This window comes from Xenopus laevis, chromosome 1S (genome assembly GCF_017654675.1).
Source record: "Xenopus laevis strain J_2021 chromosome 1S, Xenopus_laevis_v10.1, whole genome shotgun sequence".
Classification (NCBI taxonomy): domain Eukaryota; kingdom Metazoa; phylum Chordata; class Amphibia; order Anura; family Pipidae; genus Xenopus; species Xenopus laevis.
In genome coordinates, this window is record NC_054372.1 from 178016934 (window position 1) to 178089022 (window position 72089).

At 40.0% G+C, this 72089-nt stretch overlaps 1 protein-coding gene across 1 annotated transcript; it reads left to right on the plus strand.

The window, feature by feature from the left end:
* The first annotated feature begins 22669 nt into the window (after positions 1-22669).
* smim15.S (small integral membrane protein 15 S homeolog) lies at positions 22670-43215 on the plus strand. The gene is given in 2 exon segments (NM_001171793.1): positions 22670-22748; positions 42913-43215. A coding segment is annotated over 1 exon segment (228 nt). The 5' UTR covers positions 22670-22748; positions 42913-42930; the 3' UTR covers positions 43159-43215.
* Positions 43216-72089: the final 28874 nt, after the last annotated feature.

Here is a 72089-nt window from a genome sequence, read left to right on the forward strand (position 1 = left end):
GAGTGTAACTGTAGGATAGCAGGTATAGTAGGGAGAGATGGTGCCTATAGTAACAGTGGGATAATAGTCTCTGGGAAGGGAGTGTGACTGTGGGATAGCAGGTATAGTAGGGAGAGATGGTGCCTATAGTAACAGTGGGATAATAGTTTCTGGGAAGGGAGTGTGACTGTGGGATAGCAGGTATAGTAGGGAGAGATGGAGCCTATAGTAACAGTGGATAATAGTCTCTGGGAAGGGAGTGTGACTGTGGGATGGCAGGTATAGTATGGAGAGATGGTGTCTATAGTAACAGTGGATAATAGTCTCTGGGAAGGGCGTGTGACTGAGATAGCAGGTATAGTAGGGAGAGATGGTGCCTATAGTAACAGTGGGATAATAGTCTCTGGGAAGGGAGTGTGACTGTGGGATAGCAGGTATAGTAGGGAGAGATGGTGCCTATAGTAACAGTGGGATAATAGTCTCTGGGAAGGGATTGTGACTGTGGGATAGCAGGTATAGTAGGGAGAGATGGTGCCTATAGTAACAGTGGGATAATAGTCTCTGGGAAGGGAGTGTGACTGTGGGATAGCAGGTATAGTAGGGAGAGATGGAGCCTATAGTAACAGTGGATAATAGTCTCTGGGAAGGGAGTGTGACTGTGGGATGGCAGGTATAGTATGGAGAGATGGTGCCTATAGTAACAGTGGGATAATAGTCTCTGGGAAGGGAGTGTGACTGTAGGATAGCAGGTATAGTAGGGAGAGATGGTGCCTATAGTAACAGTGGGATAATAGTCTCTGGGAAGGGAGTGTGACTGTGGGATAGCAGGTATAGTAGGGAGAGATGGTGCCTATAGTAACAGTGGGATAATAGTGTCTGGGAAGGGAGTGTGACTGTGGGATAGCAGGTATAGTAGGGAGAGATGGTGTCTATAGTAACAGTGGGATAATAGTCTAACTTGCGGATTTTACGGAACGTTACCTCTTGCGCCAGACTTGACTTTGCCACCTCAGACCAGACGAAGTGCAATAGAGTAGATAGGGATTGCTTCAAAAAAGTTTACATTTTTTCTAAGTCCCAAAAAACGCTGGCGTCTTTTACTTTTTTCAGGGTGATAGGCTGAAAAAGATCATAAAGTTTTTTGGGGGTACCCTACTTCCTCCCTACATTTCCTAACATATGGCACCTAAACTATACAGTGGGCTCATGTATAGGGCAAAATAACAACTCTATTTTATTTTATGAAGCTTTCCCAGGCTTGTGTAGTGTAATGTATTTGCTGCTACATATTGGTCCATTGTACTTTAACTTGGCACTGTTTGCATATTAGGCGTAACTTTGTTTTGCTTGATGAATTAACTCTAGTGCAACTTCGCTACCTTTCGCCTCCCTGATCTTAGTGAATTAGCGGCGCCCTGGCCGAAACTTTGCCTGCCGAAGTGCGGCGAAGGCTGCGCTAGCGCAACTCCGCAGGTTAGTGAATTTGCACCATAGTCACAGTCGGTTGTCACTGGCCAGTATGGAAGGAACACGTGATTAGTAGAGATGAGTTTCATCTTCCCCTGACCAACGAAAAATTTTCATCAGGTCCAATAATCTTGAATAATGATGAACGACTTTATTTGGCAAATTCGAATTCGCAATAAATTTCCACATTTTGCCGTCACGGAATAAATTTGCGAAATTTGCAGCGAAAATTTGCAGCTGAAAATGAAACGCATGACCATTGACTTTTATGTGTGTCAAATTGTCATTGCATCAATTTTGACACCTGTGAATTGATGCCAGCGTCAAAATTCGCCGTTTAGTGAATTTCACAGGAAATTCACAAATTTTTCAGCAAAGAGAAACAGAACAAATTCACCCATTACTAATCTTGAATCAATCAGGAACACAGGATTTAATCTGAGCACGCATGGCTACCGTAAGTGATGTTGACCTATTGGCTGCAATTGTAGATTGAATAATAATAATTTCAATTCATTTCTTCTTTGCCTGTTTGGAGCAATTCCAACCTTGTGATACCCAGCCATCAGCTGCTTCAATTCAGATTTCTGACTGCTCTTGCCATTGGCTCCTTCAGGTCAGATTCAGGCTGTGAGAATTCTATGCAGGCAGTCTGCTACTGGGTTTTGCAGTTCTCCATAAGGAAGCCATAAGGAAGCTATGAGGATGCTTTTCAATTAAGTCTGAGCCTTTACAGCAATGTCATTATCCAAGGATTTTCCTGTTCTCTGCTGATAAATCACACTGAATGCTCCATCTACAGGAAAACCATATTCTATACAGTCCAAGTTATAAAAATTACATATTTAAATGACATCCTTTTTCTCTGTTCTTAAATCTATATTGGTGGCAAAAAATTCTTTTGAGTTTACTTACTGTTTTAGTAGATATAAGGTATGGTGAGAAAAATACCTTATCTAGTAAACCCCCACAGTTCCCATGCATTCCGGATAATGGATCCTATAACGGTACTGAAATAAATCTTAGTGCATCTATTAAAGCCCTCTATATAGACTCACGTTGGCTGGCTTATAAGCATTGTCAGACTGTTGCAGAGACAAGGCTATATTTGGTTTAGGGACCATTCGTGTTTATGCAATATCTTGAGGGCGATTCATGGCATGAAAAGATCTGGAGCTGAAGGTTGCAATTACATGCATCAGGCACGTGGTACATTCTACAAAACACGGATTCAGCTGCTCTGCATGGAACAAGTCCCTTACAAATGGATGTAGAGGCAGCAGATGGTTCATTTTAGATACAGTACATTTAGGGTCAAAGCTATGAGACAACAGTGGATAGAGCCACCCTGAGAAGCATCTACTCCCAAAGGCGAGACTTACATTTATACATGTCCACTATAATTAAATGTGCTTGGCCTCTCTCCAAAACATGTATCCGAAACATGGATCCATCTGTCCTGGCAAATAATCAAGTGCATCTTAATTTGCAGATAGAGATATTTCTTTAAAATATGTCTGGCAGCTTTCCACTATACTAAGCACAATTAAAGGGATACTGTCATGGGAAAATTTTTTTTTTTCTAAATGAGTCAGTTAAAAGTGCTACTCCAGCAGAATTCTGCACTGCAATCCATTTCTCAAAAGAGCAAACAGATTTTTTTATATTCAATTTTGAAATCTGGCATGGGGCTAGACATATTGTCAATTTCCCAGCTGCCCCGAGTCATGTGAATCAGGAATCTGGGCCAATTGGAGCTGCCATATCAGGGTCCCTGCCACCCCTAGGGGACCTCTACCTCAGCTGCAAATCCTCATGGGCCCCCCACCCAATCAGAAAACCCTCTCTGTCCAACTTCACCCCCCCCCCCCACACAGTGTGTAACTTTTTTTTGCCCATCCCCCGGGTTTTTTCCCACTGTCCCTCTGTCCCAGTCTCACCCTGATGGTATCAAATTGGTATTAATATCCACTACCACTCAAGAGACTACATCAGTGGCCAAAAATCTGAAACAGCAATGTTTCCCAACATGTTTAACTACTCTGAGGTTAAGGAACCTTGACCAACTGGGGACTTGGACCAGAAACTGCTGAGTGGTTATCAATTGTGGATGCAGGCTACAAACTTTTCTGGTTCATTTTGGATATGTTTCACAGGTGCATTAATCGAGCATTTTTTTTTAAGTCAGTCTGAAATAAAAAGCTAATTTTCCCTTTTCTTCAAAGTCTTCTCTTCTTCCCCAGATGCCCAAGAGATCAGAAAGTTTTCCCTTAATCTTTTCAGAGAAAGTCCTCTTAGTCTACACTTATAATACAGCAATTTGCTGCATCAGTTCTTTTCCTAAATGATTAGATTTTATCTTTTGCCGTGGAGATAAGCAAGCCCCTAATGGCTACCTCTGAGGCTTCTGACAGAGTATTTAATGAGACCACTGCATTATCATTTTTGTCACAAATTCTTCCAAAAGCATCAGTAAGTTAGCCGTAATTGTATTTTTAATGAGTGCGCGAGAGACAATCTAACAAACCCGGTGTGTGTGTGTGTCAACGACCAATTCAACAAAAAGTGCTGCAAATGAAAAGCTAAGCAATATGTTTATTGGGCCAAACAACTTGAATAACTATCAGTTCCATAATAATCACTGCACCACCTCCTTATACAAAGCCTTCATTTTGCTGAAAGTTCCCTTTTTTCAGCAGGCTGTTAATAAGTGTGTCTTGCCGGCTGCTGAGCAGCATTCTCACGGGACTTGCCCATATAATAAGGTATGTGCAGGTAGCTCGTAGCAGCACTGAGGGGTTTGGAAGGGGCGGCCTGAGGAGTGGAATTAGACTGCCAGTAAAGGGGCCACAGGTTAGTGAGGCAGAAAGGAGAACACTCTATTTATACTCACAGTGATTTTGTTTTGTTGGACAAAATCCAACAAATGATTTCTTTTTTCTCTTTAGTAGTAAAACAATACCTGGTATTTAATCCCAGCTAAGATATAATAAATCCATAGTGGAGGCAAAACAGACAGTTAGCTCTAATACAGTGATCCCCAACCAGTGACTCATGAGCAACATGTTGCTCTCCAACCCCTTTGGATGTTGCATTCAGGGTCCTCAAAGCAGGTGCTTATTTTTGAATTCCAACCTTGAAAGCAAGTTTTAATTGCATAAAAACTAAGTATAGTGCCAAGTAGAGCCTCCTGTAGGCTGCCAGTCCATATAGGTGCAACCAAATAGCCAATCGCAGCCCTTATTTGGCACCCCAAGGGACTTGTGTTGCTCCCCAACTCTTTTTACATTTGAATGTGAAATTGGGCAGCCCTGCTCTAATACATCAGATTCTAAACAAAGGGAGCAGAGACCAACAATGCATTAGAGTTAAATTCCTATCCATAAAAATGACTCTCACACACGGGGGGTTATTTATCAAAATCTGAATGCTTCTGATTTTTTAAAATAAAAAAGTCCAACCAAACTTGAATCTATGATTTGACCTTATTTATTATAAAAAAAACACAATTTAATCAGATTAGGGGAAAACTTGATAAAATTGAGCGAAACCCCTAATTGAATGATTTTTTTCAGAGGTTTTTCCCGAATCGCTCGATTTTTTCTGGCTTATTCCCAAAAAGCCATATTTTTGCCCAAAAAGCCCAAAATAGTTGGATTTTCAGGCTAATTCCAGCACATATGGGACCTCTCCCATTGATTTATATAAAACCTCGGCAGGTCTGAGATGTGGATTTAATCGGATCAGGGGAAGCGAAAACTCTAATCAAATGATTTTTTCAGAGGTTTTTCCCTAATCGCTCAATTTTTTCTGGCTTACTCCCAAACAGCCAAATTTTTGCTCAAAAAACCCAAAACAGTCAGATTTTCAGGATAATTTAATCAGATCAGGGGAAACTCGATAAAATCCAGCGAAAACCCAAGTAGATTGATTTTTTTTCAGAGGTTTTTCCCGAATCGCTCGATTTTTTCTGACTTATTCCCAAACAGCCAAATTTTTGCCCAAAAACGCAAAATAGTCGGATTTCCAGGCTAATTCCAGCGCAGACCACAGAAACTTCCAAATAGAATAGGGACCTCTCCCATTGACATATAAAACCTCGGCAGGTCTGAGATGGTGGATTCTCAGATTCAGACTTTTTGCAGCATCGGACTTTAATAAATACCGAAAAATTTGAGTAAAAAAAAAAAACCTTAAAAAATTTTTTGCACCAAAATGCCTGACCGGAGTAAATAACCCCCAAAGTCTGCGTGTAGATAGACAGATTGTTAAGAATGTTCTTATTTTATGAGATGAAGTTTTTATATTTTGTTTAATTAGATATTACCACCATGAGATTCTATGCTAAATTCCACATTCAAAATTGAGCCCTTTCCTGCTTTTATGGGGATTATGGGATTAGACATTAGAATTTGGGGCTAGGCACTTCAGTGAGCTTTGTATGTAGCCGTTGAGCTTTATTTGTCTGGGTAAATGGTAAAGCCAGGACTGTAACCGTAAAGATGAAAATGCGCAGTTCCTTACAGGTCATATTCTGCCTCTGAGGATTGGCACTAGCTTTCTCTATATTTGGCTATTTCTAAGCCATTCGAGAGCTCAACGTGTCCAGTTCTATAATGATGATCACACAGTATATGTATGTGCTTTATAGACTGCTTGAGGCACAGCATTTCTGTTTCATTCTGTCAGAGGACTTGGACTGAACCCGCTGACCTCCCTGTGCTTGTGCAAAGCATTATTTCAGCTTCCCCTGTTTATGTCTCCTGAAAAGATAATTATGTTTGTAAAATCTATAGCAGCAGAAAAGTATTTGAGCTCACTCGTTTTCAGGAAAGAGGAAAAACAAAGACTTATTGCACTTTCTTTTCATTTTGTGAAATGAACCAGACTCACCCTAAAGCACCACGTGCAACACATTTATAGGTTTTTCCATCAAAAGACAAAGAAGAGTCGCCTTGAAGTGTAATTGTTATATGCAGTACGACACGGCTTAGTTCATTTAAAGCATTTTAAGGGGTTGTATTCTGGATTATAGTTTTGTTTATATGTCAGATTAAAAAAAAGGAAGATTCAGCTCTTTTGAGGTCCAGCTGTGATCAGTGTTGGAGATGGGCAGAACAGCTGGCTGCTAGAAGAGTAAAGATATAGTAGCTATTGAATATACCATTCGTGTACAGGGGTTATTATTATTACTATGCAATGCTAGGTTCTTTTGTATGATTCACACTAGGGCACCATCGGAGTGGAATCTCTATGTTCTCCCCTTGTCCAAAAACAACAGACATATTCATTGGCTCCGGATGGAATTGGCATTAGTGCATAGAGGTTCATGTAATATGCTATCACTTTACAAAGGAGTAGGATAATAACTATAATTCTGTCTAACGTTTCCCTGTATTGCATAATTGGCCAATAAGAGGAGCTGCCCTAGTGTCTAGTTGCATTGCATTCCAGAAAGTATTAGATGGCTGGTCATTATCACATGAAAATTCCAGGGCCACAGGAAGCAGGGATCAGCCGGCAGTCAGGTCTGGCAGTTACAGGGCATAAACAAAGGATAGTCAAGCAGACAAGGAAGCCACAAATAATCAGCATGGTAGGGTGCTCTGACAGCATGAATTAGAAAACAGACGCAGAAGTAAATATAAATGCTGATGCCAGCAGCTGATGCAAGTAGAGGAACTTGTGATAACCTATCTACATCCTGTGCCTGAGGGGGGACAGATAGGGCATGCCCACCACTCATTTGTAACATGGAGAAAGACAAGAGAGGATCTATGGCAGTGGTTGTCGGATGTTTTCATTTCATGCTGCCCTTGGAGGTCCAATGCTTCAGCACTTGTGATGCATAGATTCAACCAAGACCCATGGATTTGGTTCACTAAAAAGATCTACTTGCCAAGGTTAGGGCAGACGGAAGGCCAATAGCTGTACTCAGTGGTGTAATTAGATGTTACTGGGCCCCACAGGAAATTCCCCAACATATCCAGAGGTTGTCCTGTTTTACCAATATATTTTGAAATTGCTCATTAATTAGGGCCTTGTGGGGGGACTGCTGTAGTTACACCCCTGTCTGTACTTGTACTTACATGTCTTCACCTTAGCCCCTTCATCTGTCATTCAGTTATTCTCTCCTATGACCACCGCCCCCTTGGCAACATCAGTGCTGTGGCCTCTCCATGTTGTGATATCACAGGCGAGATGGGTTATATCATTTAGACGGAGTGGGCAGGTTTTTGTTACCCACAGATCAGTACTCGGCACATGCTTACAGATAGAGGAAAATATTGTATTGGTTATCAGTTACAGTTTCAAGATTATCTGGGCATATCTACCCCAAATCCCACCCTAACTGACCCTCAAGTGGGACTTCGGGTGTATCTAGGAGAGCAACAAGGCATTCTTTACATATCTCACCCTAAATTGCATTTAAACTGAACAGCTTTCCACTACTCCAAGCCTCCAAATTTGTCCCAAAGTTAAAGTAGCCTATCCCAATGAGAGTGGCAGCTTTCTAGGAATGCCACACAAGGCGCTCACTTGACCTCATGAATGAAATGTTCCAGGCAACAGGAGTGGCCCATTTAGTCTGTGGTGTCTGCTGCCAACTTTGCACTTACAGAATCTCATCACCATGATGATCATAGTTGCCAAAACACCCACAGTCAGGCACTTCTTATCAATCTGAACAGTAAATGCCTTGAGTATGGAGCACACTTATGCTGGCAGATTGGCTTAAACTGGGGCTGTTGGAAAGCAAAGTCATAGCCAACGCTTGCAATTCAAGTTTTTGTTGGGAAGATTGTTCACCCTGTAAGAGTCTAGGCTCAAGGCTTTTTCTAAGCTCACAAAGATGTAAAATAAATGGGTTCATTTATCAAAGCACTCGGTTGCCAATGCCACAATCCTGCCTCTTTTGATGATTGGTGTGCAACTATTTCTTGATGCTGGGAAGCTCTGGAGCTACCACAACCCTGGACCTGCTGTATCAATAGGATCCCCACAGCATGTTGTGTTCATAGGCCCATCCAGTCAACTGATTGCAAATGCCATCATGGAACTGTGCTCTGGAAACCGGAAATAATCCAAAAACCATCTTCCTTCTTCTCAGATTTAGCTATGGCTTTTACATAAAGAAAAATGAGGCTGTGACCAAAAAATAGTTTATACAGGAGCCGTGGTCAGCTCCATGTTGTAGCTCCCACCCTACCCAGCTATAGTCAGGTGTTCCCATTGGTGGCCAATAAAAGGGCAGCCAAGTTTGGGAGGTTTACTTTGAAAGCAGCAAGTAAGTTGCAGGTAAAACTTATTCCCTTTGTAAAATGTATAATAAAGTGATAGAATTCTTAATGAATCAGATGCAATTTGATATATATATATATATATATATATATATATATATCCTTCAAACAGCACCCACAGAGAAAAGCAAAGGAAATAGTGCAGGTACTATCTGGACATTTTTATATATATATATATATATATATATATATATATATATATATATATATATATATATATACACTCACAGTCCAAAAGGTGCACACCATTTACAGGATATAGTACCTGGGTGCCCAAGCCAACAGGATCAATGTGTACGTGAAGAATGCCAGCACTCAGCACTCATTTTCATAAAACGTTTTCTTTATTCTGCTTGAAAGTCCTGTGAGTGCTGCCATTCTTCACATATATACTGTATATATATATATATATATATATATATATATATATATATATATATATATATATATATATATATATGCCCAATATGAAAGCACTCACAGCAAATTTCATCAGTGTATATAAAGATTTATTCACCGCTCACATCTACGCGTTTCAACCCTTAATGGGTCGTCATCAGGATCCTGATGACGACCCATTAAGGGTTGAAACGCGTAGATGTGAGCGGTGAATAAATCTTTATATACACTGATGAAATTTGCTGTGAGTGCTTTCATATTGGGCATATGTGATATACGGTTAGCACCCAGCTGTGAGACTTTATATGGTGAGTGCCGTTACATGTGGAATTATATATATATATATATATATATATATATATCTCAAATACACAGATGTAAGCAGCGCACACTGGAATTTTAAAAAATATTTGTTTCTTTATTTATCAAAAGATTAAAAACCTAGTCGCGAGGATCAACGTTTCGGTCTGGATCTAAGATCTTGATAACAGTCTTAAATCCAGACCGAAACGTTGATCCTTGCGACTATGTTTTTAATCTTTTGATAAATAAAGAAACAAATATTTTTTTAAATTCCGGTGTGCGCTGCTTACAACTGTGGATTTGATGTGAAGCTCTGCTGCAGCACCCGGTTCTGATTGCCTGGAAGGGAGTGCAGAGACCTGCCTGGGTTTCTATACATTTCAAATCTTCCTAAAGCACATTTGAATGCCCGTTCTTTCAACCTTAGATTAGATTTTAGAAACAGACATTTCAGGATCCCAATTGCACAATTGTAACAGAACAGTAAAATAATTTCATTATCTTACTTTACCAGGCTCCTTCCTTTTAACAGGCAGATTCCGGTTTTTGCACCAGTAAAATTCCATGCGCAATTAAGGTGTGAATGGCTCCGAGTAAATGTTATTACTTTCGAAAACATTTCACAGCAAGAATAGAGAATTAGCCATTCCGAGAGGCAGGGAACTATTTATAGCGGAATGGTTGGAAATTCAGTTGTGTGCTTTCTTGCAGTTGTCCTGCTGTTTCGTGGAATAAACATTTGCTGGGATTAGCTACTTGAATAACAGAAACACTAGCTCTAATGTTCACAGATATACTACAGAAAAAGCAGCCACATACATTAAACTCACATTATGCATAACATGGCTTGCACCTGTCTTCTAGCAATTGTATGTGGGCATTGCAAAGGGAAGGGTAAAGAAAATACAGTCATTTATATTCTCACTCCACATACTGCAGGCAACTAAGGCTTAAAAAAAGATAATATCTAGAAATGTTAAATTGTATATACTAAATTTACTTCACCAACCCAGGGATTCAACTGCCCTTTAAAGGAGAACTAAACCCTAAAAATTAATATGGCTAAAAATGCCATATTTTATATACTGAACCTGTTGTACTAGCCTTAACTTTCAGCTTGTCAATAGCAGCAATGATCCAGGACTTCAAACTTGTCACAGGGGGTCACCATCTTGGAAAGTGTCTGTGACACTCACATGCTCAGTGGGCTCTGAGCAGCTGTTGAGAAGCTAAGCTTAGGGGTCGTCACTAATTATCCAGCAGAAAATGAGGTTGGTCTGTAATATAAGCTGATGCTACAGGGCTCATTATTAAATTCTGATGCTAATTGCACTGGTTGCTGTGCTTCCATGTAGTAATTATCTGTATTAATTACTAATCAGCCATATATTGTGACATTTCTATTCTATGTGTACTGTATATTGTGAGTGGGTCCCTAAGCTCAGTAAGTGACAGCACATAGCATGTGCAGTGAATCAGCAGAAAAGAACATGGGGAGCTACTGGGGCATCTTTGGAGATATTTACTGCTAAAGGGCTGTGGTTGCCTTGGGCTGGAACAGAAGCCTAAAACATAATGTACAACATTTCTACTATACTTCTTTACTTCTCCTTTAACAGTAAGAATCCAGGATTTCCATTTTGTCAGCAGCAGATCGTCATAGTCTTGTGTCCATAGCAAAAGCACGTTTTTACATTACTTGAACGCAATTGCACTGAAAACCGTCTATGTTGGGATGGTGTCAATTCTAGTACTCAAAATAAAGCCTGTGCCTGATTCTTTAGGTGCAAGTCTTTGACATGTTTTAAAGCAGCCCACAGTGCTGACAATGGAATCACCAGCAACATGAAAGTGGCAGTAGCTCCAGGGTTCCTCTGTGTCAATAGGTGCGTATGATTCAAAACAGGAGGTGGGATGGATGCCCTGGTAACAAGCGCAGCTATAGGGAAGATGCATGCTTGTTGTTAATGACTGTGTCCAGATGGAGTTGTAAATGAGCCCTAATGTCTGTCATGTTAGTTGATGTTAAAGGGTTGATTTTGTATTAACAGAATACACTGCAGAAAATGAATGACAGGCAAGTTAGGGGACAGGTGGAGGATGCCTATATGCCACCACCTTCTTCAACTGAGCCTTGAACCAAAAGAGTCAGACAACCCCTGATCTAGACCCATTCCTCATCAAACTGAATTTGCCCCAATGCTAATTCAAATTTTATTCCTATTCCTGTATGAGACTGTTGTTACCCAAAAGCTCTACCATACAGCCCAGTTTCACATTGATGGGTATCACTTGCATACATAAGACACAGCCCTAATTATTTTGTGGCAACAAGCCCTCAAACTAGCATAGGTCAACCTAAGCTCAATAAATCCAAACATATGAGGGGGGGGGGCAAAGAGTCTGATACTAATACCTGTACAGCATTGACACAACCAGTACAGCTACTAGATATCAATCTCAATGACAATACCCTAGAAAAAAACCCTTCCTGCAAGTAAGTGCTTTCTCCCCTTATTCATAAGAGGGAACGTTAACCACTAAGGTATGTACAGAGTATATATATATTCTGGTCCCTTTCATACTCTGGAATTAAAAGCTAGCACTTTGATGCCTCCTATGTATTTGTGTTGGTGGTTGTAGTCTGCTGCAGAAAAGGGTAAGAAGCAGCCCTCCTCCACGGCCCATCTAAAATTTGGGAATTCATGTATGTAACTAAACTGCACTCAATCGTTTTATCTTGAGTCACAAGGGACGAAAGGGTAAAGCTTTATTCTTGCCCATGGTTCTATATTAAAAAGTACAAAATGTAAGCGCTTTATAGCTGATAAAGAACATTAGTGTCTGTAATTTGGTACAGTGATTCTCAATGGTTATGGATAAGGCGTATCCTGTGATGCTGCTTCAACAATTATGCAGAGAAAATTCAGATAGGAATGAGCCGGCTATAATTGGCTCTTCTGGCTTTGTTGATTCTAGATTCTGCATTATCTCCTGGAATGTGTTTCTAAATAGTTCTGTTTTCTTTTAAATCCAAACACAGAGAGAAAGATTTGCATTTGGGGGATCCATTCCGGATTGGAACACAAAATATATGGGCTCTCTCGCTTGAGTCTGAATGTGTCTTGAAAGAGTGCGAAGCAAATTCAACTACGTCTGTACAACTGGTGGAGAGGCATTAATACTCATACATATTTGTTTGGATTGAAAACAGGCATTAGTCCATTTCAGCCTTTTACACAGACTTTCTCATCTAGGAGGAGACAGAAATAAAATAAAAAATTAAACTGTTGCCAATTTTAGCCCAAGAATAATAAAAAATCAAAAGGGAACACTAATAACTTGGTATATAAAAGGAATAGATGCAAGTTTATTATATTTTATATTTAAGGGCAATTAAGAAAAAAATCAATTAAACGACTGTTACCCCCAACAGGGGTGTGGGCTCTATTAGCCCCCACCTTTGGTTGGGGATAATATATTTTATAACAGGTGCCCATTAATGTGTCTTTTTTGGTCCTCTTGAATAACAAATTCTAGCACACAAGACCTTTGCCTTCAGTAGATGCTGCTTCATTTTTCGTTATTTGTGGGTTTTGAGTTATTTAGCTTTATACTCAGCAGCTCTCCAGTTTGCAATTTCATCTGGTTGCTAGGGTCCTTACTACTATAGTAACCATGCATTGATTTGAATAAGAGACTGGAATGTAAATAGGAGAGGCCTGAATAAAAATAAACAATAAATGTGTAGACTTACAGAGCATTTGATTTTGGAAGGGCACCCCCCCATCTGAAAGTCAGACTAAGAAGTCATATAATTCAAAAACTATGAAAAAAAGGAAAGACAGAAGGCCAAATGAAAAGTTGCTTAGAATTGCTTGTTGTATAACATATTAAAAAAATGTAACTTCAAGGAGAACCACCCCTTTAAACCTCATCAAGATGTAAAGGGCTGTAGGTTGTACATCACTGACATAAGGCTTTACTGATGTCTCTATGACCTTTTGTGATTTTCTTCCTGTGCCCAACGTGCTGTAGTATCCTACCTTAAACTGTTACTCTGTGGGGCCCGGTTTTCATTCTGGGGTTAACAATTAGCTCCAAGGGTTTATCACTTAAAGGAGAAGAAAAGGATTTCTGCACTTGGGGGCGACAAATGTTAGGCACCCTCAAGTGATTGTATTGACTTACCTGAAACCCCAGGTCGGTGCTCCTATCAGCAGAAAACTGTACTGGCCCAGAGTTATTCCAGCGAGCACCACGGAGCGATTCTTTTCTGTCTTCCTCTTTCTTCGCGCGGTTGCACATGTACAGTAGAACGAAAACCCGAACTTGAACTAAAAAGTCGACTATTTCGTTAAACTGCGCATGCGTTTACCCTGGGAAATTTGAAGAAAGAAGAAGCCGTAAGAGGATCGCTCTGTGGTGCTCACTGGTATAACCCCGGGCCGGTGCAGTTTTCTGCTGATAGGAGCACTGGCCTGGGGTTTCAGGTAAGTCAATACAATCAGTGGGGAGTGCCTAACATTTGGCACCCCTAAGTGCAAGATGACTTTCTTTCTCCTTTAAGTCCCTGCAGTGGTGGAACATACTATAGGTACCTTGATTTCCCTATTGCTATTGGCAACCTCCCCAACACCAAAATGTCATGCCTGCACCTGTATGAAGGCCCACCTCATCCCACCCATGCTCACACATACCAGCCCTTTTAGCCAAAACTGATATGGGCTACACATCTGCTTCTATGATACGACGCTGTGTGAGGAAACTAGTTGTGGAAAATGTCATTTAACAATAACAGCTTTGGCCAAGGAGGTCCCAGAAGTCCAACCAAATGCCTAAACACTAAAACCAGCCACTCACCACCCTCTAGCCAATTTAATTATAGTCTAACAAATAGTAATCTAGAACAGGTTTTTTTGTCGGCTTTTTGGATTCCAGCGGCATTGGGTGTAGAAAAATTGACCAGGGACCATTTTAGCATAAAATACAGATCTTTCAGCCCTGTTCCAAAGATCTGTGTAGGACTAGCTAGAAGAGCAAATAGGCTACAATTATGTCACCCTAACTGGTCCTCATCCATCGCTCCCGATAAGGCTCCAGCCCCTCAGTCAACCCCCCCAGTGAATAGTTCACTGATCCATATAATACATACAGTGATTGCCTATTGACATTCATTTTGTGTTTCTCTAGCAATGAAAACACTCGCAGGTTAAATGTAACGTTTTTACAAGCAAACCCTGCTGTCAATATCAATTAGCTTTAAATACAATGCATTTATGCTTGGAACCCAGCAGGTAAGCAAAGTCTCTGTGTTTGATATAAACAGAGGAAAGGCCTCACTGTCTCGTGCTTTGATTTTCTGGTCTAATAAACAAACAGCTTGAAAATAGCATGAAATCCGAAAAGAAGATGAGGAGCATACAGGACGGGATTTCCTCGGAGGATGTCCTAAAATGCCTTCTGTATGCATTGTGGGTTATGTAGTTCCTGCATGCTGTCTGTAAGCTGTGGAGAAGTTGTTACAATATGTAACATCAGTGTTTAGTCCCTCCTTCCCTGCCAGGATTTCAAATGATGCAGAAAGAGAAGAACTGTTAAACAGTTGGATTTCAGCACAGAAAATGGCATTTATTCAAACTTTTTAAAGAAACAGGTAACTGTGATGGATATATTAGGGGTTTCTGTGTTATGTGGGCCTCTTTATCAAATTTTGTTTTGGAAGCTGAAGTTCCCCTTTAACTTTGAAAGTATAAAGCACTTTTCCAACCCTTTATAGGCCCTTTCAGATAGAGGATGTGAACTGTGCCTCTTGTGTTAGAAAAAAAAAGAGACATCTGTTAAAGCAGCACAAGCAACATCAGTAATAGCGTCTGCCCTTTATCTCATGTGTTCCGACTACCCAAACAAATGGCAAGCTCAGCGGGAGTTAGAGCCGTCTCCTGCCCAGTTTGTCACCAGTTAATTATTCCTCCCAGAACACCTCTGGTTGGTCCTGTCATTTAGGCTGGCTGGGTAATTATCCCATATCTTCAGCATATATGGAACAGCAAGGAAGATGTATAAGTATAATTAAGGATGCCAGGAGGTGTGGTGCATAATAAGTGAAAGCATAATGGGAAATGGGCTGAAGGCCAAGTCTATTTTGTAAATTAGCAGGAAGAGTTACCTGGAAACATGAATGATCTGAAATATATTTTATTCATTTTTCTATTTTTCTTTTCTATATTTAAATACTAATACAAGTTACGTCAGGGACCTATGGCAGATCTGCTTTTTTCCTATGTAGATCAGAGAAATGAAGGCTCATAAAGATCACCCTTGTATAAGGCGACAATACTTCATTACAGTTATATACAAGCAATTTCAAATGGAGATGATCCAATCCTTGAACCCCAGGCCCATGATCATATGATTGGTAGACCATGCAGATCTGTTAGGAGAGGAATACATAAACACACCTACCTCGGTTTCTCTGATGAAGGCTTTACAACTGCCAATTTCCCCCAAGCCAAAAGGGCCCGTTGCAAGAGCATAATACACAGGGTAATAAGATGCTTATTTGGTCTGAATGGACCGAGGCCCTAGTTGGAAGCTTTCATTAGTCCATGGTCATAATATGTTACAGAGTGGGGAACTTGAAACAGTGGAGAGGGTGGGGGCTAAAGACATATTTGGGGATCATTTGAGGGGCTTAAAGGAAACTATGCCCCCAGAATGAATATTTAACCAACAGATAGTATATATCATATTAAGTGGCAAATTAAAGAATCTACGGAACTGGAATGTAGATATGTAAATATTGCCCTTTTACATCTCTTGACTTGAGCCACCATTTTGTGATGGTCTGTGTGCTGCCTCAGAGATCAGCTGACCAGAAATACTGCAGCTCTAACTGTAACAAAAAGACGGGTGGAAGCAAAAGACAGAACTCTGCCTGTTAATTGGCTCATGTGACCTAACATGTCTGGTTTGTTTGTGTGCACTGTCAATCATAGGATCCCAGGGGGCGGCCATTAGTACTTAAAATGGCTTTTTTTTTTAGGATTACTCAGTGGCACATACTACTAGAAAAGTATATTATTATATATAATAAAAGTATAATATTATGCAAATGGTTTATTTAGATGAAGCAGGGTTTTATGCCCTATATTTTTTTATAGAGACCTACAAAGTTCAGGGGGGTATAGTTTTCCATTAACGGCTGTTATAGATATTCCTGCATACCTTAAAAGGGTGGCTCAACTTTAAATTAACTTTTAGAATATTTATAGAATGGCCCATTCAAATCAACTTTTCAGTTGGTCTTAATTCTTTATTTATTTATAGTTTATTAATTATTTGCTTTCGTCTTCTAACTCTTTCCAGTTAGAAGAAGAGCTTGGCTCACTAACTCTCTGAATCCTGATCCTCGCCCATACCAAAATGGTAAGTGGCCCATATTTATTCAATTAAAGTAATTACTGATTGGCATCTGCATGCATCTTAGGGCTCTTACTCACTGGCGTTCTGACCTGCGCTCCCCTGCGTTCCGTTTTTTGGCGTTCAGCCGCAGGGGAGCACAGGAATAGACGCATGTCATTATTTCAAACGGGGCTGTACTCACTCAGGCGCGTGTAGGTGCTGAATGCAGGTTGAGACGCAACATGCTGCATTTTTCCTGCGTTCGGCGCCTACACGCGCCTGAGTGAGTACAGCCCCATTTGAAATAATGACATGCGTCTATTCCTGCGCTCCCCTGCGGCTGATGCCGAAAAACGGAACTCAGGGGAGCGCAGGTCAGAACGCCAGTGAGTAAGAGCCCTAATACACACATCAGTATACACATTAGTTAGTGACTATTGGAAGCCTTTTGAAATTCTCATATGCTGAAAATGTGTGTTTTTAGATGTTCCTTACTGGACAGCAATAACAAGTACAGTATGCAAAATGCATATTCTGTGTTTCTTCCAAAATCAATAAAGTATGAAGGTGACTCAAGATCATTGCACTTGATTTTTTTTTAAAAATTGTATCTGTTTATTCTCTTTGTCTGCATCTGGTTGGACTCAAGGTCACTTAAATTAATTTATATTGGTTGACTGCCAAGATGAAGGGCTACAAAGTAGTGTTTTATGGCACTTTGCCGGCTGTTTGCTTCTTTTACCCTTAGCGTGAACAATATTAGATGTAATTCAAGGCTGGCATCCCTTCCACAAGGTCTGGGAGAGGATTTGTAAAGCATTAAACCCACTGAAGTGAAAGAAAATAAAAAGTGGTAAGGTGGCTTGCTTATAAATGTCTCTTATAATTGAACAACCTCCGTGTCAATAAGCCTTGCTCCTCTAGGTACTCTTGGAATACTCTACAAGAGCAGTTTAAAAACTAAAAGATGGATTTTATCATGTTAGAAAATAGTTTAAATTTGCACTCAGGTTGAAAAGTAAAACAAGAGTGGTACAAGAGTGGCTATATAGCAATATTCAGGGCCGGATTTCTTTTAGCACCCCTAGGCCACCTGGGTCCTTGTGCCAGGTCCCAGCATCCCCCGCGAACGTGTGCATATCCCCACCCCCTGCGGCTCCCCAATGCTCCTCTACATGTGGCTGGGTGCCCCTCAAATTTTGTGGCCTCGCAAATCCGGGCCTGGCAATATTACAAAAGGAAGATTTCAGTCCCTGTCTGTCCTTCCTCTGTAAGTGTGAGAGTCTTAGTTCCAGACCTAGGATATAAAAACCAAGTACGTATAGAGAGAGAGAGAGAGAGGCATATATTCCATGTGTGGATGTAATCCCAGTTACTGAGTATCATTTTCCTTTTGATTTGGCCTTTAAAGGGTCTATTTTAAAGGGCACCTGTTGCCAAAATATATAATCCCCAACCAAAGGTGCAAGCTAATAGAGTCCACACTCTGGTTGGGGGAAACAGTAGTTTCTTTTTTAAAAATGCCCTGCACCAGTGCTAGGACACAGGAGGGAGTTCTCGGCGCTAACGTCCATGTTGGTCAGAGCATATGCGCATAAATCACTTCTGATGTCACACACATGCATATAATGAGCATTTTGCATCATTCGTCATTATGCGCATGTGTGTGCTCCAACACTGGGAGCTCTCTCCGGGTGCTAGTCTCCTAGAGCTTGTAGGGGGCATTTAAGTGTGGGTTCTGATGACCAGAACCTTTGGTTGGGGATCATATATGTTCGCAACAGGTGCCCTTTAAATGGTATCAGTAGTATGAGCATGGACTAGCTAAGGACTATACAGTCAGACTGTAGAGTTGTTTCATAATGTGTGAGGTATTAGAGGCATTGTGTTTTAATTACAAAGAGCATAGTTCAAACTATCTACCATGGAAGACACATTTTAAAAATATTTACTATCCATAGCACTTGGCATCAATACTCGTGTATGGTCTCATAGCTAGTGAACAGACAACATGAAAAAGGTTCATTTTCCCAAATGACTCCTAAGTCTTGGCATATCTGCTGTTTAAAAAAACCCACATTACTAGAGACCCATGGCTTTATGTTTTTTAGAGTGTGGCAGAAAAATCAGAGACACACAGAGAACATACATACATTTGCTGCTGTTTGACTCATTCACCTATCTCACCGCTCAACATCAGCTGCTCCCATATCCATGTCTATTCACTGGCTCCCAATCTCCTCTAGAATCAAATTCAATTACTAACTAATACTAAAGGCCCTTAATAATGAAGCCCCTCCCTATATTTCATCTCTGATCTCCAAATACATTCCTTCACGCAACCTTCGCTCTGCTTCTGACCTTCACCTCACTTCTCCTCTCATCACTTCTGCCCATTCTCATCTACAAGACTTCTCTCGGGCTTCTGCTTCTCTCTGGAACTCTCTGCCTCGAGCTGTCAGACTTTCTCCTTCTTTCCAAACGCTCCTTAAAGACCCACCTGTTTAAAGAAGCTTATTCAATGTACCTCAATCAATCAATAATTTCTGTATCATAAATCACAAAATTGTTTCTAAAATCCTAATGTCTTAATTGTACCCTAACCTTTAGTTTGTAGACTCTAATATGTAGGGCCCTGTAATCCTGTTGTACTCTGTAATCCTTAATTGTTATCCACCATTTATTCCCTGTTTGTTATAACCAAGGTAAAGCACTGCATATCTTGTAAATAAATAATGATGATGATTTGCAGGATGGAATGAAACTCAGAGCTGAATGGCAAAAGTACTAACCACTGAGCCAGTGCACCACCCTTATTGCTGCACCTTTCTGCCCTCGCTTCAATAGTGGGACTAAGCAAGTGAGTAGTACAGACACATTAGCAGCTGCACATACCAAGGGCTGACAGGGACATTACCCAAAATACAGCAGCACTACATTACATTAACACTAGAAGGTCAGCCAGAAAATCTAAAATTCAAACCTGAGTTGATTCCATAAAAAAGAATCAACCTGCACCCAATAGCCATGAATTAGTCATTCCGTCTCTACTTGTAATAGCTATTATTTTTATTCCACAATTTTTTATTCCACAAGTCTCCCCACTTGCAATGTGCTTCCTCCTCCTCTAACCTTTCCTTATTCACTTCTTCTGGAGTCTCCCAGTGGAAGTGAGCTGATTTCAAACTTTAAAAAGTGTCACAGAGAAGTCATTCTTTTCCCAGGAGGACATATAAACCCCCCAGATGTGCCAGAGCCCTTACTGGAGCATAGCTATAGAATAGTTATATAGCGACTGTATTTGGCCAGCCTGTGATCCAGTCTAGACTTCAGGATGATATTACATAAGAACAAGCAATGACTTGCTCTGCATATTCCACCCAGGTCCAGATTTACATAGCGGGCGCCCCTAGGCCCACTGCCGTTCGTCACCTGTGCCCCCCCTTTATTCATGCAAATTTTCATAATCGGGACCTAAGCAATGTGGATTGGGCACGGGAAATTTATAAAATGATTGTATCTTCTGCGCATCCCCAGTGTTTTTGAACCAATGTGGGTGTGGTTGGACAGCATGCCGCCCCCCTAAAATCCTGCCACCCTAGGCCCGGGCCTAGGTGGCCTTTCCACAAATCCGGGCCTGATTCCACCCACCCCTGCCTATTATACTCTATCCATTTCCTTCCACAGAATTATCAGTCTCATTGTATTCTCATTTGGTGTTGATGATGTTCTAGCCAAATCATACCTAGATAATGGGAAGTGTTTTCTAGTTTAGAATATTGGGTCTGCACACTCAAAAGGAATTTTCGACTCAGGTGGTGAGATTTAAGATATGCTTTACTTAATAAAAACAGACAATGACATCATCATCACAGCGAACAAAAAAAACATTTCACATTGTCATAATATACATACCACCCTTAAGTACAGAAAAGGCAGACAAGGGAATACAAGTAGCGGATACACCTGCCTAAATGAGAATGACCCCAACGTTTCGGCAAAATAGCAAGAATCCCCTTGACAAAGGCTATTTTGCCGAAACGTTGGGGTCATTCTCATTTAGGCAGGTGTATCCGCTACTTGTATTCCCTTGTCTGCCTTTTCTGTACTTAAGGGTGGTATGTATATTATGACAATGTGAAATGTTTTTTTTGTTCGCTGTGATGATGATGTCATTGTCTGTTTTTATTAAGTAAAGCACATCTTAAATCTCACCACCTGAGTCGAAAATTCCTTTTGAGTGTGCAGACCCAATTTTCTGTACTTGTTATATTTGGTCGCTCGGTAGGGGCGACTCATGGTTTGTTGTGCACCTCATATTTAATATTTGCCTATGTTTATTGGAATTTGGTGTGCCCTCCGTTTACTTATATTGTTCTAGTTTAGAATATTCTCAGGTATCCATTGTAGCCAAAAGGAAAACTTTACATTGTATTACAGCAGAATTATTACTCCATGCTCCCCCTTTGAGATTGGCTTGGGAGGAAGAGCAGATTTCATCTCTCTATGTTTTTCAAATTGACAGATGGTTATGTGCAATAGTAAATGCCAGGCTAAATCTGGACTGATATCTTCATATCCTCTTGAATCAGAAAATAGAAATACTAAGCTGACTTCTTTCCTCACTAGGAGATGGAATGGTACCAGAGCCCTATTGTGCTGATGAATACATGCATGAACAAAAGGGTAGGCCGTGATGACAAAAGGGGTGGGATGTGATGTAAAAGGAGGCGGAGCCATGGTGTGTGATTGGATGGGGCAGGTTGTGACATCAAAGGGGCGGAGCTATGGCACACGATTGGCAAGAAGCCGGCAAAAAGGTGAGTTTTGACCAGACTGGGGGCAGGCCACGGGCTTTTGTTAGGTGTATTACAAATTTACCGGCAGCTACATTGCCGGTAAATTTGTAATTACGGTTCAGAACTTGGCAGGTGTTTTACCGGCTAGGCCGGTAACATACCGGCCGGGTGGCAACCCTATCTAGAAAGAGCAGGGGACACAAATCCTGAAAACCAGTGCTTAAAGGGGTTATTTAAATTTTAGCTAGATTTTAGTATGATGTAGAGAGAGATATCCTGAGACAATTTGTAATTGGTTTTCATTTTTTCTTATTTGTGGTTTTTGAGTTATTTAGCTTGTTATTCAACAGCTCTCCAGTTTGCAGTTATCTGGTTGCTAGGGTCCTAATTCCCCTAGCAACCATGCATTGATTTGAATAAGAGACTGGAATATCAATAGGGGAGGGACTGAATAGAAAGAGGAGTAATAAAAAGTGGCAATAACGATTAATATGTAGCCTTACAGAGCACTTGGTTTCAGATAAGGCCAGTGACCCCCATTTGAAAGCAGGAAAGAGTCAGAAGAAGAAAAAAAAAATTCTAAAAAATAAATAATGAAGACCATTTGAAAAGTTGCTTAGAATTATCCATTCTATAACATAATAAAAATCAACTTAAATGTGAACCTCCCCTTTAACCTAAAGCTGACGTGTCTGAGTTTTCTCAGTTAACTTAAATGGGGGCGAGTGGTTTTCCGCTGACTCACTGGCACTAAAAGGGAATCCTGTCCGGCCACCAGCAGGGAGAATCCCCTATGAATAAAACATGAATGGAACATCCGAGCACAGCAACGAAAGGGTCAGTAAGGGGGCAAGAAAAACCACGTGACTAAGATTCAAGCCCTGCCTACAGCATAACCAACCTAAGCGTGCCTCTCATTTCCTCCAATTAGGAGCTGCGGATTGTGGCCAATCAGAAAGCCGCTTTCATGTTGACACCAGGAAGTGCTTTCCCTTGTGTTTGCTTGTCAGGAAATGAGTTGAGCTTCTAGGTTCTGTTTGCTAAGGTGGAGCAGTTTCGTGTCTCACTGGGAAGTGCAACATTCATGTTCCTGGAGGTGAGTGCAGGACGGTGTGGGGCGGGCTAACTTATCTTTCAGGGGTTACCGGCAGTGTTGCAGCCATCCCTCCCTGTGCTGCGAGCGTGTGTCAATGCTCCAGTGGTAAAGTCATAATCCACTTATTGGCACGAAAATGTCATTTTGAACAAGATCCGATACACATTCATTACATATTCCCATAGGCTTTGTATATGTGTCTGATTATCGTCTGTGCACTGCTGGTTCTGACTCCTGAAGTGCCAATCAAGACTGAGAAGCAAAGAACAGAAAGAAATAAAGTAGAGTGGAGAGTTAACTCCCTGTGACATTTTCTTTTATGGATATTTTTATTTGAACAGAGACACAAGGGGAAAGTTCAGGGAGATTTAGTCACCCGGCGACTAATCGCCTCTTCTTCGGCGACTAATTTCCCTGAACTGATTTTCCCCTGACTAGAATCTAAATACAGGTGGGATGGCATTCAGGTGCTTCGTTTTCCAAAGTTACCTCACGAGGAAACTTTGGGCAACTTTGGAAAGCGAAGCCGGCGGGGTGGCAGTTGGATCGCTTTGTTTTCCGAAGTCATCTCACGAGGAAACTTCAAGCGATCGAAGTGCCATCCCGCCAGCGATTTACATTCTAGCTGGCGGGAAGGCATTTTGGGGAGATTTTTCACCCTAAGGCTAAGGGCACACTAGGCGATAGCGCCGCGATTTGACTCGCGGCGACTTTTCGCCGCGACTTTTAATCCGCAATCGCTGGGGAAACTTTGGCGCTGGCGTCTATGGGGAATCGCGACAAATCGCCAGCGTAAAAACACACGCGGTGATCTTTTTTATATTGTCGCTCGAAATCGCGCCGCGAGTCAAATCGCGGCGCTATCGCCTAGTGTGGCCTTAGCCTAAGAAGAAGTGATTTGTCTCTGGCCGACTAATCTCCTCAAATAGCAGTGTGTCTCTGCCCTTAAAGGGGAAGGAAACCTAGTCGGCGCAAACCCCCCACCCTCCCTCCCGTTTGTTGCCCACCCTCCCTCCTCCCCCCTGGACTACCCATCCCGCTGGGCAAATGCCCCTAACTTGTTACTTACCCTTCTGCGCAGGTCCAGTCCAGGGAGTTCACAGACGACATCTTCTTCCACGCGATCTTCTTCCTGCTTTGAACGGCGCATGCGCAGTAGGATCATTTCGCTGGTACAATCTACTGTGCATGCGCGTGACTTTTGGCGCATGCGCAGTAGATCCGTACCGGCGAAATGATCCTACTGCGCATGCGCCAAAACGCCGTTCACAGCAGGAAGAAGATCGCGCGGAAGAAGATGTCGTCTGTGAACTCCCTGGACTGGACCTGCGCAGAAGGGTAAGTAACAAATTAGGGGCATTTGCTCAGCGGGACGGGTAGGCCAGGGGGGAGGAGGGAGGGCAACAAACAAAAGGGGGGGTGGGGGGTTTGCGTCGACTAGGTTTCCTTCCCCTTTAAAGAGCAGACACCAGGGAACATGTAAATCAAGCCACTTTCCATGCAGTAGGTACATAGAAGGTTATACCTGCAGGCATGCTGGGTGAAGATCAATAAAAGAAAAGGAATATGCAGGAAATGTAATCTGATTTCCTTAGGAATAGAGGATTTTATTTTATGTTGAGGTTGAGGAGTGCATGTAGTATAATGTGAAAATAAATCTGTCTTTAGGGGCAACTACTAATATCTATCTATCGATCTATCTATCTATCTCTCTCTCTATCTCTCTCTCTATCTCTCTATCTCTCTCTCTATCTCTCTCTATCTCTCTCTATCTCTCTCTATCTCTCTATCTCTCTCTCTCTCTCTCTCACACACTCTCTCTCATTGGGTTTAAATTACAATTATAGAGTAAAGGGACACTGACATATTCTTTAGCATATGCTAGGGGCACAGCGGCTGATATGGTGCCACTCACTGCATTAATATATAAATAGGTGGCAGTATGTGGTCCCATTCTGCAAACGGGTGCTACTTGTAGATGACATCCAGCACTCTAGCCTAATACTCGGGAGAGATTTCAAATCCAAATCCGTATAGGGAGAGAAAGAAATGACCAAGTCAGAGACGCAAATGCTGGATCTGCTGATGTCTGCACACTAGGCTGGGGCCAGTGCAAGGCTCCAGTAGTCCCAAGTATCAATGTAAACAATACCTTGAATACTGTATCCAGGGACTTGTGCACTCCACCCGGCCACAAATGAAACGTACGTGGCATGTATGCTGCTGGGTCTGTGTCTGCAAGTGTAAGAAACACAACTTTGTCTGTGCCGCAAGTCAAGTGTAAGGAAGTGGGTGGAAATAGGTTGGCTGCAGAAGGGGAAATTGATGACCGGGTTGGGATGGCAGCTCCAGGGGGTCCCGGACACCCCAGTCTGACACTGGCTGTATTCAGCACAAAATGCATCCTTGGGACCACCAAATTAGAAGTTTAATGGGTGGGAGAGATAAAGATCAAAGACCCAAACTTTAGGGAAGGCCAGGAAGGGTGAAACTGACAGAACCATCAACACATCCTTGAGTCAAAAAAAAAAAAAAAATCCATATATAGTTATGGGACCTGTTATCCAGAATGCTCGGGACCTGGGGTTTTCTGTATAAGGAAACCAAAAACCTGCTTCCAAATGCCTCTTGTAATATTAACCTTTCTTCCTAATTTCCATAAACAGGTATGGGACCTGTGGTATTCTGGAGATACCCTTACATCTTTCTGTAATGTGGATCTCCATGCCTGAAGCCCACTAGAAAATCATGTAAACATTAAATAAACCCAATGGTTGTGCTTCCAATAAGGATTAATTATATCTTAATTTAATTCAGAACTTTCTGGATAGGGTTTGTACACCTTTGCGGTAACTTTTTAGTATGGTGTAGAGAGGGATATTCTGAGAAGATTTGTAATTGGTTTTCATTTTGTATTACATGTGATTTTTCAGCAGCTCTCCAGTCTATTTCAGAAATCTGGTTGCTAGGATCAAAGTTACCCTAGTACCCATGCATTGATTCGACTAAGAGACTGGAATATAATAGGAGAGGAACTAAATAGAAAGATGATTAAAAAAGTAGCAATTATAATAAATGTGTAGCCTTCCAGAGAATTTGAATGCTGGAAGGAGTCAGAAGAAAAAGGAAAATAATTCAAAAACTATACAAAATAAAAAATGAATACCAATTGAAAAGCTGCTTAGAATTAGCCATTCTAGAACTAAATGTACTAAATATACAAAAAATTTGAAGGTGAACCACCCCTTTAAGGATTGCCTGCTATGTGCTTCCCTTAGGTGCCTTATAAACAGAGATCTGGAGATGTACTCACTGAGCCACCTTGGGCTGGTACAGGTATAGGATCTGTTATCCGTAAAACCCCAGGTCCTGAGCATTCTGCATAACCGGTCCTATACCTGTATATGAACAGCTCTGCAGCAGGTAGGATTATGCATGTAAGCTTGACATTACTTGCTTAAAGGAACAGGAATATCAACAATGAAAATGTTTTAAAGTACACATATGAGACCTGTTATCCAAAATACTCGGGATCTGAGGTTTTCTGGATAACGGATTTTTCAATAATTTGGATCTTTATGCCCTAAGTCTATTAGCAAATCATGTAAACATAACATTAACCCAAATAGGCTGGTTTTGCCTCCAATAAGGATTTATGATATCTTAGTTTAGATCAAGTACAAGGTACTGTTTATTAATGCAGAGAAAAAGAAAATCATTTTTAAAAATTTGTGGAGTCTAATGAAGATGGCCTTTGGGTAATTCGTAAGTATCTGGATAACTGGTTTCCAGATAACGGATCCCATACCTGTAATGCAAATATAATGCAGTATTGCAGCTATTTAAAGGAGAAAAGGCTCAAATTACATAGGAGATAACAGATAATCTCTGTAGAACACAATGGTGTTATCTGTTATTCACTATTTAAACGTGTGCCATATAGTCTTCTTTCAATTTCCGCCATTGCTACACAGCAGCTTGTTTATATGAACTACAGTAGTGTTTGTGAAACAAACAGATCAGTTTTACCAGTGCAGGGCAACAATACATGATATTTTCATTACTCATTTTTTTGGTGTTATTGTTCCTTTAAGGTCCCATGTGCAGACTGGTAAATTCTGGGGTGGGGTTTTATTCCAAATGGATTCATTCCCGGTTTGCCCACCCTGCTGATGTCACACACACAACTATTTTGGCAGCTTTAAAATTTGCACATGGGGGGGGGGGGGATAATTAAAGTAGACAGCACTGTGCTGGTTACCATTATACAGGAACTCTTATATACTGTTATCCAGAATACTCAGAACCTGGAATTTTCTGTATAAGGTAGGGATGCACTGAATCCACTATTTTGAATTCGGCCAAACCCCCAAATCCTTTGCGAAAGATTCGGCCGAATACCGAAATTAGGTATGCATATGCAAATTAGGATTCGGATTCGTTCGGCCTGGCAGAAGGATTTGGCCGAATCCGAATCCTGCTGAAAAAGGCCCAATCCCGAACCGAATCCTGGATCTGGTGCATCCCTAGTATAAGGGGTCTTTCTATAATTTGAATCACCATAGGTTGTCTTCTGATAAATAATTTAAATATTAAATAAACCCAATAGATTTATTTTACCACAAATATGGATTGATGCAACTTAGTAAGGATAAAGTGCAAGGTACAGTTTTATCATCACAGCAGAAGAGGCAATAGTTTTTGAAAATGTGAATTATTTGAATTAACTGGAGTCTGCCTTCCCATCTTTTGTAGCTTTCTGGATAACTGCTTCCAGATAACAGATACTATACCTGTACCGCAATTTTCGTCGCTACTGTAGGCTTCCTTTATAGGCTAATATGTCCAAAGGAAAAAAAATCACTGGCACAGGCCACTGACCTGGCTCCTCCTTCATTGCACCTGACACAGATAATAACATACTGCAATGGACATCCAGATTTTGTTTACCATATACTGATGTAGGGATTGTGAGAATTTCTAATATTCAGCTGCTGGCTTGAGGAACCGTAACATCAGAAAATTAAGGTGTTTTAAAGTAATAAAAATATAATGCAGTATTGTGCTGCACTGGTAAAACTGCTGTTTTGTTCAGAAACTCTACTATTGTTTATATAAATAAGCTGATGTGTAGCAATAGGGGCAGCCATTTTAAATTTAAAAAGGGGAACTATTGCGAAAATGAAAATTTCATATAAGCTTCAGCATACTGAAATAAGAAACTTTCTAAATACAATCAATTAAAAATTCTGTACTGTTTCTGAAATAATCAAGTTTATCTTCACACTCCGCATCTGTTTCTCTTCATTCTGTCTTCATGCAGCAGTTGGGTGTCAGATATTCATTGACAGTTAGATCCAATATATCTTATAGGGGGGCTCCTTGTGCCTAAAAGATGTATTAGAGATCACTCTATTAAAATCACCAGGCATCATGTCTCTCTACATGCAGGATTTCTGCAAAAGGCAAAAGTTATTTTGTTTGTACTGAAATTAGTTATTTGAGTGAACTCTAATACATCATCATTTATCTGACACCCAACTGCTGCATGAAGACAGAATGAGGAGAAACAGATGCTGAGTGAGGAATAGTGACGATAAACTTGATTTTTTCAGAAACTGTACAGAATTTTTAATTGATTATATTTAGAAAACTTTTAATTTCAGTATGCTAAAGCTTATATTCAATTTTCATTTTCACTACAGTTCCCCTTTAACCTGTGCCACATAGCCTTTTTCAGTTTACGCCATTGCTACACAGCAGCATATTTATATAATCTATAGTAGTGTTTCTGAAGCAAACAGATCAGTTTTACCAGTGCAGGGCAACACATATTCTATTGCCATTACTTTAAAACACTTTAATTTTTTGGTGTTACTGGTCCTTTAATTAAACTCCCATGGTAAATCCTCCCTGCTTAGCTTGGCCATCAATGTGCATAGTTGTCTTTGTAACTACTAAGATATAGACAGAGTGTGCCAAGCATTTCTTTACTGCAGTGGTGCCCAAACATTGGCTCATGGGCAACATGTTACTCACCAACCCCTTGGATGTTGCTTCCAGTGGCCTCAAAGCAGAGGCTTATTTTTGAATTCCTGGCAAGTTTTGGTTGCATAAAAACCAGTTCTACTGCCAAACAGAGTCTCCTGAAGGCTCACAGTCCATGTAGGAGCTACCAATAGCCAATCACAACCCATATTTGGCACCCTCGTGCTTGTGTTGCTGCACAACTCTTTTTTTTTTTTTACATTTGAATGTGGTTCATACATAAAAAAAAAAAAGATTGGGGACCCCTGCTTTGATGTGTAGAATCTTTCGCGGCTCAAATGATGCTAAAAAAACATGATAAATGCAGCGGGATGGGCACCCGCAGAGGAGGGACAAAGCTAACTATACTAAATAACACATGCACCTGCGCTGCAGTTTATGGAGCTTCGAAGCAGCAGGGGGTAGGGCAGTGCAATAAAAAGAAAAATTGAATTGGAAAACAACATTTCTGTTTAGCAAGAAGAGAACATTGAGTCCCTGGAAGAGTTTATGACCCCTAGAGGTCTAGAGAGATCAGCAGCTCAGCAAAAAAGTGCCACAAACTCAATGCAAATCTAACAGTCATTGACCAGCACTTTGACCCAAAAGTTATCCACTTAGCCCTTCCTAATTTGATCTGAACCCACAATTTCATTACCACTGCCCTGTGTCACCTCAATATTTGTAAATATAGAGAATATGTAGAGAGAAGAGAGTTCGCTCTAATATAAACATGCTGCATTCCAGCCAAAGTCATTACTTTCTATAAATGATTGCTTGCTTGTTGGATAAACTGGAAAGAGTTTACTGTTGGAGTCGGCTTTTGGGATTGTAATGATTCATATCTGATAATCCCACATGCCTCTGCCCAGAGCACTTAAAGGGGACCCGTCACCCAAAAAAATAATTCCAAATCCTATTTTATCACATTAGTCAAACAAAATGAACTTTAATTACCCTATATAACGTATTTGAATCTTGTTTTTCTTCAGTCTGGGAACCCCTAATTATAGCAAGCAGGCAGGAGCCATTTTGTGGACACTGTTATTAAGGCAAGTCTTGCATCATCTCAGAATCTTGTTTGTCCATCCCCATGCCCTGGCTACACAATTAAATGGTGAAGAGAACGGGGAATGTGGGGAGAGCAGTGACATGTAGGAAGTGCTGAATGGAAAGTGAAAGTAATTGTCTGCCCTGCCTCTATGCCTAGGCATAGAGGCGGGGCATACAATATTTGATTGACAGCTGAGATTTTTAAATGAGTTTACAGCAGCTATGAATGCTTTAAGAAAAAATAGAAATTGAGTTTCATGTTTAATTTGAGAAGGACTTTTATTATACAGATTTTTGTGTCTGGGTGACGGGTCCACTTTAAAATTTAACATTACTGTTCGAGGCACATTTATTAAGGGAGAAGGAAAGCTACCGAAGCAGTTTATTGCCAATAGGTTAGCCACAATAGTGCAAGCTATAACACTTTATTTATTCGGCAGAATGCTTTAACATAGCTGAGTAAAGATCTCTACACACTGTCTCTGTTTGTTTAGGATAGCAGCTGCCATATTGGCTTGGTGTGACATCACTTCCTGCCTGAGTCTCTTCCCTGCTCACACATAGCTCTGAGCTCAGACTATAGCATGGAGGGGAGGAGGGAGGGATAGAGGAGCAAACTGAGCATGCTCAAGCCCTAGCCCTTGAGGTTTATGCTAAAAGAAGGAAGTCTGATACAGAAGCCCATGTGTACACAATAGAAGGAAAAAAAATGCTGTGTTTCTTTTGACAAAGTACTCAGAACAGCATTACTTTGAGGGTTTTCTGGTGTATTCATATAGACCTTTCTGATAAAGCTTACTTACTTTTAACCTTTCCTTCTCCTTTAAGGGTCGAATTTCGAATTCATGTGTTTTTTTTTTTTTTTTTTAAACTCGCATGGATTTGATTTTACTCCAAATTCGAACATTCGATTATTTATTGAAAAAGTATTGAATATGTAAAACTCTTGACTAATTTTACAGACTCAAAAACAAGATCAAATTCGGCCAAACGAGATTTGAGTTTTTTCTCTGAAAAAAACTCGAACGTCAGGCTACAAACAACTCCAAATCGGTCACTGCACCTCTCCCATTGACTTATACAGTAATTCGGCAGGTTTTAGGTGGCGAATAGTCAAATTCAAATTCTTAAAGGGCCAGAATATAGTAAATCTCAAAAATTGAATTAGAATTCCCTGGTTGAATTTGACAGTTTTGACCATAGAAAAAATTCGTAAATTCACATTTTAAATTCGACCCATAACAAATCTGCCCCTTTATGTTAATAATCTGACAGCCTCCGAAACTTTTATAAAATTGGATATTAAGCTCCAGGAGGGGGTAAAGGATTCTGTATTGATGGTGAAACAATTTTTCCAGCATGGGTCCAGTTCTCCATAGTAACAAGTCTGGTTTGAATGAGTAACTACTAGAAGATGAGTGAGCCTGAATAGATACTATAAGTTTACATAACCCTGGCAGAATTTGTACAATGTATTTAAGAAAATGTGACTGATCAGACAAAACACAATTCTTTTATATTTTATGTGATTCAAATGAAACTTTAGGCATGGGACAATAGCACAGTCATTAAACAAAGCAGAGTAATAAAGGAACTAATAAAATGATCCTGTTGAAAAGTTTTCATACCCGTAGTTCTTAATATCTTATTGTCCCTCTGTCATTAATGATGGCTTGCAGTCTTTTGTGATCGATGTGAATGAGGCTCTTTCATTCTTATGCAGTAGATGCTCTCTGGCTCCTGTAATTCTTTGTCTGGAATAAAATGGGTGCTTAAAGGAGAAGGAAAGGCCTATTTACTTGAAGAAGGAAGCCTTGTGGTGCTCACTGGAAGAACCCCTGGAGTGGTGCAGTTTTCTCCTGATAGGAGCACCACCCGGGTGTGAGGTAAGTACATACAATCACTTGGGGTACGTAACTTTTGGCACCCCCCAAGTAAATAGGCCTTTCCTTCTCCTTTATTTCCCCACTCCAGAACCTTTTTATGTATTTATTTTTTTTGCTGCAACCACTGTTTGGTCAACTGTGCCTTATGTTTTGGATCACTGTCATGTTTAGAAGTCCAAGTGCCACCCCACTTGCAACTGCCAGACTGATGAATGCCAATTTTCTTCCAATATTTTCTAATCTGCTGCCTTACCATCCATTTTGACTAAATTTCTGGTGACACCTTTTACCCCCCCCCCCCCCCCCCAAAACATCAGAGATCCACCTCCATGATAAAGCATGTATATAGTGCTATTCTTCCATGGCTACCTTGATTTTGCAGCCATCAATGTAGCCATTATAGGGCACAAAGTAAACTGGGACACAGGGAGATTAAAGGGGAACCTTTATGGAAATGTAATATAAGCTTCAACATACTCAAATAAGAAACTTTCTAAATACAATAAATTAAAAATTCTGTTCTGTTTCTGAAATAATCAAGTTGATCTTCACTATTCCTTTCTTATCATCTGTTTCTCTTCATTCTGTCTTCATGCAGCAGTTTGTTGTCAGATATTCAATGACAGATCCAATATATCTTATAGGGGGGATTCCTTTCCAAACAGATGTATTAGAGCTCACTCAAATAACGGATTCTCATACAAAAAAATATAACAAATTAACTGCCTTTTGCACAAATTCTGCATGTAGAGAGACATGATGTCTGGTGATTTTAATAGAGTGAGTTCTAATACATCTTCTAGGCAAATATATAAGATATATTGGGGCAAATTCACTAAGCCGCGAAGTGCCGAACGCTAGCGTTAATTCGCTAGCGTTTGGCATTTTCGCTACTGTGCAAATTTTCTAACGAACGCTGGCGTAGTTTCGCTAGTGTTACTTCGCAACCTTACGCCAGGCGAAGTTTCGCTAGCGACGAAACTACCCAAATTCACTAACTTGCGCAGTGTACTGAACGCTACCTTTTACGCTAGACTTCCTTCGCCACCTCAGACCTGGCGAAGCGCAATAGAGTAGATGGGGATTGTTTAAAAAAAAAAGTCAATTTTTTTTCTAAGTCCCAAAAAAACGCTGGTGTGTTTTCTACATGATGGCTGATAGGCTGAAAAAGATTGAAACTTTTTTGGGGCTCCCCTTCCTCCCCCCTACATTTCCTGACTCATGGCAACTTACCTAGACAGTGGGCACATGTGTATTGCAAAATAAAAATTTTATTTGCTGATTTGAAGGTTTTCTAGGCATTTGTAGTGCAGATACGTGTTCCTCCATTGAAATTTGAATTTCGCGCCGTATGCAAATTAGCCTTCGCTAGCGTAACTTCGCTTTATATAGCGAATCAACGCTAGCGCAACTTCGCAACCTTACGCTACCCCTGTGCGCAACTTCGGATTTTAATGAATTTGCGGAGCCCTGGCGAAACTACGCCTGGCGAAGTGCGGCGAAGTTGCGCCTGGCGCAACTTTGCATCTTAGTGAATTTGCCCCATTGGATCTAACTGTCAATGAATATCTGACACCTAACTGCTGCATGAAAAGGGAATGAAGAGAAACTGATGCTGAGAGAAGAATAGTGAAGATTAGTTCAGAAACGTTAGATTTTTTAATTGCTTGTATTTAGAAAGTTTCTTATTTCAGTATGAGGAAGCTTATATTACATTTTCATTTTTGCTATAGTTCCCCTTTAAGTGACTTGACAAAGAGCTGGCACAAGGTATTTAACATGTGACAAACATTTTAACATTTCCAAATTCTGATCTATATTATTACGGGATTGGACTCACCAATATGTACAAGGGGTTCAGGTGCACATGCCCTAGCAGGTTAAAGTGATCTAGTCGGGATAGGACTAGAACATACACGCGCGTCTTGGCCATAGCGAGTGAAAAAAAGGAATGGATTTCGGCAATATTGCGTAAGAAATCGTGACAGTTGACAGTGGTGTTTAATATGATCAGAGAAGGAGAGAGAGGAGTCTGTGAAGTATATGTTTATTTAAACGACCAAATTACCGCTGGCAGCGCTGGAAAATGTATCCACGGGAGACGGTAGGAATAATATCAATATCTGGCTTTATTTAAACATACATTGTGGTATAATAGAGAACATATAATGTAAAGAACATATAATGTTTCATAATAACATCAAAAGATATTATCGTTATATTGACGATCTCATATTGATATGGGAAGGTACAGAAATACGTTTACAACAGTTTGTTGATTACTGTAATGATAATGGGAAGAATATCTTTTTTACATACAAATTTAACCCTTCCACGATTGATTTTCTAGATATCCAATTTTCCTCCCAAGAAGGTGTGATACACACTGATATATACAGGAAAAATAGTAGTAGAAATGCCCTCTTACAGCGACAGAGTTGTCATCCTCAACCTCTGCTGGAGAGCATACCAGTCGGACAGTTCATCAGGTTACGGAGGAGCTGCTCGACTTGGGATGCTTTCCAGCAGAGGGCTATGGAGTTGTGGGATAGACTGCTGGATAGAGGGTATGATACTAAATCTATAAAAAAAGCCTATGACAAGGCAGTATTAAGAGATAGGAGAGACTTACAAAAAACAAATAAAGATAGTAATACACCAAATGAAGCATGAGGGACACAAAAAATGAATAGAATGAGGTTTATTACAACTTATAACCTAGAGGCAAAGAAAATACAACATATAATAAATAGACATTGGCATGTATTAAAGTCGGATCCATTACTCTCACAATTAGGTTTGGCGAAACCACAATTCACGTATAGACGGGGTTACAATCTGAGAGATAAGTTATCCCCTAGTATGTTACCTGATAGGATAAATGAGAATAGAAACTGGTTACATATGGTAGGAACATATATGTGTGGCGCTAACATTTGTAAATGCTGCAAATTTATAAAAGTATCTAAGGAGATATGCAGTACGAGTAATGGCAGGATATATAAGAATAGAACATATGCCAATTGTAGAACTACAAATCTTATATATCTTGCCACGTGTCGATGTGGTAAACAGTATGTGGGCAAGACTAAGAGGAGACTGAAGGATAGGGTACTGGAACACCTAGCATGTGTGAATAGGAAGGATGTATCATCAGCTATCGCAGCACATATAATGGATGAACATGAAGATAATGTAAATTTTGTCTCTTTCCAGGTTATAGAGAATGTGAGAATGGGGAAGAGAAAAGGAGATTATGATAAAGTACTGTCAAAAAGAGAAATCAAATGGATGTTCACACTGGAGACAGTTACACCACAAGGTTTAAATAAAGAGTGTGACGTCAAGTATTATATAGATTAAGGCAAATCATTAATAATGAAACAAATAATATTAGGAATGAATATATAATCTGGGGAGAGACAAACATAAGCACCTGTGAATAAATTTATAACAAATGTAAGTGACTTTATATATATATATATATAAAAAATCAAATAATAATACGCTTACTGATTGTATTATCTAAGCTAAGTTACATTTTTTATAGAAGTATTTAACTTACGTGTTGAGAAAAGAAAAAGTACATATTTTTGAATTATTGTGACAATATATACCTAATGCAGAGTAATAATACATAGTTCTTTTAGCAATATTATGATGTTGATAATCTTATGAATTATATAATCACTTTTATAGGTAACTTAAGTCTTTTTAAAAAAATTGATTGGCACTATCAAATGATATATATATTTTTTACACTAATGGTATGAACTATGACTTTCCACATTTTTTCCTTAAATATTTATGAAGTACATATATGGTGTGATTTTACAACATATGAAACTTCCATGTTATATAAATTAAAGGTGAAACAATATGTACAAGCACTATGTATACTAACTAATTGATTAATATGTAACACGTGTGAACACAGCTATTTATTTGAACGTTTACGTCACTTCTATTGAACTCTGAAGAAGTGCCCAGTGTGGGGCACGAAACGCGTTAGTTTTTGGCACTCCCACTACTATTATACCACAATGTATGTTTAAATAAAGCCAGATATTGATATTATTCCTACCGTCTCCCGTGGATACGTTTTCCAGCGCTGCCAGCGGTAATTTGGTCGTTTGTATGTGAATGCTCGGCTGAGTGTTGCCGGGATTCCGCGATAGCCGCGGAGGACGTGGGAGAGAGGAAGGAGTGGGGAGAGCTCCGCCATCGACTTCTCTTTTTGCTAATAGTATATGTTTATTTAACATGAGATCCCACTTAAAGGGATACTTTCATGGGATTTTTTTTTTCTTTTCAGAATTCTGCACTGAAATCCATTACTCAAAAGAGCAAACTGATGTTTTCTTTGTTTTTTTTTAAATCTGACATGGGACTAGACATATTGTTAGTTTCCCAGCTGCCCCAGTCATGTGACTTGTGCTCTGATAAACTTCAGTAACTCTTTACTGCTGTACTGCAAGTTAGAGTGATGATCACCCCCCCTTTACCCCCCAGCAGCCTAACAAAAGAACAATGGGAAGGTAACCAGATAGCAGCTCCCTAACACAAGATAACAGCTGCCTGGTAGATCTAAGAACAACACTCAATAGTAAAATCCAGGTCCCACTGCGACACATTCAGTTACATTCAGTAGGAGAAACAACAGCCTGCCAGAAAGCAGTTCCATCCTGAAGTTCTGGCTCTTTCTGAAAGCACATGGCCAGGCAAAATGACCTGAGATGGCGCCTACACACACATGTTAAAACTAAAAAAAATACACTTGCTGGTTCAGGAATGACATTTTACATGGTACAGTGAATTATTTGCAGTGTAAACAGTGTAACAGAAATAAAAACTACTCCATAAAAATCAGGGCAGAATTCCTTTAAATTCTAGGTCACGGTGCCCAAAAGGTAGCTCAGGATCTACCAGTAGACCTTTAGTTGGTGATCAGTAGATCTCAAAATATGGTCAAAAAACAACTTGTCTAAATCATGCGTTTCATGCTTTTCATTTGGATATTTATTGGGTTATAGTCGCATAAGAAATAATTGTTTGTTAAATATAGCAATATTCATTTTCCCATAAATCAGTATTTAAGTAATATTTTCCATGGAACAGAATGCTTTTATGGATGTAGATCATAATGGGACAATGTCACTAAAGTAGACCCTGCATTAGTAAAGTATGGGCACTCCTGTTCTAGGTCAATTCCTCATCATTAGTTCAAATGATTTTGAGGCCCAATTTTTGTTCAATTATCTCCTTATTGTTCATTTCAACACCACTAGCCCAGAGAATCCTGTATTTCAGTAGACTTTGCTTGTGGGTTTTTCTTTGCATCCTGACAATTTTCCTGGCAGTTGTGTCTGAAATCTGTCTTGTTCTGCCTGACAGAACCTCTAATTTTCCTCTTCTTAATCAGAGTTTGAACAGTACTGATTGGCATTTTGAAATCTTTTTGTATCCTTTTCCTGATTTATTAAGTTGAACTACTTATGCTCACAGATCCTTTGACAGTTTTTTTGCTTTCTCCATGCTTCAGTAATCAGCAAAGTCAGTGCCATCCTGGATAAAATGCACAAGGGTTTCTCAAGAGAAGAAACTCGTTGACTGTTTATACACAGACGCTAATTACAATCAAACAAGACGTAGGTGTAGATAATTTCCCTTCTGCCAACTCATATTATCAGTCTAAGCAAGGGAACGTCAACTTTTGATCAGGGCAATCTCTGCAGTGTTTTCCGTTACCATTATGATTACAAAGGACACGCACAATTCTGTGATGAAAAATCTAATAATAATAATAATCCAAAACAAATAAAAGACCTTGTTCACCTTTAAATTAACTTTTCATATGATGTAGAGAGTAGTGATAGTCTTAGATAATTTGTTTTCATTTTTTATTATTTGTGGTTTGTGAATTATTTAGCTTTTTATTCAGCAACTCTCAAGTTTCTAATTTCAGCAATCTGGTTGCTAGGGTCCAGCATACCCTAGCAACCATGCACTGATCTGAATAGGAGACTGGAATATGAATAGGAGAGGCCTGAATAGAAAGATAAGTAATAAAAAGTAGCAATAACAATACAATTAGATGAGGCCAGTGACCCCAATTTGAAAGCTGTAAAGAGTTAGAAGAAAAAGGCAAATAATTAAAAAACAATTAAAAATAAATAATGAGGACCAATTGAAAAGTTGCTTAGAATTCACATTTCTTTAAAAGTTAACCTGAAGGTGAACCAACCCTTTAATGGAAAATGAGTGATTCTGCAAAATACCAAATATCCCAATCCTACAAATTCTGCCAAAGGTATGTAAACTTATGAGCATAAGTATTCTTCCTGCTGCTTAAAGGGGTTGTTCACCTTTAAATGAACTGTTAGTGTGATGTAGCGAGGGATATTCTGATACAATTTGCTATTGGTTTTAATTTTTTATTATTTTTGAGTTATTTAGCTTTTTATTCAGCAGCTTTCCAGTTTGCAATTTCAGCAGTCTGGTTGCTAGGGTCCGAATTCCCATAGCAACCATGCATTGATTTGAATAAGTGACTGGCAGATGAATAGGAGAGGCTTGTATAGAAAGATGAGTAATAAAAAGTAACATTAGCAATACATTTGTAGTCTTGCAGAGGATTTGTTTTTAGGTGGGGTCAGTGACCCCCATTTGAAAGCTGCAGAGTCAGAAAAAGAAGGCAAATAATTCAAAAGCGATAAAAAATAAATAAATAAATAATGAAGTTGCTTAGAATTGGCCATTCTATAACATATTAAAAGTTCACTTAAAGGTGAACCACCCCTTCAATGAAGAAAGCTAATCAATGATCGGCTCCCATGAACTCTAAATTTGACCAATTGAAATGTATTAACAAAATCAAATTTTTTTTAAACTCTGGCGAATAGGATCGACCTGAAAACTCGATTCGAGTTTTTTTTTTTTTCTGAGAAACAACTCAAATGTCGAGAAGGCGGCAAACAGCAATTTGTCAGGTTTTAGGTGGTGAATAGTCTTAATTCAAGTTCTTAAAGTGCTTGAGTATGATAAATCTCAAAAATCTTATTCAAATTTTTTTTAAAAACTCTGATCGAACTTGAATAACTCCCTATGCGAATCTGACAGTTTTGACTATAAAATAAACTCGAAAATTTGAATTTTTAATTTGACCCTTGGTAAATCTGCCCCATAGTCTATCATGAGCGGGATGGGGATAACAGACATATGCCAGGAAGAAGGTGGGAGCTCAAGCAGTGAATCACTTGAATAAATCAGAGTAAAGAGTTGTGCATTATTCCAGCATCAATTTCTCATTAATTCCTTGCCTGAGCTCACAATACATTATACCACATGCTCCTTTGCTTCTGTGTCTTTATTCGCATCCCTTGCTCCAATTAGATCTTTTGATCCATTCAGATCCCCTGCTCCATTCAGATCTTTTGCTGCACTCGGGTCTAAGGTTGCCACCTTTTTTGGGAAAAAATACCGGCCTAAATATATATATTTAGATTTTTTTTCCTATTAATAACATTGGGGTTGAGCATAATTTTTACTAATATACTGGCAAGTTGGCAACCCTACTCGGGTCCCTTGCTCCACTCGGGGTCCCTTGCTCCACTCGGGGTCCCTTGCTTCACTCGGGGCCCAAATCTGTCCGTTGGACTTTACCATGATAAGGATAAGACCTGCCAAATAAAAACAAATCTCTTTTATAAGTTGTTCCTTCAGGATGGATGGTACTGGCCTATCGTTTGTAGCGGTGAGGCCCATGGCAAAGAGCCAGTCTTGGGGCCCTTTCATTTATATCAAGTAGAAGTGCCCAGCTATTGTTACATTATTCTCAGACAGGCTTCAGACAGTTTAGATGTCCGGCCTTTTACATCTTTACTTACTGTACTATATGCTTTCTTTACATATACATTTTTTCCTGTATCCACAGAAGCCCGTCACAAGCCTTCTTTTTTTACCCTTCTGAGTACATTTGCTCTTTGGAAGGGCAGTTTTTAAACAATAGCTCTGGGGAGGGGTGGACACATTTACTCATGTTCTCCACACTGATAACTCTGTCTACACAGCAGTCCAGTAGCTGCTGCATTTGTGTCCTGAGTTTGACGACACTGTGTGAGTTTGTGTCTTATCCGTGTGTTTCCTCTGGGTCTATCAGTTTCCCCCACACGTATACAGGCAGATTGTGTGCTGTGTGACTGATAGGGAAAGTAAACTCCACTGGGGCAGGGAATAATGGGCACAATCTCAATAAAGTGCTGTATATATGTTTTAGCTGTATATAGCTAAAGAATAGTAAATTATACATTCTTGGGGGTTTCTGTGTATCCTTTGATACAGAAGTGTGAAATCCTTTATCTGCATTCGTTTCTATGGTCCTAGTGTTTAAGTTGTCGGGCACATCTGTTCAAGGAAACCCATTGTAAATAGCTCCGTTTATGATGATAGACCCCCTTTATTGATTGAATGAGGTCTCTAAATTGCTTGTGTAATAGAGGCGCGTTTGCAATGTATTCCGCCATCATAATAAATCGGTTTCTTGACAGTGAGGTTAATCCATTACCTTTGTGACTTCTTCTGCCTCACCTTGTGCCTGCGCTCAAGCCAATCCTATGAAACACAAGATTGTTCCTTTACATTGCACCGCGGGTTTCATCACTCGCTGAGTTTGTTGTGCCGCACTTATTCTTCTGTGCTTCATTCACATTTTTTATTCTGGCTGAAAAGACTTCCCCGCTTCCCATATCACACTGTGCCATTTCTATGGTAACTGCACGTGAAGCTGGAGGCTGATAGCCCCCCCACAGGCAATGTGAATGGCAAGTAATTAGCTTGATGGCTAGTGGAACACTTCACTTGCACAAAGGCCCGGCACCCCCATTAAACTGACACTGCTTGTTTTGTGTCGCCACCCTTCTACCTGCAGCTCGCCATATCCGTTATTAAAGGAACAGTTCCGGGTAAAAATAAAAACTGGGTACATAGATAGCCCTTGTAAAACAAAAAATATTTCTAATATAATTAGTTAGCCACAAAAATAATGTTTAAATTAATTTTCAGTAGCCTCAAGCTTTGGAAAGATTACAGAAAGATCTCTTTTCCAGAAAACTCCAGGCCCTAAACATTCTGTATTTTTGGAATTTAAGGATAATTGCATTATGTGATTCTGAATACTCTGTGTCCATAGTGTCACACATGCTAACAAAATACTGATTTCCATGCAAACTGTTTTGGGCCTGCGACTGTGATTTTAGCAATTTGGGTGGATCAGTAGCACCTCAACTCTCAATCCTTTTCCTTGGTGTGCTCCCAGAACCCCTTTTAATTTAGAGGTTATCCTACAGGAAAACGTGTCCCAGTATGGTTGGAATAAACCCCATCCTTTTAAGTGGTTCTGGGTTTTAGTTCTTGGGGAACCCTATATACACCACGGGGGGGGGGGGATCAGCCAGTAGAACGAATGATTTGGTTGGATGACATTCATTTCCAAAATAATCCAACCAAGTAGGTAGGTGTCAGTATCTGGCTAGATGGGAAAAGCCAGGATTATCATATAGGATTTATCTCTTCATGGGTATGGGGCTTTGTAATTGTACGTTCATTAACATGTAACTAAAATCCTTTTTTTTTTTTGGTGTGAAATTAAAACATGCTTTTGTGAGCTAAAGGAGAAGTAAATCCTATAAAAGATTTTGACAGAGGTTCAGCACCCCTTCAAAGGGATACTGTCATGGAAAAACATTTTTTTCAAAATGAATCAGTTAATAGTTCTGCTCCTGCAGAATTCTGCACTGAAATCCATTTCTCAAAAGAGCAAACAGATTTTTTTATATTCAATTTTGAAATCTGACATGGGGCTAGACATATTGTCAATTTCCCAGCTGCTCGAGTCATGTGACTTGTGCTCTGATAAACTTTAATCACTCTTTACTGCTGTACTGCAAGTTGGAGTGATATCACCCCCCTCCCTTTTCCCCCCCAGCAGCCAAACAAAAGAACAATGGGAAGGTAACCAGATAACAGCTGCCTGGTAGATCTAAGAACAGTACTCAATAGTAAAATCCAGGTTCCACTGTGACACATTCAGTTACATTGAGAAGGAAAAACAACAGCCTGCCAGAAAGCATTTCTCTCCTAAAGTGCAGGCACAAGTCACATGACCAGGGGCAGCTGGGAAATTGACAAAATGTCTAGCCCCATGTCAGATTTCAAAATTGAATATAAAAAAATCTGCTCTTTTGAGAAATGGATGTCAGTGCAGAATTCTACTGCTGATGCGTTTTGAAAAAAACATGTTTTCCGATGACAGGATCCCTTTAAGTTAACTTTTAATATGGTCAGCTTTTCAATTGGTCGTAATTATTATTATTATTATTTTTTTTTATATAGTTTTTTAATGATTTGCCTTCTTCCGACGAAGTCCTGCTTTTAAATGGGGGTCACTGACCCCATCTAAAAAACAAATGCTCTTTTAATATTACACATTTATTGTTATTGCTACTTTTTATTTTTCTTCATGCCTCTGAATAAAAAGCTAAATAACTAAAACAAACACAAAGAATAAATAATGAACACCAATTGCAAATTGTCTCAGAATATCACTCTCTACGTCATACTAAGTTACTTTAAAGGTGAACAACCCCTATAGCAGTTCCCTTTCTTGGCTACTGTTGGGCCCACTTCTGAGTGTCGGTACCAATTCTGCTTTTGTGAAGTTAAGGGATTGCTGGAGATCATCAAAAAACCAGGTTACATCTCTCATTGAAGCTTATGTGGCTACAGGGCTGATTGATAGTCAATTCAATGCACCTATTTCTATGCTACCACTTAATCTTAATTACTTGTCTGCCTTGAATATGTAATTAATATTAAGCATATGTACTGTATATGTATATTGTCAGTCCTTAGGCTCAGGTAAGTGACGGCAGCCCAGAGCATGTCAGTAGAGAAGAAAATTGGGAGCTACTGGGACATATTAACAGGCGAAGATTTTTACTGCTGAAAGGCTTTGGGTTGGTGCAGAAGCTAAAGATATACTGGATCAGTGGTAGGAGTCTTTACCAGTTAATGAGAAACATATCACCCTGGCTGTACTATATCAGGTCCATTAATACAATATTCTGCATCAAATGTTAAATCTAAACTAAAAAAAGAATAAAAATCTCCCTCCAACAAATATTTTCTGTTCTCTTGCCTAGTGATATCTTGTTGAAGACATGATTGATACATTGAAGGGCTGGGCGGAATACTTGGTGGAATGGGCTGCCAAGGACCCATATGGTTTTCTTATAACCGTCCTCTTGGCCCTCACCCCGCTCTTCCTGGCGAGCGCAGTCCTGTCATGGAAAATGGCAAAAATGATCGAGGCCAAAGAACGGGATCAGAAGAAGAAACAGAAACGTCAGGAAAACATTGCTAAGGCCAAGCGGACAAAGAAGGACTAAGAGGGATAACAAAGCTGAGCCTTTTGTAATGGAAATAAAGTGCCCTCCTCACAAGGACGCTCTTTCTATTCAGCCTTTTTAACATTTGTTTCTTAAATGGATAACAAAAAAAACTTGACCAACTAAAAATTCCATGTGGTGCTCTTGATGGTAGGTATTCATCACTAGTTAAAGCCTTAACAAGTTATTTAGCAACACCGAGGCCGAGTCCCACTCATTGCAGTTATGAGTTATAACTATAACCGCCTTCTAACCCTTTAACTTTTAGATTTGTTAATTTTTATATCATCAACGAACCCGTCACTGTTCATACGCCCCTCCATGTACTGAGTGGGGTATATTTGTTTTTTATATTGGTACAAAGCAACCCATAGATAAAATATAAATGCTGTTTCTGGACTTGTAATTTGAGGTATGAGAAATTTGTAGAAATGCTGTTCATGTTTAATGTGAGGGCAGAGACACATGCTCGGATTTTGGGGAGTGTAGTTGCCCAGCGTCAAATCTCCTCTTCTTAGGGGCGACTAATCTCCCCGAACTGCTTCCTGCCGGCAGGAATGTAAATAGTCGGCGGGATGGCAATGGGTGCGCTTTGTTTTCCAAAGTCGGCTGAAATAGCCTCACAAGGAAACTTCGGGCGACTTCGGAAAACAAAGTGCTCACAGTGCCATCCCACCACGATTTAGATTCTAGCCGGCGGGAGGCAGTTCGGGAAGATTAGTCGCCCCGAATAGGCGATTTATCGTCGGGCGTCTACATTTTCCCTGAATCTGAGCGTGTGTCTCTGCCCTAAGCCATTTGTTTTTGCTGCTTTCTCTTGGAGCGTTGATGAAGAATGCATTGCCCTACACCTAGTGCCGTTTATGTACCTAGAGTAACCCGCAAAAGCAGTGGTTTTATTATTCTACTTTTAATATGCACTCATTCCTGAAATGTGAGATAAACGCAATAATATACTATATATCAGCATTGCTTGATAACTCCAGGTCATGAGAATCAACTGTTATTAAAAGTGTGTGTCCGCGTAAAAAAATAACATTCCTATTTTTATCTCACACATTCCTACTGCGACTTATTTTTTGTAATATAACAAACACTCATTTCTTACACAGTTTTATTTTCTTTTTAAATGCTGTACTATTTGGAATCTCCCGCTCTGCTGCCCTGATAATGGTTTTGCTCAGTGGAGTTTGCTCAGGCCCCACTTTGATTTGCAACATTTAGACGAAGCCCAGTAGACTTTACACCTTTTTTTTCACTGGAATATCAGTTGCACTTCAAGGGGGCAGTTCTATGATGTCAAAGGGTTGGAACTGGGGTGAAGGGGGATTGGGGTGTGCTACCTCTTCTGTACTGCCTGTCCCTTACCTTAAAAGAAACCCATCCAGTTCAGTGTTAAAATAAAAACTGGGTAAATAGATAGGCTGTGCAAAATAAAACATGTTTCTAATATAGTTATGTAGCCAAAGATGTAACCGATAAAGGATGGAGTGACTGGATGTCTAAGGGTCAGGCCACACAGGGTGTTTTGGGGAGATTTGGTTGCCTGGCAACTAATCGCCTCGTTTTTGCAGCGTCCCAATCTCCCTAAACGCCTTCCCTGAATATGCGCTGGCTAAAATGAAAAAAACGCAGGCGCTAATCACACTCGGCAAATCGTTTTCCGAAGTTTCCTCGTGAGGCAACTTTGGGTGACTTCGGAAAACGAACTGCCTCGTGTGATTAGCACCGGCGGGTTTTTTTTTTTTTTTCATTTTAGCCGGCGCATATTCAGGGAAGGCGTTTGGGGAGATTGGTTGCCGCAAAAACAAGGAGATTAGTCGCCAGGCAACCAAATCTTACCCTAATATAACGAACACTAATGCCTGCTTTGCAGGTGCCATTCAAACACAGGGCACATAGTAGATAACAGATAAATTCTGAAGAATGTTGTATACTTCAGAGCTTATCTGTTATCAGCTGTGTATCCTGTGCCTTTTGTCCTTTTTAAATGGCTGCCCCCATGGCTACACAGCAGCTTGTTTATATAAACTATAGTTGTCTTTCTGAAGCAAGCACATCAGTTATACCAGTGCAGCACAATAGTACAAATTTTAATTCCTGTCGGACACTTCCTTTTTTTGGTGTTACTGTCCCTTTAAAGGCTCAATAACATTTCCTACCATGCTACTTTAGTCATTATGTGACTTATTGCATTAGAAGTATTTACAGGAGAATGCTGAGCAAATCACATCTTTGTATCCAGTGTATCCCATTCCCCTCCCTTTGGTTTCTGTAAAGGTCTCTGCACATAGGGCTGGGAAGAATAAGAAACTGCCGTCCTTGCATCTTACGCATGCAAAATTCTCCTATGTCCAACATGGTCTCGGTAAGCAAGTGCCTAGTGGCTGCTTTACACATCTGTTTTTATGTAATTAGCCAGTGCTTAGAGAGACATTACACTCACTATAAATCAATGTAGAAAACAATAACAGTGCAGAATAATATAGGGACTTTGTCTCACTTACTAGGTGTTCTACCATTGTGTGTATACACTGAACAACCAATAGATAAGATATAGATAAGCGACTTAAAGGAATACTGTCATGGGAATACACGTTTTTGTTTTTTTAAATGCACTGATCAATGGTGCTGCTCCAGCAGACTTCTGCACTGAAATCCATTTTTCAAAAGAGCAAACTGATTTTTTCTTATTTTTAAATTTGAAATCTGACATGGGACTAAACATTTTCTCAGTTTCCCAGGTGCCCCCAGTCATGTGACTTGTGCTCTGATAAACTTCAGTCACTCTTTATTGCTGTACTGCAAGTTGGAATGATATCACCCCCTCCCTTTCCTCCCCAGCAGCCAAACAATCGAACAAGTGGAAGGTAACCAGATAGCAGCTCCTTAACAGCTCCCTGGTAGATATAAGAACAGCACTCCGTAGAAAAAGTCCCAGAGCGAAATACTGGCTCTTTCTGAAAGCACATGACCACACAAATGACGCAATGGCTCCCCCCCCCCGAATAGAGTGCCAGCATGCTTACCTAAGAAAATCCTGTCGCCCACCATATCGCGTACTGTGGCTCTGGGGGGCCGGGCCTGGGTGTAATCGCACCCCCTGTAGTTATACCACTGCAGAAAAAGTACTTTTCTTAGCAGCAACTACAAATGTAATCTTCCCATTGAATGGAACTTACACTTTCTAACAGCCCAATCGAAAGAGGCAGATAATAACATAGTGAATAAATAACCCCCTATTGTAAAATATAAGGATTGTATAAGTCACCAAGGAGTTCCATGACAATATAAAAGCACAAGGCTGAGTGCTTTTATAAAGGTCATGGAACTCTGAGGATACTTCTAATATCCTCATATTTTCCAGCAAGGAGTACTTTATTTATTATAATACACATGTTTTTGTGAGTCATGTGACAAAAAATGACATCACTAAACTCCATTTATAACCAATGACATCACAAAGAGCCATTTATAAGGATATAATTTACAGGATATTCATGGTTTTTGTGTATTATAACATTTAATGAAACTCAGAAAGTGTACACACACACGCCATGAATAACCTGTTTGTTTGGTACTTAGCGATGTCATCAGTTATAAGCAGTGGTTAATGATGTCATTTGTGTCACATGACGCACTGAAATGTGTATTATAACCAGGAGTTCTATGACCTGTATAAAATAACTTGGCCTTCAACTTCATGCCTTTATACGGACATGGTCACTTCCAGTACCCTCATATTTTACAACAGGGGGTACATTATTCCCTATATAATTACACATTCTTCAGTGAAGTTCCTTCTATAGGCAGACATGTCAACTCACCTGTATTTTTGGTGAGTCGCATTGATTTTACCCTCAGGTTTGCATATCTGCTTCTCTTTCTTACTACAAAGTTTTTGTGTTTCTTAAGCACAACATATGGCAACACCTTAAACAAACCTACCCACTGGCATCTGCTCTATTAGAGAAGTGTTCTACAATACAGGCTCCACAGGGCACTCAAAATGGCTCATGGCCCTAAACAAACGCTGCTATTTCTAAAGTAATTCATATTCATTTAATTTGTACTGTGTAACAGTGAGCAAAGTATTTGGTTAATAAAACATACCTCCCAACATTTTGGAAATAAAAAGAGGGACAAAAAAGTTGCCACGCGAAGCTCAACAAATTTTTTTTGACCTGTGGTTTTCAGTTATTACAGTTTTGCTAATGAAGGAGAATTGCCCTTTAAGCTGAGGGTCAAACTTTTCCCAAAGGACCTGTTATCTTATATTGTTACAATTACTTATTTGCTTATCTCGAAATTGTTACAAAAGTACCTTATCTTCTGCTGTGGCTGTTCTGGGCTCTCTGCCAAAAGCCAATTAAGTTAGAAACATTCAGGGATGCACCGAATCCAGGATTTGGTTTGGGATTCTGCCTTTTTCAGCAGGATTGGGATTTGGCCGAATCCTTCTTCCTGGCCGAACCGAATCCTAGTTTGCATATGTGGCGGGAAATCGTGTGACTTTTTGTGACAAAACAAGGAAGTAAAAACGGTTTTCCTCTTCTCACCCCTAATTTGCATATGCAAATTAGGATTCTGTTCAGTATTCGGACGAATCTTTTGCGAAGGATTCGGGGGTTCGGCCGAATCCAAAATAGTGGATCCCTAGAAACATTGTTCCTTTTTCTGCCTGTTCAGTGCAGAGAAAAACAGGGCTTTCCAGTACAAACGAGGGACTGCGGGTTGAGCTGTCAAAAGAGGGACTGTCCCTCTAAAAACGGACATTTGAGAGGTATGATATAATATAAACTATCAATTTCACACAATATCTAATCTGCTTTAGAAGAAAGCATACATAACTTTCTGTTGTATTTTGATAGAAGCAAAAGAGGAAAAGCAATATATGTTTTGTATTTCTCTCTTCGCCCCACATGATATAGATTGTGCTGCTGGGCTGTGCCATTCTCGATGTAACTGTTGGTGCAGGACTCCCTCTGCTGCTAGAAAAGGCTAGGGGAATACCAGGCTGTAAATGGAGACCAACCAGCCTTGAAAATATTCTCAATTAGGCCTTCTCATTGGCTGTACATTTGACTGAGATTTCATATTGTCAGGGTTTCACAAGCAGCACTTGCTCACAGGAATGTGTAGATGTATAGTTAGCAAGTAAACCAGAGGAAATCCTAATTAACTGCTGTGGTTTTCTCTTAAGAAAAATACTAGGCTATAAAACATAAAATCTCATTTTGGTGGTTGCATTAATAGGTCAGCGTAGCCGGTGTTACAGACAGAGGACACTGAGATTAATGAAGAATTGCTGCAAGGCTTGTATAGCAGGACAGCTACCAGTCATTGGAAAAGCATCTTATTTAAAGGAAACCTACAGAAGCAGTTCATTGCCAATAGATTAGCCACAATAGTGCAAGCTATAACACTATGGGGCACATTTCCTTAGCTCGAGTGAAGGATCAGAAGGAAAAAAAGTTCGAATTTCGAATGTTTTTTTTGGCTACTTCGACCATCGTATTGGCTACTTCGACTTCGAAACGAACGATTCGAACTAAAAATCGTTCCACTATTCGACCATTCGAAAGTCGAAGTACTGTCTCTTTAAAAAAAACTTTGACCACTTACTTCGCCACCTAAAACCTACCGAGGTAAAATGTTAGTCTATGGGGAAGGTCCCCATAAGCTTTCGAAGTATTTTTTTTTATCGAAGGAAAATCGTTTGATCGATTAAATTCGAATTAAAATCCTTCAATTGTTTAATCGTTAATTTTTCCTACGATCTTTCGAACAAATGAATTGCGGTAAATCCTTCGACTTCGATAGTTGAAGGATATTCGACCAATAGTAAATGGGCCTCCATATTTATAAACAGCTCTAGAAGCTCTGTTTGTTAATGACAGCAGCTGCCATATTAGCTTAGTGTGACATCACTTCCTGCTGAGTCTCTCCCTGCTCACTCATAGCTCTGGCTCAGAATGTAGCAGAGAGGGGAGGAGGGAAGGGAGAGGAACAAACTGAGCATGCTCGAGCCCTAGCCCTGGAGGTTTAAGCTAAAAACAGGAAGTCTGATACAGAAGCCCATGTGTATACAAAATAAGGAAAGAATGGCTGTGTTTCTTTTGCAAAACTTTGAGGGTTTACTGGTGTATTTATATAGACATTTCTGATAAAGCTTACTTAATTTTAGCTTTTCCTTCTCCTTTAAATCTTCCAATGGATGTTCCTGCTCACCTAATATTTTATAATCTTGTTTTTTTGTTTTTTTTTAAGCATTTTTATAATGGGTCCTTAGGAAGACAAACCCATGTGCAAGCTGATCTGTCCCCGGCACTCAATGTTCCACTTTTCTTTAGTCTATCCAATATTTGCAGAAATGCAAATGCTGATTTATCTGTTCACGGCTTCTTTCCAACCGTTAGATTTGCTACTGGAATTGTCTGTAGTGAGTGGAGCTCATGTGTTGTTTTTAAATGGGCCGCTCACCTTCCAACACTTTTTTGTTCAGTTGTTTTCAGATAGTTCACCAGAAATACAGACTTTTTGCAATGATTTTCTATTTTCTGTGCATGACCGTTTTTCCAATAAGTTTAAAGATGAAATTTTCACTTTCTTTCTAAAGCAGTTCTAAACTGATACATTATGATAATTATATTATGATGATGATATATTATATTATATAATTGATACAATAGTTGCTAATATTCCACAGATGCTGCTGAGAAATGTACCCGCTAATTAAACCAGTGGTAACCGTTCCTATTCTGCACCTGGATTACTGACCTGCCAGATCGAAACACCGGAGAAACTTTAAGCCTCAATGCTGGAAAAACTGCCAAAAATAAAACCTGAAAATACTAATAAACGTTTTTATTTCTGGTAGGGATGCGCCGAATCCACTATTTTGGATTCAGCTAAATCCTTCTTGGAAGATTCGGCCGAATACCGAACCGAATCCTAACTTACAAATGCAAATTAGAGGCGGGAAAGGAAAAAGTGGAAAACAATTGGTTTACTTCCTTGTTTTGTAACAAAAAGTCACGTGAAATCCCGCCCTGCCCACAATTTGGTTTGGCCAGACACAAAGATTCATCCGAATCATGCTGAAAAAGGCCGAATCTCGAACCGAATCCTGGATTTGGTGCATCCCTAATTTCTGGTGAACAACCAGAAAACAACTGAAATGTGTTTGGAAAGTGAACAACCCCTTTAAGGAAAATGAGCTGAAGCTATGTTCACACTCTCATTAATGTCATCACAACCATGGACACCGTTCCTCTGGATGCTCCATTGGTTTACATCATATATGTCACAGCTTGGGAGGAACAACAGCCTTTGGATTCCAGACACAAATACTCTTCAAAATACAAATTTTGGGTTATTTTAAAGAACTAAAGCTTATATTCTGTTTTGGGTTTCTGTGCCAACCACAGCCCAGCAGTAAAGATCTGTGCCTCCAAAGATGCCCCAGTAGCTCCCATTTTCTTTTCTGCTGATTCACTGCACATGCTCTGTGCTGCTGTCACTTACTGAGCTTAGGGAACCATATATAGTGAATAAAGTACCCCCTCTTGTAAAATATAAGGATTTTATAAGTTACCGAGGAGTTTCATGACCATATAAAAACACGAGGCCGAAAGCCGAGTGTTTTTATACAGGTCATGGAACTCCGAGGTAACTTTTAATATCCTCATATTTTGCAACTGGGGGTACTTTATTTATTATAATACACAACTTTTAGTGAGTCATGTGACAGAAATGACATCAGAACTCACCGTTTATAACTGATGACATCACAACTCACCGTTTATAAGGATATAATTTACAAGATATTCATGGATTTTGTGTATTATATATATATATATATATATATATATATATATATATATATATATTTTCCCCAAAATCTGTCCATATCTGTCCCCACTGGCCATCTGTCCATAACTACAGAGATACACCTAGTTGTATGGCACTGTAGCGCTTTTGTAGGTAAGCCACTCAATATCTAATGGTTGGCACTATACATCTGGGGACACTGGGATAAGAATGTTTTACTCCTTTTACCATTTTCTAAAACTTTTACACTTTATACGGGGGACTGATTTCCTGTTTTTTGATATTTTTAAGTATTCACGGATACACTGACTTGATGTTTTTTAGTGTTAATTATCCTTTTATTTTTGATACAGACACGGCCCATGAAGGGGTTAAATTGCACTCATCACGGACGGGTTTGGTAGACCTATCACTAACACGGATTTGAATGATGCATAATGAATGCGCTGCCAAGACGCTACACTGAACGAACTGACAGGAGGGTTGCTGTGACAGCGCCTCGGAAAACTTAGACGATCGTTCTCAATACTAACAGACGGTGACTGCGCTTTTGGTGTGAGCACATCACAGGGGGTGTGTCTGGGTACGGAGTTATAGACACGATATGGAGCTCATGATTTTGCCGACTGAGGGTATACACAGTGGTGTGGGTATTTACACGGACAATCACGGGTGATTACTACTGAGAGGAGGTAAGCCTAGTACTGACAGTGTATTATCATGCGAGTTCCTCCTTTCCCCATAGGTAGAGTGTTTCCAGCGATTGGATTGATCGGCTAATTAGTAGCGATTGTGTAACATATTGTCAAGCTGTTACTTAAATATTTATAGATATGTTTGCAACTATGTGTGGAACGGTATCACCTAAGGACTACAAACTTTTTCCAATATGTGCCGCTGTGAACATCTGATTGTTATGGACGTTACTAGTATCATCTGACACTTGGGTTTTCTTTGAACACGTCACCTGAGGGAGGGCTGGTGTATTTTCGCGCCAGAGTTTGGATATTTAAGGGTGATTTGTTTGTATGTATGTAACTTTGACAAAGGCTGGTGGTACAGCCGAAACGTTAGATTTTTCCAATAAAAGTACTTTATTTGTAATAAGTCCTGAGCAGTGCGGCCTCTTTGGTGGAGATTATATATATATATATATATATATATAAATTATGGCATTTGTAGCCTTGTTCATTTCACATTTAACACTGTAAAACACAATAATTCAGTGGTACTAATGCCAATTCCAGTATTTTGTCTGTAACTAGTGCATTCTGTACAGTATATATACAGTAAGGGGCAGAATTATCAAAGGTCGAGGTGAATTTTTTAAAAATTCAACTTCAACCATTCATCATCTAAAATCTGCCAAATTGCTGTTTTAGCCTATGGGGGACCTCCTAGAACCTATATGGAGTCAATTGGTGGACTTAGAAGTAATCAAAGTTTTTTTGGGGGAAAACTTCAAATTGAATTTGATCGAATGCGATATTCCTTTGATTCGTATTCAGCCGAATACGGACCTATTCCATCGAAAATGCACCTATTCGACCAAAAAACAAAAAAAACAAAAGCTTTGACTTCGGTGGGTCTTTTTGAATTCGAACGTCAAAGTTTTTTCAATTCGAAATTCGACCCTTGATAAATATGCCCCATAGTAGGGTTTGATTTCACGTTTTTCTTTATCTACATAACGGTCGTGTAGTGTAATTCTGCATTGTGAAAAATTATTCATAGACTTCAATAAACAAGTCCACTCGTCTGCCAAAATATTTTGAAAGATGGTAGAACATTTGCTTAACTGGGAACTGGAGTAACATTGGTTTTTAGTAGGGAAAATGAAAAATAACGCATGCATTGTTATGGAAATAAATGACCGGTCAATATAACAAATCTTTAAATTGCTGCCGTTTCTAGGCACCAGATGATGGGCTTCACACAGGCAGACCTCCAGCTAATTTGGACTTCCCAGAGACCCAGAGTTTGACATCCCTGCCTTAAGCACTTTTATATAACCGGCATAATCAGAAATAGATTAATGTTCTAGTGGACAGAAGGAAAACACAATGCACTTTGACAAGTAATTATCCCAAATTTCTCTCCAACTTTAGAAGTGACTCCATATCAGTACAGCTGGGCCGAATATCATCTGACACAGACTAGATATTATTTATACAAGGATACTAATGTGCCAGCAATATTGAACTCGACTGCAGTTTAATTTTTTGGCATTCGCATCAAAGTATCCTGGCGTATGCAGGATGAACAGTTGGCTTCTGTGATGTGCTGCACTTAGTAAGATGCAAGAAACTAGATGATACAGTGGATAATTACCAGCCTTAATTACCCTTTTCTGCTTTTATGGCTTGATGAGAGCTCAGGCTAGAGTTATTACGAGTGCATGTTCTACAGGCGTTGAACTTCTTGTACGTCTTTGATTATCACTATTAGCTCAGAAAGGCCAGGAAAAAAGGAAAATATGTACAAAAATTGAGCAGGGAAAATATAACTGCCAGAAGAGCTGGTGATTAGTAATAAAATGGGGCAAAACTGGTCACACGTGGAAAGAGTCTGCTATTGGACCCAAACTTCTGACAAGTGGATCCATCACTAATTCAAACAGACAAACGAATGGCAATGTCTTTGAATATATTTATTCTGGATTTCAAAGATTCAACAAATAATGGGAGTCGCACACTGGATGAAACCATTGTTGGACAGATGAATATCTTTGGGGGAGGTGTCCAGTTGAAAAGACCAGTAGCGGAATATTACAGACATAGTCCCAAAGATACCATGAAAGAATGTCCGTTTGTACATTGCCCTATAGGAAGCACAACTCAGCAGCAACATTGAATTTCATAGTTACCACAGGTTGTATCTCAGGTAAGTCCTGCAACTGTAAGCCCACAAAAATATTTGCTACTATAATATACAAGGGACCTCGCAGAAAACATCTTAAAAAACAAGCAATACTCATTCAATTCATACTAATTCAAGAAACACATCATGCCGTCAAAAGTTAGTTATTTTGATATATTTGCTTCTTTCTCTTTAATCGGCCCTTACTAGAGATACGACCGATTCTTTCTATCTTTCTCCTCTCCAAGCAAACATCTGACGATTTTATGTGAATGCAACAAATGCTTATCTCTTTTAATATGCTAAAACTCAAATAAAAACTATTGAAAGAATTTCATAGTTACCGTTAGGGATGCACCGAATCAACTATTTTGGATTCGGTCGAACCCCTGAAACCGTCGCAAAAGATTTGGCTGAATACCGAACCAAATCTTAATTTGCATATGCAAATTAGTGGTGGGAAGGGGAAAACATTTTTTAATTTCTGGTTTTGTGACAAAAAGTCACAAGATTTCCCTCCCTTCCCCTAATTTGCATATGCAAATTAGGATTCGGATTTGGTTCGGCCAGGCAGAAGGATTCGGCCAAATCCGAATCCTGCTGAAAAAGACCAAATCCTGGCTGAATCCCCAACCGAATCCTGGATTCGGTGCATCCCTAGTTACCATTAGTGATGAGGGAATTTATTTGCCATCCATGGATTCGCGGTGAAATCAATCCGGAAAATTCACCCATAAGAAGAAACGCCCATTGACTTTAATTCATTTTGAGAAAAAAAGACAACGTAAGAAAAAAATGCCCATTGACTTTAATGCATTTTGAGAAAAAAAGTCGCCATAAGAAAAAACTCCCATTGATTTTAATGCATTAGGATAAAAAAGTCGCTAAAAGAAAAAACACCCACTGACTAATGCATTTGGAGCGAGAAAAATTGTTGCGCCTGTAAAAATTTGTCACGCATAAATATGCCCATGCGTTTCGCAAAATTTTCCCGTTTTGCTAATTTTTCCGCAGTTTAGTTAACAGACAGATTTTCTCATCACTAGTTACTAGTGATGGGCGAATTTGACCTGTCCCATCCCTACTAGTTACCATTTAATTGGTAAAAAAAAACACCAAAAAAGGCACCAGTTAAATTTCCATGCAACGTTATGGCCGACATCCTGAAAACATTTCCAAACCACAGACAACAGAGGCTCAAAGGGTAGAGGCGTCTGTTATGCTGCAAGACAGTCAGGATGGCTTCAAATGTCAGTATCTGGTGAGTATTTATTCCATATGTTGGAACTGAATGTTAGAAATATGCCAAAGAGGAAGCTACTTTTCTTGGTTCTGTCTTGCAACAAACTTTATAGGGTTTAATAAATGGCCCAACAACAGAAATATTTATCACTGATGGAAATGTAGGTTTAGGATTTCAAGAGCTCCTGAATCTGTATTGTTATAGTGCAACCCATGTTTAACTCCTTATTGTCGCCTCTTTTGAGATATAACATGAATCAACTGTCCTTACTTTGGCAGCGCATAGACGTGGTACACTAGAAAGTCTTTTATCAGTTTGCATTAGGAAGATAAGTGTAAAGGTTGTGGACACTGATTTTAAACAAACAGCCTATTAATATCTGTAAAAATATGCAGAATACAGACAAACATTTTTAAAAGGTGAACCAGCCCAAAAAAGATAAGGTTTAATGACCTGTACCAAAGCACTTTCGCTGCAGCCTTGCACACAGGCTCAGACTGGTCATCGGGCTGTTCGGGCAAATGCCCCAATGGGCCGATCCATTTTTTGGGCCGGGGAAATGGAGTCGAAGACAAATGGGGGCCGAAAGCTGAATAGGAGCCAAAGCGGAAGCTGCTGAGAACTTTCTGTCGCCTAGGAGGAAGAAGACCACCTGACACATTTTAAACCAGGGGTCCCCAACCACCGGGCCGCAGACAGTCCTGCACTGGGCCGCCAAACAATGAACGTGGTGTGATGCCGGCGCACCCAAATTGGACTCAGACCCCCTCCGACATCTTCCCCGACCCCTCCCAACCCTCTCCGACCCATCCTGACCATTTCAGCCGATATTGCCAGGTAGCTGCCTGCTTGGCCCTGCAAACATAGATAGATTGCACTGGGACTGATAAAATGTTTTTAACCTGGCCGATCAAGTCTCTGACAGAAAATTCGGAAGAAAAATCGCAAGATGTTCGTTCGATTCCCACTAACTTCACGATAATTTGACGGATTGGTCGGATTGCACTGAAATTGATCGTTCACCAACGCAAGATCTTTGTGATCTTTGTGTCTATGGGGACCTTTACAAGGACTGCATTGACTAGTTGATAGATCTTCGTCCCATGTGTAGCCATTCCCCTGGCTGTAATCCAATCTTTTGTGCAACGTTTTCTGGTTTCAATGGGGGGCGGCTGTGCTGCAGAAGAAGCTCTGGAAAAGAATGAAGAAAACCACTTTGGAAAAGAACAAAGAAGCCCGTTCTGGAGAAGAACGAAGATGCCAGCTCCGTAGAAGAATGAAAAAGCCACAATGGAAAAGAACTAAGAACCTGCAACAGAAGATGACCGTTCGCTGAGGAGCAACCTGCTGAAAAGGTAAGTAAGTTCCTTGAAATCCCTTGAAATTTAAAGGTAAGTTCCTTGTTCACCAATGTCTTTTTGAATGTGTTGGGGCCCTGGCCACCAATGTTTGTTAACTTGTAGCAGCCCTGGCCACCAATGTTTGTTAACTTGTAAGGGCCCTGGTCACCAATTTTCTTTAACTTGTAGGGGCCCTGGCCACCAATGTTTTTTAGTGTCCAGAAAATGTTGTCATACGGGGCCCAACGATTTCTGATGGCAGCTCTGCTTGTACCTTATTTCACAGATTAAATGGAAACCGTGATAGTCTGTCTGTTCTCACTCCAATCAGTCTCCACCCCCCTTTGGCTCACAGTGTAATGCAACACCTTCTCACCTTGTTCCATTGAGAAGTGTTTGTATATGTAACTTTAAGTCCCTCTACTTTCCAGAGAATCAATGCACCAACCACTATGGAAGGCTGAGGGACTTCAAGTGCCAGAATTATATCACCTCTCAATGGAACAAGTTACATTACACTATGAGCCTAACTGGTCCCAGTGAACAGAGACAGACTATCATGGTTTCCTTACAATCAATAGGATCAGGTATGTCTGTGTAAAAAATAATTATATTTACTGAAAATATATTTATTTTTTCAAGTTCAGACAGTGTTTATGCCCCTCCTTTTTTTTTACATAAACCCGACTGAAGGGGCTCATGTCAAAAAGGGGGTATATTTTCCCTTTAATCACTATAATTTATTTTTATTGGTATGGTGCTTGTTTATTTATGCTCATAGCATTTTAGTATTTAGTTTGTTAAAGCCGGCGAGCCTTTTGCTGAGTGAATACCCACTTTCGGCTACTTCTATAATTTAAGTTATTGCGTTCCTGTGTTTAATTGCTTTCGGAATCACACTTCCAACTGGCTGCAGCTTTTAAACCATTAATATGTGTTTTTTTGTGCCGTGTGCAGTATAAATCACAAAGGGATTAAGAAATTTTGCAAGTTGTCCACATCCTGCATTCAAATGTATCTAGCTCAGCAGCACATAAATATTCTAGCACATGTACGAGTGTAAACACTCACTGTCTTGGGGATCGCAGCTTTTCAACTTAACTTGCCTTTTTAAATTTAAAAGTGGGAAAAAAAAGCAGCACAATAAGTGCATGACACATTACCATTTTTAAGAGTACGACTGAACTGGAGCATTTCTTCCAATTATTCTGCAATTTTCCTCCTTTAGGTGGGGATAATAGTTACTTAAACTTTTTCTTCATTATCCTAAGTACATTTTTTCTTCTGCTTAAAGCAGTTTCTGTCACAACAGTAGTTATGGGGATAATGGGAGACAGCACTGTCACACACACAAAGAGCTTTTCTTTATTTAACATTTCACCTCCTGCCGAATTGTGCCGTTTGGCTGAAAGAGTTTGTTGTGCAAAAGGAAAGGGAACAGGGACAGAGGGAAAAATGCATTTCTGTTGGGAGTCCTAAAATCTGTCAAAGGGGTTTATACAATAATAACAATAATGGGCGAACGGAAACTGAATGTAACACCCGTACAGCTGCTAATGGGCTGGGGTATTTAAAAAAAAGAAAAAAGAACATTCGTAAAAGGGAACTCCCCCCCAAAACTAGTGTTTGTATATTTAAAGAGAGTGTGATTTTAAGAAACTTTCCAATATGAATTTAAATAAAAGAAAACATAACTAAGGGCAGAGACACACAGGCAGATTTGGGGAGATTAGTCGCCCACGGCGACAAATCTCCTCTTCTTCAGAGCAACTAATCTTCCGAACTGCCTGCTGCCGGCTAGAATGTAAATCGCCGGCCGGATGGCAATCGGTGCGCTTCATTTTCCAAAGTCGCTCACGAGGAAGCTTCGGAAAAAGAAGTGCTCCGAGTGCCATTCCGCCAGCGATTTTCATTCTAACCGGCGGGAAGGCAGTTTGGGAAGATTATTTGCCCCGATGAGGAGATTTGTTGCTGGGCGACTAACCTCCACGAATCTGCCCATGTATCTCTGCCATAAGTATCTCCTATAAAGTAGATGATAAGAAAATTATTTCCCTTTTCTCTGTTATAATAGAGCAGTACTTTGTACTTGATGGTTACTAAGCTGCTGAATCTATATTGGTGGCAAAACAATCCTATTGTGTCTGTTTAAAAGATTTTAGCAGACTTAATATATGGAGATCTACTGTAAATTATGGAAGCATCCCTTATCCTGAAAACCCCAAGTGATCTGGATAATAGATCCTATACCTTCACTACAAGAAGAAGTGTATCTCTAGTTTGCTAAGCAACTTATTAAATCAAATTTCAATGGAAAGGAATGGGCAAGCTCTCCATCACTTTTAAAAGAACATGCTAGATTAGTTCTAGATTAGTGATGTGAGGGTCAGGGTTTCCCTGACCTGCACCCGACCCTAACCCGCCCTGTTGCCGCCTGCACCCACCCGCACCCCCGCTTCCGGGGTCCTTTTATAGACCTGCCTATGACATCACAATGAAGTCACAAAAGGGGCGGGACGAGCAGACGCGAGACTATAAAACCAGAACCTGGAAGTCGAATGCCAGCATTTGAAGGTGGCGGGTATCGGGTCGGCACGCACATCACTATTCTAGATGTCATGCCTTTTGTTATGATTTCTAAATGACATTGCAGCCATCTCAGTGCATTGTTCCTGTACTTTTAGAAAGTGCCAGCACTTCACTGTGAAACGCTTTCAGATAAGCTCTTGTTTCTCCTACTCAGTGTAACTGGAGGAGCTGCAGTGGGACATGGATTTTTACTATTGAATGCTATTCTTATATCTTCTCATATTTACAAAGTAGCTGTTATATTATGTCAGGGAGCTATTATTTGGTTACTGTCCCGCAGGGCTCGAACTAGGCACCTGCCTAGGAAGCAACACTGTGTGGGGGCCTGTTCAAGATTCTTCTGCCTACCTGTAGTCCGGATTCACTCCCCTCTGCAGGTCTCGCCTTGTGTCCCTCCCTCCTCTGTCCCACCCTCCCTCCTCTGTCCATCCCTGCCCCAAACTGACCCTCCGCATCCCCTTTGTTGCACCCATGTTATGGAGAGCACACGCATGTACATACGCATGGGGAGCGGGGTTAGCCTAAGGCATCCGGTCAGTTTAGACTGGCCCCCATTGTTTTGTTAAAAGCCTGCCGGAAAGGGGGGGTTAGGTAGGGGAGTGATATCACTTAAGCTTGCAGTGCAGCAGTAGAGAGTGACTCAAGTTTATCAGAGCCCAAGTCACATGACTGAGGGCACCTGGGAAACTAATAAGATATCTAGACCTATGTCAGGATTTCAGTGCATTATTCTATTGGAGCAGCACCATTAACTGTTTTGTGACAGAATGACAGAATTCCTTTGAGACATTTCTCTACAGGTAAATGAAGGATGTTGCACTATTGAAGATTAAGTTAGCAAATGAAATATTTGCCTAAAACTTGAATATAAATATTAACCATATAACTTAAAGAGATGTATCACTAATTAGACAGAGGCTAATATACTCAAATATTAGTGAACAAAATACTAATTGTCAGGATGAGACAATAAGCTGAGAGAGAGTGGAAATATCCTCTTACCAGTAGAACATAGAAAACAAACAAACAATGCAAGCCTTCCCATTTTTATGATTCCCGGGGTAACAGAACCCAGAACCACTCTTAGGGTTGGGGCAGACGGGCAGATTCGGGGAGATTTAGTCACCTGGCAACTAACCGCCTCTTCTGCGGGGGCGACAATCTCCCCGAACTGCGTTCTGTCTGCCTTCCGCCTGCTTGAATGAAGAATCGCCTGCGCTAATGCACTCGCGGCGCACAAGGAAACTTCGGGCGACTTCAGAAATCGAAGCGCACAAGTGCATTAGTGCAGACTATTCTTCACTCAAGCAGACGGAAGGCAGGTCGGGGAGATTGTCGCCCGGCAGAAGAGGTGATTAGTCACCAGGCGACTAAATCTCCCCGAATCTGCCCCAACCCTAAAAGTGATTCTGGGTTCTGTTACCCAGGCAACTAAATCTCCCTGAATCTGCCCATCTGCCCCAACCCTTAGGGGTATATTTATAAAAGAGTGAAGTTGCCACGGTCCTCTAGAGTGAAATTCTGACACTTTCCATTCATTTGTATGGGATTTTTAAAAGAACCATATATCAGTGGGTGAAAGTGAAAGTTCATTTGATAAATACAGTATCCCATAGAAATGAATGGAGAGTGGCGGAATTTCACTCTAGCGGAATGTGGTGATTTCTAACTTCACTCTTTGATAAATATACCCCTAAATATGCAGTCCTGTGATCTCCATCCACCTTCCCAGGAAATGATGAGTTCAATGGAAAGATCACTATGATGAAATCTGACAATTGACAGCTTCTAATAAAAAAAAACAAAACACAGAATTGAATGAATTTTTATACTGTGTATGCACAATATTCTCCTCCCCTCGATTGTCGTCGGATTTTTCCGCTTGTCTCTGATCCAGGCTGCAAAGAAAAAGAAGCCAAAGGAGGAGAGTGAGGGTGGCAGGGAAATGTGCCAAACACAACTTTTAGAGCTGCGTGCATCTTCAAGCACAAACACAATAATTCTCTGAAGATTTTATATTTTCCACCTTATACAAATGGTCCATTAATGAATTTTTAACATCTTTAAAAAATGTTTATCCCTGTCTGGGAAATTCCCAGTAGTCTCTAAAAACCTTCCCTAATAGCTCCCATTACCTGATTGTTATTTACTAGTGTGCTTTCAGACATTATGGGAGCTTTGAACAATATAAATCATATGCAAGGAATTAGCTGATCTCCATGCAGAAACTGGAATCATTCCAGTGCTTTGGCTCAGTAGGAACTAGGGCACCGTCTACTGAGCTACAAAAGCAAAGGGATTTATACAGCCGACTCTACAAAAAAGCAGATATTTTTAAGGTACCCTGGTACAAGTGCATAGAGGTTTTCTTTGACCTACTCCCCAAAATGACTGTGTATATGGACATTAGAGTGGAGTCATAGAGTTTTAAAGGCCAGTTTGTAAGCATGATATCAGCAATAGGTTGCAAAACACAGTATGGTGGTAATGTTGTCTGCTTGATAACCAAGACACACTGTTCCCAGATGCAGCACTAGAAGGTACTCAGTCAGAAGTCAGCTTGGGTCACATCTTACCCTTCTATTGGGGATGCTACATTAGTAGTATACATGTATAGGACCTTAAATACAGAATTATTGGGCCATTCTGTAATTTGGATAACCATGCCTTAAAGGGGTTGTTCACCTTCCAAATACTTTTTTCAGTTCAGTTATTTTCGGGTTATTCACTCCAAACAAAGACTTTTTTCTTTGAAATTCTCCCTTCATTTACTGCTGTGGATAGGAATTGTCAGACAGTCCCTAACTGCTCTGCAGGGAAACAATCATACTTATGAACAGCAGGGGGAGCCCCGCCTTACTTCCCAGCCATGCAGAACTCAAGCAGCTTTGTTTGTTCACTGTAGATCAGTCGGCGACATTTGTATTGGATTTTTTTTTGCATTTACATCCCCTTCACAGTTTCCAACTCTAGCTGCAGGGACAAAGATCATGGAGCCAGATTTAAACAGATAAACTGGGATTCTATTTGGAGGAATATTTTTCTGCAGCCACTGGTTCTGGAGAGTTGGAGAAAGTTTGTATTAAACAATACAAAAACTATAAAATCCACATTAGATTATATGACAACACAGGACCCAGTGCAGTCTGTATATTCTGATTATTAATCAGTCTTGCTGTATCGGCTTCTGGCAGAATTGTATTAACTAAATGTAGCAAATTGTAAAAGTTCAGATGTTCCTGGTTTGCTGAGCTGCCAGACTGAAACACTAGAGACATGGAACATTAAACTTTAAAGTCTAAAATAGAATAAGGCTAGAAATGCTGTATTTTGTATAAACATGAACTTACTGCACCACAAGCCTAATCAAACAAATGATTTATGCTTTCAAAGTTGGCCACAGGGGGTCACCATCTTGTAACTTTGTTAAACATCTTTGCAAGACCAAGACTGTGCACATGCTCAGTGTGGTCTGGGCTGCTTAGGGATCGTCATAAATTATCAAAACAGCACAAGTCAAATAATATCTGCCAGAAGCCGATACAGCAAGACTGATTAATAATCAGAATATACAGACTGCACTGGGCCCTGTGTTGTCATGTCATCTAATGTTGATTTTATAGTTTTTGTATTGTTTAATAGAAACTTTCTCCAACTCTGCAGAACCAGTGGCTGCAGCAACATAATCCTTCAATAAGAATCCCAGTTTATCTGTTTAAATCTGGCTCCATGATCTTTGTCCCTGCAGCTGGAGTTGGAAACATTAAAGGGGATGTAAAGGCAAAAATAAAATCCAATACAAATCTCTACACAGTCACCGACTGCTCTACAGGGAAACAAACAAAGCTGCTTGAGTTCTGCATGGCTGGGAAGTAAGACAGGGGCTCCCCCTGCTGTTCATAAGTATGATTGTTTCCCTGCAGAGCAGTTAGGGACTGTCTGACAATTCCTATTCACAGCAGTAAATGAAGGGAGAATTTCACTGCATACAGTCAGGTTTCTTATAAAAATGGTACACCTTTTTTAATTAAAGTATACTGAAGATAGGTTTCTTTTTCAGAAAAAGTAAAAGTGGGATTTTATTTTTTGCCTTTACATGCCCTTTAAGTCCATTCAGGGATCTGCTTTGTTTAGCTGCAACCTGCCATATCTAGAAATGCAAATACGCAATGTACATGCCCCCGCTGTGCTATACAATCATACTTAACTGTCTACTTTAGGGGAAATTATCATTATTAAGTACAACATATTCTCCATTTACTTTAAACCAGAAGCACGCATCCTATTTTCTCATCAGCAAGAGATTTGTCATTGTGTGAGATGGAAGTTAATTAGTCTCTCTTCTTCCAGTGATATAAGGGAAAGGCGTTATACAATGCTACATAAGCAGGGCTTCCAATGATTACTGGACATTTCATACCTTTAGACCCCGGCCTCCTTTCATCAGTCCTTATTTGCATTTTGATTAGTATGCATGAGATTTCTACTGAACTTTAATGGTCCTACTGGCGCATAATACACTTTAATGAGCATAGAAGTGAGCATGCAAATTAAAACTGCCATTAATCACTAAATGTTACAGGAAATAGAAAAGGAATGGATCGGGCAAGGCAGTAAAAGGCACTCTCTAAATCTCCATAGGCACCAGGGATGACGGATATGCTTTCAGGAGCTCTGCTAACACAAAGAGGAGGAGGCTGTAAATGAAGTATTCTATCATAATATACAGTAGGTGAACATTCAGAATGAGAGCTCCAGCACAATCATTTTCGGAGTGCATCCAAGAGAACATTGGAGGAAAGAGAGGATTGTACAAGCTGGCAACAGGCAACACAGTGTTTATGGGCAAATCCATATGAAAGGCAATGAAAGAAACTGTAGCTAATGTAACGCTAACTTGGGATACACAGACCAAAAGTAGTTAAAGGGATCCTGTCATTGGAAAACATGTTTTTTTTCCAGTTAATAGTGCTACTCCAGCAGAATTCTGCACTGAAATCCATTTCTCAAAAGAGCAAACAGATTTTTTTATATTCAAATTTGAAATCTGACATGGGGATAGACATATTGTCAATTTCCCAGCTGCCCCTGGTCATGTGACTTATGCCTGCACTTTAGGAGAGAAATGCTTTCTGGCAGGCTGCTGTTTTTCCTTCTCAATGTAACTGAATGTGTCTCAGTGAGACATGGGTTTTTACTATTGAATGTTGTTCTTAGATCTATCAGGCAGCTGTTATCTTGTGTTAGGGAGCTGCTATCTGGTTACCTTCCCATTGTTCTTTTGTTTGGCTACTGGGGGGAAAAGGGAGGGGGTGATATCACTCCAACTTGCAGTACAGCAGTAAAGAGTGATTGAAGTTTATCAGAGCACAAGTCACATGACTTGGGGCAGCTGGGAAATTGACAATATGTCTAGCCCCATGTCAGATTTCAAAATTGAATATAAAAAAAAATCTGTTTGCTCTTTTGAGAAATGGATTGCACTATTAATTGATTCATTTTGAAAAAAAATTTTTTCCCGTGACAGTGTCCCTTTAATGTCCAGCTAGTAGGGATGGGCGAATTTGACCAGTTTTGTTTTGCCAAAAATTCGCCGCCGGCGAAATGACGCAGACGCCCATTAAAGTCTATGGGCGTCAAAATAATTTTGTCGTGCGGCAAAATCTTTTTGACGCACGTCTTTTTTTTTTTTACGCACGCCGCCATACAAGTCTATGGGCGTCATTTTTTCAGCGAAACGAGGTGAAAAAATTCGCCCATCCCTACCAGCTAGTGATAGGAGCATGGGTTACATTGCGACTCAACACTTCAGGCCAGGGCCTTCGCTAAGTGGAAGATTCCAATAAGGGCGTAGTGCAACTATAACTCTCGGGCTACTGTGCATGTAAAAATACAAAATGATGGATGCCAGGAGGTTCTTAACAAAAGAATGGTAGTTTATTGTTACAAGAACAATGACCCCAGGTTTACTCACATATGGGGGCAAATTTACTTACCTGCGAAAATTCGCCAGCGATGGCTTCGTGCACATCGCATCACATCCGAAGTTGCGCACAGGGTACCGAATGCTTGCGAAGTTTCGCTAGCAAAAATACGATCAGCAGTTTGAAGTTACACTAGCGTTCACTAATTTGCATACGGCGTGCAGTTAAAGTATAATGGACGTATATACTGCAGCAAATACATCTGTGAAGCTGAGGATGTTCATGTGAGTGTAATTTCCATAACCCTTCCAGTGCTGGAGGGAGAACCAGGCCCTGACGCGTTCAAAGGGGAACACATTTGAAAAAGAACAAAATGGCTCCACTGTGTAATATTTACAATGAAAATCGCACAGTGAATTAGCATGGCTTTGAACTAGAAAGAGCAAGCGAGGCCCTCAAGGACTGAATATTCTCAGTTGGATTAGAGAGAAACAAAATTCTTTGTCAGCAAAGGTCACTTGAAGGAAAGTGCAAGATCAAAGTCGAGCAGAGACTTCACAGTGCGACTACTCGGGACTTAAAGTCACAGGCATGAAACCTTCACCAGTACAACACATTTATTTAGTGACTGGCAGGGCAACCACTTCATTAAAGACATAGCTGTCTTCAAAATGAATTAAAGTATATTTATAGGGCTTAGCATGCAGGAAGAGGAGCGATACCGCTCTTATTTAAGGATAAAGCCTTCTTTTGGAGAGGATGAATTCCAAGCTTTGTATTGCCTTTTCCTTGTGTGGAGTCAACTACTGCATGTGGAGAGCCAATCAACTGACCTGAAACCTCCTGAATAACTGCCAATCAAAAGCTCCACTTTACAGCACATATCACCTATCTCTGAAAATTCAGATCTTTGCTTAAGGGGGAACCTTATATTTACAGTGTCATGGATGATCCATGACCCAGTCCTGGGTTCCAGTGCTGTTTAAGTTGGGTCTCCATGATCCCCCCATATACTGTAAATTCATTAATAGTGATTAATAGAAATGTCAACCTGGATCCAAAGTGACCCGGGTGCATCTTGGCCACGCCTACCCTGCCCCTATTCCTGCCCCTATTCCTGCCCCTATCCTATCAGTGGAATTTTGGGTGGTGGTTCTATGAATCTCAATGGAGAGCAGAGTCGGACTGGCCCACAGGGATACCAGGAAAACTCCCGGTGTCAGTGGTCCCTCATGCTGATGAACTTTTGGCCTATTTCATGGCCATTCCCTATTTCTATGAGAACAAAGAGGGTAAATAGATGGAATAATAAATTATAGTATGTAAAGAAAAGAGACTAGGAGAATAGAGGTTGAGTGAGGAGAGGAAGAATAATAGTACTGAGAGTGGGCCCCTGGTCTAAGGTTTTTGGGTGAGACCCTGGTGTCCCAGTCCGACACTGATGGAGAGGGTTAAGTTTAGGACAGTGTGTGACGGACAGATCACTTGATGAGCTAAAATCAAGACGACTCACACGAAAAATACAGGTGAGCGGACATGTCTTGATCGAATGCCCGTCTAAGTTAAAAAGTGGTAAAAAACATATTCTTAACTGGGAACTTCTGTTGAGAAATCATATTTTGTAAATGAAACCCCAGCCATGTAAATAGCATTTTATTCTTGGTACAGCCATTGAATCCAATCGGCAAACCCGTTATCCACGAAAGCTTCCGAAATACAGAAAGGCCATCTCCCATAGACTCCATTTTAAGCAAATAATTCTGATTTTAAAAAACATATTCCCTTTTCCTCTGTAATGATAAAACGGCACCTTGTACTTAATGAATCCATACTGATGGTCAACTAATCCTATTGGGTTTATTTCAATGATGTTTAAGGTAAAAGTCAAGCTTATAATCAAAAAGCACTCTACTGAGCATGTGCATTCGTCTGGCTCCGAAAAGAAAATGCAGAAGAATATTGAGATACTGTTTTACCCCCAAGATGGAGTAAGACACCAAAAAAAATAATGCACAAGTGCTTGTTGCCAGCGCAATGTGAGCCATAAGGTTTACATGACCAGTAAAATAAGAATTTTCTCCAGCTATAAGCCCATACCAGGTGTTTGCTCTGCAGGCGCGTTCCTGCTCAGGCTGTCAGCCATTAAAGTGAATGGCAACCTCCTGTAACCACTGCGTGGGGTATTTAAGTCTATGGCAAACAGCCTGAGCACTGACAGGCACTTCTGCTGCACAACAGCTGAACATTTCAGTAAGATCTTTCATTCTATTTCATGCGACTTGGTAACATCCTTTCATGATATCTAGTCCTCAGATTAAATGGGAATAAGCAAGGTATGCTCCCTATAGTCCTACTCCTCAGTTACTTGGTATTCTCCCTATAGTCCTACTCCTCAGTTACTTGGTATGCTCCCTATAGTCCTACTCCTCAGTTACTTGGTATTCTCCCTATAGTCCTACTCCTCAGTTACTTGGTATGCTCCCTATAGTCCTACTCCTCAGTTACTTGGTATTCTCCCTATAGTCCTACTCCTCAGTTACTTGGTATGCTCCCTATAGTCCTACTCCTCAGTTACTTTCAGAGCAAATGTTTCATTATATTTCTACTCTGCCTGCACCAGCTAGCCGGGAGGATATTTTTTTTTGCAGCACTTGGCATAAAACACCAGGCCAGTAATGAAAGTTGCTGCCCACATCTGATTTTGCTTTGATTTATAATAATTAAAAGGCAGCAGATGCCACTGTTCCTAGGAGTCTATTATTGTCTATGAAGAGCTTCTTACATTAGAAACAATGGCACAGCAACCACCGTTGCTCTATGTTGCACCAAGTCCATTTGGAGAGATCAGTGAACAGATTTGCTGCAGACTCTCTGGACACATAGAAAGAGAAAGTTTGGAGAAGAAATGTTTGTGTTCGTCTCTTCCCTGGTGAGCAATTATAGGAATCTTTATTTCATTAGAGAGGAAATTTACTAGAAAATGACTTCACGGAAAAGTCAAGTCTGTATTTTTGGGTATTCTGAGTTCTTGCAGTTGCAGCTATAAAGCAGCTTATCTGTTTGTTCTCCAGAGCATTTGCTATTTTAGAGGCCAGTAATAAGTCTGTTTAGCAAAACATGAAATGTAGGAGAGTCTAAAGGAACACAGTGGGGGTCATTTATCAACGCTGGGCAAATTTGCCCATGGGTAGTAACCCATGGCAACCAATCAAATTGCTGCATTCATTGTTCTACTTGCAGCTGGCTTCAAAAAGCTAATCACTGATTGGTTGCTATAGGTAACTGCCCATGGGCAAATTTGCCCAGTATTGATAAATGAGCCCCATCAGTACAAAGGTACTAAAGCGCTACCTCATAGTAAGGGAATGGCAACGCCTATCCAGTAATAAATATAAAGGAAAAACAAATGGTAAAAATGGCAACACGTAAAGCCCTAGGTATATTGCAATAATGATAGGGGGTGGTGGGAGCTGTCCTTAAAGGGCCACATGTCTCCAGGCATTAATAAAATACATGACTGTTAGGTGTACTGTTCTTTTTGGAGATTTTACCCACTAAGGCAAGAAACATGGGAGCCCCCACGGCACACTGTAAGCCAGAAATTCTTAACCTGGGGTTCAGGACCAAAAATAGGTCACCGTGCTGTTTATGGTGAGTCTCCTTGATCCCTTAAATAATGAGGATTGTCCTTCTTAAAAAAATAATTCATTTCGGTTGCCCAAGGGAAAAGTATAAGTATACCCACATACATAAATGTCTGTCTCATAGAAATAAGATATTTTTCGTTTCTCATTAAACCCTCGTGAACATGCAAGTTTGCTCCAATGGGGTCTGTCATATTCAAGCAGGAAGAAAATTGGATGCAATTCACTTTTAATGTGTCAATGTCAACATGACAATCAGACAATCTGGTTTATATTGTGATCTATATTTTACTCACATATGACTTTATAGCTATGAATGTGTGATTCAGACTGGAGAGTTGTAATATTCTTATAAATGAAATAAAGGAATAGAGAAAATTAAAATCCATTGGATTTATTTTCTAACATTGGTTTCAAAAGCTAAAGCTCATACATTGTTTCCAGGAAAAATCAAATACTGGTGTCCCTTTAATTGACAAAGACAGTGTCTCTTTAAAGGGATACAGTCATGGGAAAACATGTTTGTTTGTTTTTAAACACATCAGTTAATAGTGCTGCTTCAGCAGAATTCTGCACTGAAATCCAATTCTCAAAAGAGCAAACGTTTTTTTATATTCAATTTTGAAATCTGACATGGGGCTACACATATTGTCAGTTTCCCAGCTGCCCCAGTCATGTGACTTGTGCCTGCACTTTAGAATGAACTACATTCTGGCAGGCTGTTATTTTTCCTACTAACTGTAACTGAATCAGTCTCAGTGAGACTTGGCTTTGTTGAGTGTTGTTTTTAGATCTACCAGGGAGTTGCTATCTGGTTACCTTCCCTAAAGTTTATCAGAGCACAAGTCACATGACTGGGGGCAGCTGGGAAACTGACAATATGTCTAGCCCCATGTCAGATTTCAAAATTGAATATAAAAAAAATCTTTTGAAAAATGGATTTCAGTGCAGAATTCTGCTTGAGCAGCACTATTAACTGATGCCTTTTGAGAAAAAAAAAAACATGTTTTCCCATGACAGTATCCCTTTAAGTGTCCAGACTTAGAACCTGCGTTCAGTTGCTTCTGACCTTTGGTATGTGATTTAATCTGCTTGCGCCTCAAGCAACAACTGCATGCTGCCTCCATGTTAAATAGAATATTTGTATTTTGGAGATTTCTACATAATGGGTTTTCTGATTAAATTTACCATACCCAAATGCTTAGGGTTAAAACTGAGGTCTATACCCTGCAAATGTCAGTGTTACCGAAACCAAAGTCAACTGAAACAGGGTTCTATTAGGAGAGGACATACTTGAGACATATTCTCCTCTTTTCTTTTCCTGGTAATATATATTACATTAAATAATTAACCATAATTAACCGGTATCAGGGCCTCACCTTAGCAAACCCTTTGGATTCCAACACAATTATCCTTTAAAGGGGTAGCAAACCCTAACATAGAATTTACGGAAATAAGGTAAGAGATGGAAATGCCGAATGAAGTCGCAGCGTTCATCCGACGCAACACAACTGCCGGATGCAGACGCAATTAACCCAATAACTTGGTTTTGATTTCAATAAGGATTTATTATAATTTAGTTGGGATCAAGTACAGGGTACTGTTTTATTATTACAGAGAAAAAGGAAATCATTTTAAAAAATTAGGATCATTTGGATAAAATGGAGTTTATGGGAGACAGCCTTTCCGTAATTTGGAGCTTTCTGGATAATGGGTTTCCGGATAACGGATCCAACACCTGTATATTGAAAAACGATTAGCATTTCATTATCTGTCATTAGGCAAACTTTTATTTTAAGGTTTATATGCCCATTCATTTTACATGCAGGTTTGAAAGGCTAACTGTCATTACAGTAAAAAAAAAAAAAAAAAAAAAAGAATAATAGAAAATGTAATCAGTGCTTAAAGGAAAACTATACCCCCCAAACAACGTAAGTCTCTATAAAAAGATATTGCATAAAACAGCTCATATGTAAAACCCTGCTTCATGTAAATAAACCATTTTCATAATAATATACTTTTCTAGTAGTATGTGCCATTGGGTAATCATAAATAGAAAATTGCCATTTTAAAAAATAAGGGCCGCCCCCTGGGATTGTATGATTCACTGTGCACACAAACATACCAAACAAAGGACAATATTTACTTAACTATATATACTTTGGTAGGATTCTTTAATATGTCACTAAATATAATATAAACTATCTGTTGCTTAAGTATTCATTTTGGGGTATAGTTTTCCTTTAAAAGGCACCCATAAAGGATAAGCACAGCCTCATGTGGAATGAATTTGGGTATCTATATAATTAACGCTGTGTATAAACATGAACAATAAATGACAAGAGGAGAACTCTGGGTGCTGCTGCAACCTTCACTTTATAAACAGACCTATTACAGCAAACTAAAATCTCTCTTGCTCAGAATGATAGAGCTTGAAGCTAAACTGTCATCAGATAATCACTCCCTTTTTATAATTCCCATTTATGTTACATACAGTCTTCTAAGGGGAATTGTCTTCATGAAAACAACAAACAAAACAAAAGACTGAACTGCAATTGATGATTAATAAAATCAGTTCCACTGACTTCATTTTTTTTATTTTCTTTCACTAATTTTTAGATATTTATGGCTTGTGATTTGTATCCAGGGGCGCTTTGCCAATGAGGCGACATGAGACTGTCCCCTCAGGCAGCAGCGCCCAACTATGTACCAGGGGCGGCAAAAATGCCGCTCCTGGTACTTTAAGAGCCGAATTTCCGGTTTTCAAACTGGAAATTCGGCTCTTCTAGCGCAGAGAGTGCAGTTAGGCTCTCTGCGCTAGTGCACTGGCCCTCTCTGCTGCCCTGGTGGACCCCTCATGCGCAAAAAGGTAAGCGCATGGGGGAGGGGGGGCAGTAGCAACTGCTGCTGCCTCCGGCGGCGGAGAGGCCAGGATCGCCCCTGTTTGTATCTGCTGGAAAAAGCTCATCCATGCTATAAGCGACAAACTTTCCAGGACGTAGCCAAGCCAACTCATCTACCATAGCAATAAATATATATATAAATATATATATTTATATAATACACAAAAGCCATGAATATCCTGTAAATTATATCCTTATAAACGGTTAGTTCTGATGTCATCAGTTAGAAACGGTGAGTTCTGATGTCATTTCTGTCACATGACTCACTGAAATGTATTATAATAAATAAAGTACCCCCAGTTGCAAAATATGAGGATATTAAAAGTTACCTCGGAGTTTCATGACCTGTATAAAAACACTCGGCCTTCAGCCTCATGCTTTTATATGGTCATGAAAGTCCTCAGTAACTTATAATATCTTTATGTTTTACAAGAGGGGGTACTTTATTCACTATATATATAATACACAAAAGCCATGAATATCCTGAAAATTATATCCTTATTAACGGTGAGTTCTGATGTCATCAGTTATAAACGGTGAGTTCTGATGTCATTTCTGTCACATGACTCATTAAAACCTGTGTATTATAATAAATA